General features: G+C 40.5%; 2 protein-coding genes across 5 annotated transcripts; both read left to right on the top strand.

The window, feature by feature from the left end:
* The first annotated feature begins 3,911 nt into the window (after positions 1-3,911).
* LOC139923267 (guanylyl cyclase-activating protein 2-like) lies at positions 3,912-7,546 on the top strand. Its single transcript, XM_071914003.1, has 4 exons — positions 3,912-4,127; positions 4,641-4,790; positions 6,612-6,711; positions 7,425-7,546. Exons 1-4 carry the CDS (start codon positions 3,924-3,926, stop codon positions 7,544-7,546), a joined length of 576 nt encoding a protein of 191 aa, XP_071770104.1. The 5' UTR covers positions 3,912-3,923.
* Positions 7,547-11,273: 3,727 nt separating this feature from the next.
* LOC139923265 (uncharacterized) lies at positions 11,274-47,902 on the top strand. Of its 4 annotated transcripts, none has more exons than XM_078285408.1 (29): positions 11,274-11,394; positions 13,279-13,338; positions 14,671-14,826; positions 16,618-16,755; positions 18,343-18,453; positions 19,093-19,248; positions 19,481-19,633; positions 19,781-19,903; positions 20,582-20,695; positions 20,932-21,235; positions 21,596-21,711; positions 22,028-22,145; positions 22,395-22,486; positions 22,612-22,762; positions 26,017-26,123; positions 26,686-26,776; positions 27,852-27,985; positions 28,748-28,857; positions 29,218-29,386; positions 29,485-29,589; positions 29,812-34,638; positions 42,060-42,172; positions 42,491-42,578; positions 43,060-43,206; positions 44,466-44,588; positions 44,976-45,073; positions 45,344-45,436; positions 45,524-45,644; positions 45,925-47,902. In XM_078285408.1, exons 2-29 carry the CDS (start codon positions 13,294-13,296, stop codon positions 46,081-46,083), a joined length of 8,262 nt encoding a protein of 2,753 aa, XP_078141534.1. In that variant the 5' UTR covers positions 11,274-11,394; positions 13,279-13,293; the 3' UTR covers positions 46,084-47,902. The 4 variants fall into 4 exon arrangements, with proteins under 4 accessions (XP_078141534.1, XP_078141529.1, XP_078141521.1 ...); XM_078285403.1 differs by having other exon boundaries at positions 19,454-19,633; positions 44,979-45,073; XM_078285395.1 differs by having other exon boundaries at positions 19,454-19,633.
* The last annotated feature ends 12,192 nt before the right edge of the window (positions 47,903-60,094 follow it).

Genomic DNA, 60,094 nt, shown 5'->3' with positions numbered 1-60,094 from the left:
GTTTTTTTTTGGTTTTTTGTCTGAAGTCTGAAGAAAAGTGAGAAATGTTGCAAGGGAAAGGTGGAAACTTTGTACCTTGACTGTATTTTCAAAATCTTGCTTCAAATTTGCTTCAAACTTGTTTTGTCATTAAAAAATATTTTTATATAAGCCTCATGCTGCTGTTTTTTTCCAATGCCTACATGATTATGTTGTCATGTGAGATGTTGTTCATACCCATGTTCCACTCCATCAAGTGATTATAAACCTTTCACTTTCACAGACTTTTGTTTTGAAATTCTGATGAATAAGGTAAAAAGTGTAGATATACTGTATGTAAAGATATATTCACAAAGGAATATGGACTATGTTTGAAGGCTTATAATTCAGCAACAAAAAGCATTACAGACATGGGACCAACTGTTATAGAGAGCTCTTGACCTCAGCTATCATGTGAGTATAGTCAACAACTGGGGGCGCTGTCAAATATGGGTAAAATATGGTTAAAATTAATTTTCACCTATTTAACAATTAGATATTTAAAATCTGATTACACAAATGTGTTTACCATCCCCTTAAACTCCTCAGTGTACTCTCAATTCAGTATTTACAACTTCCAATTCTAGGAAAAACACAAATATTTTTTAAAAACTACAATTCCCTAGAGCCGCGCCATGCAGCTTGATACACATCAGCCCACAGTTTTTGCAAATTAGGGTTGTAAATCTAGGGTTGTAAAAAGATATATCTACTGAATATATCAAATATCTAGTACAGCCGAACTAGTAATTATACTGCATCTAGATGAGCTATGTTAAGAAAAAGTAAAGATGTTGGTTTATTTCAGATATTTTAGCCAAAACAGGAGTCGACACACACACACACACGTTGGATGACGTGGCTCACGGAAGAGCATTGCGGGCGGACTCGTGTTTCGACTCCTGTTTTGGCTAAAATATCTGAAATAAACCAACATCTTTACTTTTTCTTAACATAGATCACCTAGATGCAGTGTAATTACTAGTTCGGCTGTACTAGATATTTGATATATTCAGTAGATATATCTTTTTACGACCACTTTGCAAACCAGAAGAACTACAACTGTGGTTTCAGCGATAGCAGCGTGCATAGCGACCACCATAGCAACGATAGAAACCCTGAATGAATCTTCGTAATAACTAACAAACTAAACATCATATACATTCACTGAATGAAGATTATAAAAATAAAATGCACATTTCTCACTATGAATGTTATCAAAACGCATTTTAATGCTGAAACTATCTTAAAATATTGCATTTTCCACTGAGAATAAAAGGAATGTAAGCCTTTTTTTTTTTTCGCCGCAGAGAGAAACTTGACAGTCACGTGACGTGGACGCAGACCAACGTAGCCAATCCCTGCGGTGATCAGCCTACTGAGCCAATCCAATTAGGAGGTGGAGTAGGGCCATACTACCTCAAATCTATGGTCCCGATGACAACTGATAACGGCCATTTAATCGGCTGATAACATGCGAAGCAGGTGACAATTTACACAAATACTGTGTGTCGTTCATAAAAGTAAAAATGTTTTACCAAAGTGAATACAGCTCTACAAGTGCATTTGCAGAATGCAGAAGATGCAGAGTAAGAACAGTTTCTTCCTATTTAGAGTAAACTTCCTTTGGACTAACATTTAGACTTTAGTTTCTGCTTGGCATGAAGTTCACATTTCACTCCTTCAATTGGATCCCACTTCTAATGCTTATTAACTAGACTCACACTAACCCTTAATCTCCAAAGGCTTAGACTGTTAAATCTTGGCTGATTGTTCGTCAGCAGGAGTTCAGTTAACAGATCTAAACTGTGTGACCAGGGAACACATTGTACACATCAAGATAGCTTCATCCAACTCAAAGCAGTATAAATGAAAGGGTAATTTAGCAAATTCTCAAAATCTGCATGAACTGAATTAAACTGGTCAAATTTCACAAGGCCAATATCCAGTTTAATCTGTAGTTTGGACAGTGGCAGAGGGTGAACAAGTCTACAACACACCTTGTAAATTCTTGCAAATTTGTTTAAGTTTAGCATAATGATCCCTGATTTATAAAAAAAATATCACAGGCGAAGTAACACCAGTTTCTGTGAATTTGATGGGTGCGATACAGTAAATACTGTCTCACTATAAATGTTTGGCTGCCGTTTCAGATCCCGTATTAACTCAATCTGACAGCCAACTCTTTGGCCCAAAAAAAAAAAATCTGTTTGACTCTGTCCCTGTTACACCCTCAAGCCATGGCTCACTCAAAAATATTACACAACATGTAACTATACGCAAGTTAAGAAGTACAAAAGTACGATTTATTTTCAAAGTAAAATACAGCAAGAGTCGGAAGGTCTGGCCAAAATGAACAAAAGGAGGGGAAACTACTGAGCCAATGTGCAATGGGCCGTCAGACCCAGAGTCTCCCCTTAAACTACCAAACAATCAAACAAACAAAGCTGCCATAACTGGACTGCTGGGCCTCCTTACCCAAAAGAAAAAGAAAAACTACAATATGCAACCAAAAGCGAGTACTGTCCGTCTCTCGAAACATATCAGGCATGCACCCAAAGGTGCTAATGAGCCGGCCAATTACCATCAGCTGCAGTCACCTAAAGAAAGAGAGAAGGGAGAAGAGAGGAGAGAAAGGAGGGAGAAAAGCACACATCTGCCAAACATATCTCAGGTCATATCTCAGACACCACTGATCTGATTTTGATGAAACTTGGAGGGATGATGCATCTTCACTCTGCAAACACTGTGTCTGCTTTTAAAAAATGACACTGATTGGATAAATGGGGGTGCTATACTTAAAGGTCAATAATTGTAGGTGCATGGGACAGAGTACCTCAATAAGATGCTATAGAGGCCGTTTTTGACACCACTGGTCCAATTTTGACAAAATGTGGAGGGAGGATGCATTTTGTCTCTGTGTTCTGGCAATTAAAACGTTACACTGATTGGCCTGATGGGGACGCTATAATTAAAAGTCAAAATCTCTTAACTGCTGCACACTCCATTTCTGAAGAAACTTGGAGGGATGATGCATCTTTTTACTGATTGGCCCAAGGGGTGCCTGCCTCATTTGTGGTGGACGACATGTTTACTGTTTAGTTTAGTTTAGTTTTACCTTGTAAGAACTAAGGAATAAAATACAATAATGAAAAAAATCACCTTACTTCAATACCTCTGCTCTAACCTAGTGTGATCTATAATGTCAGTCACAAATCAGAGAAAAAAACAGAAAACATACATCTGGTTGAATGCATTTGGTGGTAACAGAAATAGCACTTACAACCCTTATAATAAGCATCTGCTTTACTTAAAAAGTGATTCTCCACTGATGGCAGGTAAATAGTCGAGGGCTGGGTGAACTGACTTCAGACAGACCTCATGGATCAACCAAGACCACGTTCAGGCTGCAGTTTGACGTCATCCTGCTGTAATCTCCCTGAGAGCTCTAACCCTAACCCTAACCCAGAGCTCCCTGAGGTGCTGGCCTGCTGTCCGCTGCAATCCCACCCAACTGCTGTCAAACAACAAAATGAGCAAGAGTCTACATGCAAACTCTTTGGCACTCAGCTGTGAGTGAATCAAGATTTTTTTTTCCAGAGCATCCTGTATTTGATTTGTCAAAGGATTTCTGAAATGATTATATTATATTGGAAAGAAAAGCCATTGTTGACAGGGATTTGGAGAAGATCACTGAAAGGGCAATTGGATTTGTTGAGCAGCTAGCTTGAAATAGACAATGTGGGGTTAACAACAGGGTTTAAGTACACTAGCCATGGATACGTGCAGTCGAGCGGTTGTGATGAATATGCTTGAGAACGTATAGGCTACTTACTGTACCAGATGTAGATTTCGTAGTTTTTTCATCATCTTCGGATAGGTTTTTTCTGCGATCGTGGGGAACTATGGGTCAGGCACAGGGTGGCGATGGCATGGAGAAGGAAGTGGCTCTTCAAAACATTCAGGAACTCTACCGCAAGTTTGCAAGTGAATGTCCAAGTGGCAATCTACACTTACATGAATTCAGGAAAATCTTTGGAGTGAGCACGTCCACAGAAGAAGAGTCTGCATACATGGAAAACGTGTTTCGGTCCTTTGATACAAATAAGGTATTGTAGCAACAGCCTTAATACTTAGAGGAAGTTAGTCTACTGACAGTTACTGATTGATCTATTGATATCTAATTAATAGCAATTTTGTTCAGGTGAATTCAGCTTTAATTTAATCTTCAGTGTCCACATGTTCTTATCTTCTTTTCTGCTGTAGGCCTATCTTTTTCTATGAAGTACCTACTTCAAAGAAGAAGATACAGCAGAGAGAAGATCAAGTGTTATACATATCACTAAATGAAAAGTGAGAAAACAGTGAAGGACACCTTTTGATATTGTCTCAACATCTTCTGGACAGATGAGGCGTGGGCCTGCATGTATTATCAGCTGTGTTGGGAGGAGTGATGAAGGGTTGATATTTGAGGCAAAAGATACAAATGCAAAAAATAAGATGATTTTAGGGCAGGCAGAGTTTGATAAAATAGCAATTGCATGGTCAAGACCAGCCTCAGTATATCATATTGCGTGTCAAATGTTTAAATCCATCTCTCTACCCCCCTGTTTTCCTCTCAGGATGGAAAGATAGACTTCATGGAGTATGTGGCTGCAGTGCACCTTGTTCTTCGTGGAAAACTAGAGGACAAACTGAAATGGTCTTTTAAAGTTTACGACCGTGATGGAAATGGCTGCCTGGACAGACGAGAAGTGAAACATATAGTCGAAGTAAGTATTCAGTTAATCCATTTACCATTGAAAAGGGTATTTACAAAAGTTTAACCCAAAACTTTTGCAAGTAAATCTTGATTGAGTGTCCATACAGACCATTGATGGATTGTGTGCAGTGTAATTATTTAGATCCTTCTACAGTACTTTTTTAAAATATAGAGCCACTTGATCTTCCTCCTCCAGTAGGTCACTTGATATGTTGAATTAATTATCCTCTCACTCCCCAGGATTGTTAAATGTATTGTATTCATCCTCTATGTGTCTTATTCACCAACAAGTCTGAGAGAATTGGCCAATCCCAGGCTGCTGTTGTTTACCTGCTCGCTAAGTGGCTGATTCTCAGACATGCCACTCATACTTGCCACCTGAGTTCCACTTGTGCTGGAAGATTGTTAAAATTCAATTAAATCTTAAAATCTACCCACAAATATCCTCTGAGCCACATGCACAGCACAAACCTTCTCATCTTTTATTAACTGGCATTTGGATGGATTTAATGTAACCTGGTCATCTCTGAGTTGGATGGATTTTAAAGATTTTAAAGGGATTTTGGCCTTCTTAAGTTGTTACTAAAGGAAAGGGAATTAAGATAAGTTGTTGTCAATGCTACACATATCTCATGTCTCAATGTGGCAACAAGGAACACCCCTTATAATTATTTTGAAAGCTACACTAGACAACTTCACATGTTGGCAGCTCCAAATGGCAGCAAGAGGTAACTGTGTGAAAAGTTTGAATTTTAACATCCAGAAATCCTGTAAGGTGACGTCAGGAAACTGCTTTATACCAAAGGAAACCAAAGAGACGAGAGAGGAAAAGATCTAATGTTGGTGAGTCCAGCTTTCTCTGGACCAAGCTTACTGCTGTTTAGCAGACAGTTTGTATTTCACTCTTAAGTTTCAATTCGTCACTTCCTGTGAGCGGAGAAGTGTCCACATCCGACACCAGGTTTCATTTGGGCCAACAGGGTGAAACAGGGGTCTCAGTTAGGCAGTGATGGTATAGTATGCTCTTCTCTATTTAAGCCCCACTTGAGTAAAGCTGATAAAACTCTTGCCTAGTGCAGCTTTAAATACTTATAACATTTATGGTTCTTTAAGCATTAACATTTTACAGATCAATATTTATGGGGCTTCGCGGTAGTTGAGGCAGGACATGGTAGTCATATGTCTGGTGCTGTAGATGTCCACCAATCACAAACGACCACGACCCAACTCTGATAACCAGGCGGTCCATATAAACAGATCTGGCTCTCACTCATCCTGCATTCACTTCTGCTGCTGCATCACACTGCTGCCTGCTGCCACAGAGCTTTACCTCCCTCCACCTCCCAGCCTCCCAGGCTCACTATGTCTATTATATTGTCATTATAATTAAGCGATGTGCATCTCTCAGGCTCCGTCCCATACACAGGGGGAGAGTATTGCGTGATCCGAGCCAAATCTGTGTCATGCCTGCACAGATTTGTTCTTTGAGCATCCTGGGAACGGAGCCACACTGCCTAATCCAACTGTAGTAACATTTGTTGCAATAAATTGTTTATATCATGATGAGACTGTTCTGACTGAACTTTGATTAATGGGGTTTCAGTTTTATACCCATATCAGCAGAGGTGGAAAGAGTACAAAAATCTATTATTCAAGTAAACATTCTGCTACCTCAGTATAATTTTACTCCAGTTAAAGTAAGAGTTCTTTCTAGAAGATCACTCTGGTAAAAGAGACAGTCACTTTCCACCTCTGGATAAGAGATATGTTTCCTCAAGCATTTGAACTGACATCAGCATTGCTTGTTGTCATTTTTTTCTCATCTTTGTAGATCATCTACAAGTTAAAGAAGCACAACAACCCATGTGTCAAAGAGAATACTGAAGATGTCTGTGACCGAATATTTGAACTGGTGGACAAGAATAAAGACGGTAAGTTCCACACATAGCATTTATGGACATGAGTGTACAGTTGTCATGTGTTTACTGTATGTTTAGTCTGCTGTGATACAACACGTCCCGCCTGTATGACATAAGAGGTCCTGTTACATTCTGTAGCTCACCTGTCAGTCCTGTAACTGTAACTGTCTTGTAATGTCAGATTTATTTTGCTCTCATTGTTCTGATTCTGATAAATAGATTTTGATTCAAAACATTTTGGTGTCTTCAACGAGACACTTTTAAATGAAATAGGACCATTAAAAAGTAAGGAATGTCTGATATGCTCAGTGCGTAAGTCAGGTTGAGTGCACAATAAAACAAAGTGCTCTTTATTATGGGAAACTAAACTAAAGGGGAGGGTGAAGCAACATTAGCTGAAGTGAAAAGGGATGACATCCCCCGGAGAAAAAGGCCCACTTTTGTGAGGCAGAGAAACTCAACTCAATAGTCAGATAGTTCAATAGTAGTTCCAAAAGTTCCCTGACGAAGGCCTAGCAGGCTGAAACGTGTCAGCATTCCACTTTTGGAACTAGTATTGAACTAACTGGCTATTGACTCGACTTGACACAAGTGTGCCTCAGCCCTTTTCACTCCAGGCAAGGGGGCTTTACTCTCTCCTGTCTGTTATTTTGTTATAATAGTGTGTTTTACATTGCTTTTTCACCTTGTGTGTAATCAGTCCATCCCTCTTGTGATGTGTCCAGGTCAGATTTCTTTGGAGGAGTTCATCGAGGGATCAGAGAAGGACCCCTGGGTGATGGAGCAGCTCAAACTGGACATCGGGCCCTGTGGTTGGTTCCTCCAACAGCAGGAGAAGAAATCCTGACTTCTTTGATATCACCTCAAAGCATCCACTTTGTCATATTTTTTTTTATTTTTCAAGTCCAGTGGGAGTTTTGTGATATATGACTGGAAAGGAATGGGAATTATCTGCCTTAGGTGATCGATTCTTCACTTTAACATCAGTGCAACTTCCACACCGAGTGTGGGCTGGGAGAGTCGGAGATTCATGATAATCTGAATCATTATTCATTCAGTTCTGGGAGATGACTGAACACTGGGCTGCATCTGTCTCTTTCACCAAATCAACAATATCCTCTTTTATGGAAGAGAAGAGAAGCCTATTGTTGTCACCCAGTGTGCAGACATGGCGCACATCATGATGACGTCTTTTCAAGAGCTGAAGATGACACATAATTAACAGAGATCATCTTTCTTCTACTGTTTCTGCAACTGTGAACTGCTATGTGTGTGGAGATCTGTGGGGGCAACAACTCCCCCCCTTCTCCTTATGGTTCATATGATCAATATAAAGGTTTTTGTGTCTACTGTGTATTAAAACTGCACAATTCTATGCATTTTCCCAATCATCTGGTAACTAAAGCGAGTGATTGTTTATTTTCATCGGCTGGCATTTTGCAATAACAGCTAATAATAACTGCTATTAACCATTTAACTAACAAGAGTCTGTGACCTACTACAAAATTGACCATAACTCCATGATGGTTTGTCCAGTCATCAAGGAATTTGGACCAGATAATCACAATGCTCCAACTACTATGTCTAAAAAGCAACACAACTGCCAAAATATTGAATTGAATACCTCTGAATGGTATTGATGTTACTTGTTTATATTTGTTTCATATGCTCTAGGGCAAAATATTTGTCAGTAATGTAATTGAGATTAGTGTGTGTTTGTGTGAACTTTCACACCACATTTCATGCAGAATCTACTTAAGGTGGGTCAAATGATAACTTGGAAACTTTAGCCAGTCATTGTAATGTTAATGCACATCCCAGTGCACATAGATCATAGCTATCACAATTTAATGAATTCCCTCATCACTAAAACATTTTCTGTAATTGTAAAAAACTGTATTTGTATGAGTCTGAACACTTGACAGCATTAAATTTGTACCTGGCCCAGAAAAGCCGCCTGTGACTATAATTTCTATTTTTTTTATTTAAACTGATGTTTTCAAATTTTCATGTGAATATGGATGAAAATAACTACTGTAATAAATAATAAATACTACATAAGAATTGGAAAGGAGAAGGGATTGTGTGGGCTGGATCAGTGTGAGTGGGAAATTGGGAGTAAGGGACTCAAACTGTACAAGTAATGGTAATGTACTGTATATAATGTCTTTTCACTTTATTTTCCTCTTCACCTGTGTAGCAGCAGTGTGTGTGTGTGTGTGGGTGTGTACACCTATGTTTACATATTTGGATGTGCATACAATCCTTCCTAAACCATTTTTTTAATTTAGGCGCATGACTGTGACTTGATAACTTGTGATCAAAGTGCTTATTTGTAAGCATTATTTGTATAGCACCCACAGCATGCAGCCTTATGGGAACATCTATATGCAATGGATGTAGTGAATGCTGTGCAGATATATCCATGCAGACCCGATGTATATCTGTTTTTATGTCAATAACCTTTTTTGTCTGCTGTTTGTTTCTAACCCTAACCATAACCCTTTTTGTTTCTTCTTTCCCCTTCTCTTTTCCCATTTGCCAACTGTACTGTAAATAATTAAAATCTGTAACATCCCAGTGAAATAAATAAATAAATTGGAGCTTGTTAACTCGTTTCTGTGTGTGTATGTGTGTGTGTGTGTGTGTGTGTGTGTGGGGGGGGGGGGGGGGGGGGGGGGGGGGGGGGGGGGGGGGGGTTGTATGGTTTCTGCCCACACCTCTATGCCAGCACAATTATCATAACAAAATGTCTTCTACAAAGCTATATGTACAGACGGCGTTTGTGTAAAAGACACTTAGAAATCCATCAGTCATCCTGATCCTGTTTCCCATCAAAACGTTAACCAAAGGTTAACACTGTTAGGCAAAGTGCCTTACAGGCTAAGAATAGTAAAAGAGAGGCTAAGTCCATATAGTAAAGGCCCCACCTACATTATGTTAAGTCCTCCAGTCACCTTATGGAGAGGTGAAGGGTCAAACCCAAATTTTGGCCTCCCTGCACTGTCTGCCTGTTACTTTTAAAGGAAGAACAACCTGTAACATGTAATCTGAAACAATTAAAAGATTTAGTATTTCTATATTCTTATTTATTATGGACTCATTCAATATTGATTATTATTGTCCCATTTTTATGTGTTGTTTTTAAGTGTTGTCATTTTCTGCCCTCTGTAAAGTGCTTTGTAAACCTTGAAAAGCTGCTATAGGCTACATTCATATATTCATTCATTTTCCATACCTGCTTATTCCTATTCAGGTTCACATAGGGGGCCATAACAGGTCAATTCTTCTTCTTCTTCTTCTTCTTATTATTATTATTATTATTATTATTATTATTATTATTATTATTATTTTTATTGAATTGATACTGACAGAGCATGCTTGACTGTAGATGTTTGTATCTTGCTATGAGAGAGCCATCTTACGTTTTCATGTATTTCTTTATATGGTAAATACAAGCCCATCCGGAGGAAACTGAAATCTGCAGTCATTCAAAGCACACAAAGTTCCCCCTGCCACAGGAACTAAAACCCTGCCTGCACTTGTGTCAAGCCAACCCAGACCTCTTCAGTCTTCTCTCCTATTTTCAAGGCAATATGTTGATAAAGAATTGTTTTCCTGATTACTGTTGCCATAGGCTGCCCCTAGGCTGATCTATTAAATCTGATTTTATACTGATGTTTTGCATGTATTACCACCTTTACACCTGGCATTAACATGCATCTGTTTGGATTGTATTTGGATGGAGCTTAATCAAATAAAAATGTAGGTGTGACCAACTGATTGTCCAAATCAAACAGGGTGATGCGTCTAGATGCATTTGGGCACAGTAATACCAAATGCATCAACATATAACAACTACATAAGCAGAAATAAACATTCACACAGATAGAACTAGGAAGCACACACAAAGCAAGCAGGTGGCAAGCAGCTTTGATAGTAGCCTAATTTAATACTCACTATGTGCTGCTTTTTTTCCTTTTGTTTAATGGCTGCTTGAAAACAACTTAAGAAGTGTTAATTTTTAGTTAGGCAGTAAGCAGTGTCAGACATTGTTTTACTGTGCTTTTGCACAACAGCTGCAACACTGTAAAGACATTTCTAATTCATACTCAGTAGTTTACTCAGTAGTAGTAGTAACTACTCGGTAGTTTATGAGTTAATTAAATATTGCGCCAGGAAAAAGGTAATCAAATTAGCCTATGAAATAAGCCCACGGAAAAGGAAATTACTGCTCTCAATAACGGAAGCAGTCTGCTCTGGACAAGGCTATTTAAACGAAACCGGAAATGATAAGGGTATCCCTCTTGCTTTATCTCTTCCTCTCTGGTACCCAAATGACGTGAGGCAGTTTGGGCATCATGTTGAGAAATAATCACGTTATTATGGTGGACTTCAGTTCTAAATACCTCTATAGGCCTAGCCATATATATGAGCCCCGTGTACAGCAGTGTTCTATAATGATAATGTTACTATGGCATAGATACATTAAGTAAAGTAAAGGGAATCCCCTCTCCCAGGCTTATCAACTTTCAAAGAGCTGCGCAGGCGCAAATGCGTCCCAGCTGTCTGTTGACAAATGCGACCAAGGATAGCTCTGTCCCCTGTGCGATGTCGTAGCCAAGTGGAATAAAATGTAATTTCACAAGGTTTCGTCAAGGTATCAGGTGGAATCTACATGAAGTTGTGAATCTGGTAAGCACTTGAAATAGATATTGTACGGAATGCGAACAGCTTGTAAAGATAATTTATCATCAGGAGAGGCAGGCAGCAGTTCAGCGCTAGCAAGTTAGCATTGCACCTAGCTAGATAAAGTTAGCTAGGTTAGCTATAAGTGGATGGTTTGTGTGGCTGTCTGGCTTGCCAAAACCCACCCCGACCCCCGAGGGCCTTCTCCTGGTGTGAGTAAGTTACTGTTAAATAGCCCCGTACCTGGGATTTAAATGGCCCCAGGTACGGGTTAGTCAGCAAAACGGGTGGTATAACATTCGCACATACAAGCTAGCAACTTGGCTAATGGTAACATGTCGCCCAACCTAATTATTGAAATTGACAACTTATAGTACAGCTAGCTCGTTAGCAACTTGTTATTTTAAGTTAGCTTTTCACTAACTGTAATCTTGTTGGTAGTGTGGCGTAGTCAGTAATACACCACGGGGCTTTCTGAGCCTCTAAAGGTCGGATTATTAGTAGCTGAATTGATTCCCAGTTTCAGGAGGGACACACAAGCATTATTTTTTATTATTAGACGCTCCATAAATCTCATTCAGTTCTGCCTTCCATTTATATGCTTTCTCTAATCTCCCCATCTAGCTACATATTGTATATCTACTCTATAGTAAATTATTTTTACCTCTATCTGCTAAACTGCTGAACAGAAAACCTGCAGAATTAGGAAACTGAGCCAGACAAATTTGATAAATTCTTGCACTATTATACTTATTCTGTCCTTTATTATTATCTCTGCACCAATATGTTGCTGAATAGTGAAGTCGAGAAATAATAACATATTAGACAGACATGTAGGACAATATAGACTTGCTATGGTATGCGTGACAGAACTGGTTTGACCTGATTTCTCTCCTATATCACGTGAGATGGACTTCTCAAGCTAAATGAATTTGACTGATCTGGCACCATATCAGTGTACTCAACCAAGTAGCTGGCCTCAGACTTAGTGTTTCAGATTGTATGGATACTAGCTCCTAAGAGCGTTCATTTAAAATGGCTGGCCACCACCTGCAAAGGAATGGTTTTAGATTGGGTTATGCCTTTCTCCTACTGGCAAGGAGTCTGCTCCTACCCATACAATGCAAAAGGCTGTATGATTATGTTTTGGTCCACCGCTCTCTTGCAGCTTCAGCCCAGCCATCACCTGACTGACTGGGCCCACTGCCGGCCTGCTTTTGTCAGTTTGACTGATAAACCCTCTAGTCTGGTGAAAGCCTGTACTCCTTAGACTATTATCTGCCATTCTAGGATGCTCATGAATATTTTAGTGAGGCTTCTCATCAGGGAAAGAACAGAGGGAGAGCACAGTGAAGAAATCTAAGAAGTCTTTCCATGACTGCAACACTATCAGGGCTGAACTGTTTATTAATTTAAGTAATGCCAGTCCTGCTCTTTTTTGGAGCTCAAATTGACAAGTCAAGTTGTTTATTTCTGGTTAGCCTAATCTTTTCATCGTCCATTGCTAATTCTAAGCACATAAAAATGAGGCTGAAATGTAAGGTTCTTCATTTTGTCCTGTGTCCACATGAAGCAAGCAAACAAAATTATTATGGCATTATGTCATACTTCATATTGCCAGCAACATAAAGGAGGGGCTTGAAATAAAGACAGAAATGCATTTGACAGATAATGAATATTGATTTCTTTTTTCTTGCTAGCAGTTGTGTACTAGCTGAACAAAAATTGAAAACTGTACATTTCAGAAACACTGACTGTTAAGTTGGATAACCCAAAACTGACTTACACCAGCAGTACAAGTAAGAATAACCTGTAAAAAAAATGCAGACACATTTCGACATTTGTGACTGGTTTATTTACTCTGTGTGTGTGTGTGTGTGTGTGTTTTAGGCCTAAACTGAAACCATGCTGAAGTGGTTTTCCGGTGAAGAGGGAGGGCCTGGCTCTGGAGTAAGTAGACATGTGTGTGGGCATGTGCTTATTTTGCATTCATTTTTTATGGTCACATTGTAATCAGTAGCCTGTGTCTGGTGACTAGTGTTATGGCACTGCCGACAGTCGTCAGGTTTCCGTTGACTTATACAACAAATGCACATCATATTCAGAAAGATAGCATATTTTATGAGCGACACTTCCCAACGTGTGTTTCCATTGAACTGTTGTAAGTCCATTAAAAAAAAAAACGCTGGATGTAATGACTCCACACCTGGAAAAAACACTTTTGCACTAAAACTGAGATTGTTGAATAGAAACATTGTGTGTCTATAATTGAAACAAAATGTTGCTATAGTAACAGATTAATGCCTGGGTCAGCTACACAATACATAGTTTGGAGTGAGGCTTGTTTCCATCATCATTTGTTGCAACAAGAATTGATCAACCAAAAATCAATACATCCCAAAGGAAGACCATTGATTTTAGTCAATATACAGAAAATTTCTCAGTCAACATCTGTTTCCATTAGATCTTTCATAATATTTTCTTGTGCAACCTTGCTATTGTCAGTCTAATTGGGTCCAGGGGAAAGCCAGCTAATGCCTCTCAATCTGTTTCAGGCGCAGATAGAGAGGAATTAGGTAGACTGCTGAGCACAGGGCTTTGACTCAGAGAATCAGAGCTCACACTTCCTGCGAGGGGGCACCGCTGCTGTAGCTTAAATCCCCCTGCATCCCCATCCCCCACACTTATCTACAGACTATACGCACACTTCTATTAGTCTTTGCTAGGAACACGATACTTGATTAAATCACTCAAATCATTCCTAACCTTTCCACACCTATGCCAGTTTTGGGAAATTTTGCACTTCAACAAGAAAATGCACGGGGGATTCAATCTAGGATTCAGCAGTTAAGCCTTATAACAAAAGCTAATAATCTGAGTTGGTACAAGAACAATATCCCTCGTCTTTATTATTATCTACTAGTCCCTCTCTACTAATCCCACATTCACTCCTTTCTGTCACCCTCTTCCTGGCCCCAGTCTTTGCAACAAAACAACTATTATGGGTAGCCTTTACCTTAATCTAACAAGAGGATTTTTGTTTTGAATTCCATTCCACCACTTAGCACTCTTGTTCCACTGGACAGCCACTGGAAATGCAGGTCAAATCCAAGCCCTGTTCTTAGTATATTGCATTTCAGGATGTCTTTTAAGGCTGTACAAGGGCCACAAATTGTTTAATTTATATTCTGTATAATCCTCTGTTTCCCCACTACACACACACACTCAAATACACAGACTCTAACTCCATCCTGTCTCTCCATCGCCCATCTCCCCCCCCAGGCCCCAGGCTCTCCCCAGGAGGCTGCTGGTGGTGGAGAGACTGCTTTAGCAGAAGTGATGGAGCGGCTAGCCCAGAATGAGCAGCTGGTGGCTCAGCTGAAGGAGATGATCCGGGAGAAGGATGCGGCGCTGCGCACCAAAGATGACCTGCTTAAGGTGAGGCCAACTCTGCCTCTGTCTCCGTAGGTACCCCCTATACAGGTGTACTGATTTACAGGCAACTACTAATTGAAAGGAAACACAGACATGATGTGTATTGCTAAAGTGTTTGGCCTCTAAGAACTGCCAGAACAGCATAAATACACCGTGGCATCATCTCTTCTTTATGCTGCAGGGTTTTGACACTATGCTTCCATTAGAAGTTCTGTCATTTGGTGTTTTGTTGATTCTGGAAAATGCTATTTCAGGCACCACATAAAATCTCCCAAATTTCCCATTTCAGTCAAGTGTTCAGCTAAATTGTGGTCTGGTGAGTGTTTTGTATGCCCTTTAAAGCATTAACTGATCACTCATGCCTGGTGAATAAGGGTATTATTATCATTTTGTCGGAGACCACTCCAGTCAGGATGTAAATACTTCAACACATGATGAAGGTGTTCAATCCAAATGGTTTTGTATTTGTTGGTGTTTACTTTGCCCACAACCTAAACCATGACAGGAAAAGGCATCTGTTTTTGCTTTCAGTATCGTTTGAGTCTTTCATGTAGTATTTCCTTTGCTAGCTAATTAGTCTAAATTAAACTGCAGTTGTTTTTGGTGAGAATTGTCACCAAACCACCATGTTGAAATTAAAACATGAACCGTCCTTGCACTGAAACAAAGTACAGTGGTCCTTGAGGTTTTTCCTTAACCCAGTCTTCCTCATTTGTGGTTGTGGTTTTCTCCTAACTGCATGGCAGAGTCCTAGTTTCTTTGCCTGCCTGAAAGGGATTTGTATCTGACAAATATGCTGCATAATACAACACAGCAAGGCAAACTTGGTCACATGAGATTTATTCTGAAATAGTTCAAATTCCCCAGATCTAGTTAACTATTAAACTTGTATGTCAAAGTCCACTATACAGTAATAAAGACAGGAATGTGAGAGACACAGTGCTTAGAGAGGGCTTAACAGTGGGTCAATCTCTTAGAGAAATACTGGATAAAGATATGAAAATAAATGAGCATTAGCATCATCCTCAATATTTTTTAGTGTTTCACTTTGTGTAGCCTGCCCTATTTTACATTACATTGTCAATCAGGCAATCAAATCAACATTGTACTGAAGCGGGTCCATGAAAGTGATATAGGGTTTTTGGCCTTTGGACACTGTTATTATAAAGATCACTCCATAATGCATTAACAAACCCAGGTAGCTGACATTTTATTGGCTAAGCTTCAAAGAAATTGATTGTTTTTAGCCATATTTAATTTTTTTTAGACCAGATGCAAAGATTTTGGGTTGTTTTGACCTTATCAGAAAGTATGAAGTTCTTCTCTGTGACAGATCTGTCTTTAATGAAGATGCTAGATTCTTGTAAAAGTCTCATGGTGAATTTCTCACCACCTTAACAACAGAATTTTTATTTTTCATCATTAGAACCAAGATATATTCCAAATCCAGATGATCCTGTATTTATACTTTGTGTGTTTGGGCTACGATCTTTACAGATATCTGGAGTGAGACTATGAAACAATAAACTATTTTGGCTTAGAAGCCACATTTTGGGAGAGCAGAAAGTGGCACATTTGGTTTGTTTAAATGACTGGCAAATTAAAACTATCGAGGGCATTTCTGCTCCACTGCAGGCCATTATCACACTATTGGTCACACCTCACGCTGCTGAAGTGCACTTCCCAGCAGCATCTCCTCTGAGTTTCTCATAAGCACTGCCAGTGCACAAAGCGGTGGGATCGACAACCTAACTATTTGAACTAAAGATGAAGAGAGTATTGTCTGTGCCTCAGGTGGAGAAGGAGACTTGTGAGACCAAGCTGTCGAAGCTGCGTCTGCAGAACAAGGCCAAGGTGACCTCACTGACCGCACAGCTGGAGGAACTGAAGAAACAACAGGGGGGCCCGGATACTCCCACCCACAGCAAGAAGGTACAGAAAAGACACACAGACACGTTTGTATTAATGTACCTGTGAAGACCTTCACTAACTACATTCATTCCCTAACACTTATTCCTCACATTAGATACCTTACACTGATTTAAACCTAATTCTAACTCTAACATTAACCCTAAACTAAACTTAACCTTAATCCTTACCCTAAAGGCGGCAGTATACTTGCAACAAAGTCAAACTTGCCCAGAATAGAAACACAATCGAACATGATGAGGATGAAGATTCAAGGGGTAACCATAACCTAGAGAAACCAGAAATAGCAGTGACAAAAATTCAGAGAATAACGACGACTGCAGTGAACGAGTGACAACGGCGGCTGAGCGAATATGAGGATTTAGAAGCCTTCTGACCAGTCTTAAAGGTCCAGATATCCTCTAAAACGCTCAGCAAGCCTAACCTCAAAATGATTCATTTTGAAAGGGTTGACCACGGAGATAGCACAATGATGGAAACAAAGGCAATGAACCGGAAAAGAAAACAGAGATGCTTTTCCGCAACCAATCACAGGATATTTTAGCCCAATTGCAGATGGTCACACCATGAGGGCTGGTGTGCGAAGAATTTGACTAGTTTTGCCAGCAAAGTTGTGCACACTATCGCAAATATGTCCTTTTGTTCATACAAACCTGTCAAAATTTGTTTTTGCAGCAAAAATGCCGTGGCCTTAACCTAAATTTAATCATAATTCTATCCTTGATTCTAAACCCAAGTCCTAACCCTAACCTTAACATTAACTCTTACCATAACCTAAATCTAATCCTAATTCTAACCTTAAAGGATAAGGCTGGTGTTTTTTAATGCATTGCTTACCGTCAACAAATCCTATGAAAATAACAAAATCAACAATGCGTTTACTCTACTCCCATTACTTTCTGACTTCCCTCGTACCGTTTTTAGCCGTCAACCCGGAAGTCATTGGCTCCAATTGTAAGCTAAAAACCTTGAAATACAGCTCACAAAGACATAGTTTCAATTTTAAAAATCGCTAACTGCACGAAAAGTCAGGCTGTTGTAGTTATTACCAAATCAAATTCAAATGGGAACAAATTCTTCATTACGCCGGGGACTATTTTCGGTGCTACGGAACTACTTTCCTGAGATCGCAAACGTGTTTACAGCCGACTTATTAAGTTGTTTGAGGAAAAAGTCGGCTGGCCCGGTGCATCGCAATGATGAAATATGTTGCCCAGATCAACGGCATGGCTCTTTGACGTGTTTTTAATCATTTTTTTATTACAATGGAGTTCTATGGCTGCATTGGGCACTGGCATGGACGAGACTTGTTGGCAAAACAAAATCATTGCTGATTTTGTTATTTTCATAGGATTTGTTGACGGTAAGCAATGCATTAAAAAACACCATCCTTATCCTTTAACTCTAAACCCAAGCCCTAACCCTAAAAAAGGCCCTTGTAGAAGTGATGACTGGCAAAATGTCCTCACTTTGCAGGATTTTCCTCAGCTTTCTATCCTTGTGAGGACATTTGTTCTTCATGAGTGTAGAAATGCAAGAACACACAGGTACAATTTTAATTTTATAGTGTTGTTGTGTGATTCCTCTTAGGGAGCAGCAGATAGTGAGCACGCCAGTCGGGGGAAAATTGTCTTGCTGAAGAAGAAGGTAGAGGAACTGGAGCAGCAGCTTGCACAAAGAGAGGAGGAACTGGAAAACAAGGTACAGTATCTTCATGTCTACTCTTCATACCAAATGGAGATAGACCTGTCTCCCGTATAAGCTATTGTTTCCCAAATACTTTGTTGCCTTTATGGAATCCCTAAGTATGGTGTTGAACCAGTGTCACGCAAAATTCTCCTGATTTACAGATCTCAATATGTGTTCAGTGAATTGTCAGCCACCAAGTGCCTTTTAGTGCAAAATGGGAAAAGCACCAGATCTGTTGGACTGCCTGGGGCACTTAAACCGTCCTGAAGTCAACCCAGTGTCATTACAAAACCACCCCAACCTCATAGCATTACATTGAAGCTTTTTAAGTATAAGCAACACTTTCCCTGTCCTGTGTTTTTCTAGCCAGCTGATAGTACATGGATAAGGAGGGCAAATGTCCTCTCTGTAGGTATGCCAGGAATGAGTTGGCATAGGATTATCTTCAAGGTGCCCTCAGGCAACAGGCAAACAGGTGTTTCAATAGCTTTCTCCATAGCAGCGTGGTTTGTGAGGTTCAATATCCTGTGGTGCACAGCTCTCATTTCCTCAGGTATCCATTGACAGAGTGAGAGGCATTGAAACGTTTCTATGCGCACTGAAATGTGCACGTTTCTCTCTAACCGTGTGGGTGACTCCTATTTCTTCTAGAGGAAGGAGGTGGAGGCGCAGTGGAAGCGAGGTGAGGAGATGGACACTATGCTGACAGAGAGGGACAGGAAGCTGGCAGAGAAAGAGGCCTACATTGTCCATTTGCAAACAGGCATTGCAGGAGATCAACCCATCACACCTGCACCACAACAACAGGTCAGACTTCTCTCAAGACTGTGGTGTGAACTCCACCTCACAATACTTCACTGCAAACATCTTGCATTCCCATTCAGAGGATAACAACAGTCCCAGTCATTTAAGTTCAACCCAGGAGGGAGTAATACATTCTTGTTGCGTATCCACCTTCGTTTGAAGTATATTATCAATCCACTCATTGATGTTCTGCTCTGTACCTGTCCAGGCTACAGAGGAGAGCGGGGCACTGCAGGAGCTCCAGCTGCTGGTGCAGAGCCTGACCAAGAAGGTGGGAGAAGCAGAGGAGCGCTACAGTTTGCTTAAGGAGCAGACAGACAGCCTCAAAGAGCTTCTGGCCACAGAGAAGGACCAGTACAATCAGAAGGAGAGCATGTACAAGCAGAACGTATGTTTCCAAAGCACTCCTCAACTGTTACACACTAGCTTATTTATTTGACATGTTGTCTGCATTTCTTAGTATGCAAGTTTCCAGCAGAGACTGTGTAGCCATCTTTTGTCTACATACAGCAAATGCTTACTCTGTTTGTTTCAGATCCAGACGTTCAAAGACATAATTCTCCAGAAGGATAACCAGCTGACGGAGGTCAACCAGATGCACGAACAGGAGCTCTTCAAGCTGGCAGCAAAGTCTGATGCCAGTGCTGACTTAGAGCAGGTAGTAACAACACTGGAATGGATGGCTCATTAGAGAAGGACACACCGCTGCCAAGGAGGTTATGTTTCCTCCCTTTAGTTTGTTTGTCTGTCTGTCAGCAGGTTATCTCAAAAACTTGCTTGGATTTCTGTGAAATTTGGTGGGCAGATAGGCCTTGGGCCAAGGAACGATTGATCGGATTTTGCTGGTGATAATTATGAAACTAACAGAGATAGAGACTTGATTCCAAATCCCACAAAATCAATTTAACATAAAATTTAAGTGATAGGAATGATGTCTTTCAAGTGTAACAGCAAACTGGAGAATTGTTTAGCGTTGGCGAAGGTATGGGTGTCCTCTAGTCATTTGTTTTTTTATTATTATCCCCTACTTTGTCAATTGCCTTGGCCATGTGTGGGCAAAGCGATGGTAATTCCACCTGTACCGTAACTGCAGCTCAAGGATTGAATTCTACTAAAAGCAAACTAAAGATTGCCTTACCACAGTCAAGTTACTACTGTATGCACCAGCATAGCATTTAAAAACATTGTCACATGACATGTATCACATTTAGTATCATTGAATTTGTGTGATAGTGTTGAGGTTTTTGCAGTGGACCATGTGTAACAAAAAGTTCATTGTGTTGCTTGTCTAATGCAGTGTAAAAGTTCAGCGTATATGTTTTCCTTTCCTCCTCAGCTTCTGAAGGCTCTGAAACAGAAGCTGCATGAGAAGGAGGAGGTGCTGCTGGGTAAAACCCAGGTCATTGACGTTCTCCAGGGAGAGGTGGATGGCAGAGACCAGCAGATAAAGGTCAGGCAATACACCCTCTCACTCCTTTCTCCACCTTAACCACTCCTGTCCTCTTGGCGCATATTTTGTGGTGATGTGTTCTACTCTTAATCAAGCCTAAATAGAGTATCCACCCTTTATGTATATAATAGCAAGTCTTTCACTCTTCTAATATCAAGTCAAATCACAATTTTTGGCCCAATATCTATCTATCTTTTGGTTTCTCCATTTTCCCGCCTCTTCCCCTCTTCCTACAGGAGCTAATGGAGCGGGTGCGCCGGCTACAGGTGGAGCGAGAGAGCCTGGAGTCCAAGCTGGAGGCAGAGAAGCATGTGATGCGGGCACAACTTCGCGACCTGATGGAGAAGCAGCAGGCGGAGGTGAAGCGAATGACTGAGCAGCATCAGGCACAGATGGCCCAAACCCAGCAGGATCTCCTGGGGCAGCTGGAGGAGCTGAGGAGGGCTACGGTGGCGGCACCTCCTGCCAACCCGCAAGCCTCAGGAAGTGGAAACGTGCCCACTGATTCAGCCTCCGTCCAAAGGCTGGCTGAGCTGGAAGGTTGGCTGCTGTCCTCTCACATCATCAGTCTCTTTATTGATTATTCAGTCTTATTGCTTCCTGGAAAGCAAAAATAAATGGCAGGATGGTCAGCAGTTAGTTGATCAGCAGTTAGTTGCATTTGAGTACAGACCTGAAACTATGAAGGAGTTCTATGGAGGAGAATACAGACAGAAATTCTCAACTCAAGTCTATCTTTTTTTAACCAGCCAGCCAGCAAGTTTTTTTGACAACCCTTTATTTGAAAATTTTATGGAATCTCTTTAGAAAGTTTTGGTAGTCATTTATCCATCTGTATACTTGGATATCACATTTTCATAATTTTCATCTGACTCATTTTTTTCTCCTTTTTTTGTGCAGCTCAAGCAAAGCAAAAAGTGGAGGAGGCCAGCAAATCAGAGGCCAAATTCCTGAAAATGAAAGCCTGGTCCAAAACTCGAATCAGACAGCTGGAGGAGGAGTTGAAGAAAAGCCAGGTGAGATTTTGAACTTTTGAGACTTTATAATTTATAGTTATTAAGTGTCCTGCCTAGGGTTGCACATTTCATTTTTGAAATAAATTTTCACTCACATTAACAAATGGAAAATTGGACATTGGACATAAATTATAAAAAAATGTTTTAAAAATTGTTCCTAAAATCCATTCAAATCATGAAACATTACTGGCCCAATTGGAGCAGAAAGGTGGCCATGATCTGAAAGCACAAATGCATAATGACATTATATATAGAGTCTGCTATTAAAAATGGGCTTTTAGACCCATTTAAAATAAGTTTACCTTGTTCCTCTTAGGCTGGAGGTGCCCCGCCTGACCTGACGGCCCTGCGGAGCCGCATCATGGAGCTGGAGGAGGAGAGAGAGGAGAGCCTCTGGAAACTGGAGCAATATGAGGAAGTCAAAGCCAAGAACGGTACCGCAGCTAAACATGAGTGGTTGCTGTTTCAAAGCCTTTGCAAATACACCAGCATTAGCTAGCTCTTAGCCAGCATTACTGTTTGCCCTCTCCATTTCAATGTGTATCGTTTACTTAAAAGGTTTTACTGAGTCACACATTTTTTATGAAATTATATTTAAGTCTTTGTGGTTGTACATCCTCGTAGCTTTGGACCCAAAATGAATGTATTTGTCTGAACATTGTGTATCTGATGTGCGCTGCTAGATGTACTGGAGGCTAAGCTGGTGGTGTACGAGGAGCAACAGAGGACACTGCAAGCCGACCTGGAGCAAGTCACCAAGAGAGCTGCCTCTCAGGTCGGGGGTCCAAGTCCTTTCTAAATACTGCCTCTGTCAGTGTACAGCTGATGAGATGCCACACTGGAAAACATGCTTATTTTTTGTTCTGCTGTCCCTCCTTCCTTCCCTCCCTCCGGCCACAGGCAAGTGAGTCAGGCAGCGCTGATGACACCCAGAGCCAGGTGCTGGAGTGGCAGGAGATGGTAGCTGAGGTGGTGAGCGCCAGGGACCGAGCCAGGGAGGAGAAGGCTGCCATGGTCCTCCGCATCAGCCACATGGAGGAGGAGAGAGAGGGTAAGGCCACCACTAGAGGGTGACAAACACATTTATATGTTAAAATCATCGAAGTGGAAGAAATCAACTGTTCAAGTGGCTTATTGCAACTAGGTAGAGTGATTATCAGGGCCAACATGGCACTATACACCAAAGACTTTGGAAGAAGAGAATCAAGTGGAATTTTCCCATTAATTTTCTAATGAAACTTGAAGTTTGGCTGTTGAAGGACTGATATTCAGTGCCTATGACTGTCGGCCATCCCAGTGTTCAATTGATTCCAGTCTCAACTCCACATCTCCTTCCATCCCACTGGACAGAGAGAGGCCATCCCAATTGCTAGCAGCACACACCTAGTTTCTTTTTTTGTGTACTACATTCAACCCTTCACATTTTGTCATTTATGAACTGAGAAATCATCATTAATAGCAGTGAGAACTTCTCATTCTCATCATTGAATCTCAGTTTATTTCATAACTCCATTTTATTTTCTCCTAATCCCCCTAAGTAGAGCTGCAGCTGCATTTATTTATTTTTCCTGGAAGAGGCAGCAAGGTTTACAGTTTGTCTTTTATTTGCAACATGTCCTCTGTTGTCTAAGCATGACTATTGTTTTTTTGTTGTGTTTTTTTGCCCCATCCTCACCGTTGTCTTTGGGGAGCGTTTGGTTGGCCCTGTGCTACCTCCCATCTCCTGGACGTCAGCCCCCACACCCCTCTCCAGCCCCTGCTTCAGGGATGGGGGCAGCCACGCAGAACAGTTTCCCATCAGTTTTGTGCATGCAGGCTCCTCCCAACCCCCAGTGCAGGTCTTGCTCACTGTACTGTCTGCAGTTTCCCTGAATTGCCTTTGCCTCGGGTAAACTACAGGCAGTGCAGTGACGGCCTGTGCTTTAAAGTCTGCCATTTTATTTCTCCTGTCTTCCCTTCTCTGATATTGTAGTTCCTCCTTTCCATTCCTTCCTCCCTCCTGTTCCCTCTCTTACACTTCCTTCTTACCTTTCTTTGATTTATTATGTGACCACACTAAAGCCAGTATTTTGGAATAATACATCAAATTTATTCAAATAACATTTTTATGTTTCTATGGTGGTGGGATGGCTAGATTTGTACTAACCCTGGGAAGAGGACTAACGTGTAACCCCTTCAAAGCAGTCAGCCTGACTATGTAGAGAGTCTATGCCTAGTGTCATGTGATCAAATACAGCAACATAAAATTGAAGATTTAAAAAAATACATATATAGGCTAAGAGTGCAGGAGGTATGAGTGTATTGAAGTTCACCCACTAGGTAATAATCTCAGTCGTGCCATAACATTTTCAATTGCCTCTGCAATACCACTGTGGTTTCAGTTGCTGCTGCTGATAATGCTCACTTGATGCAGGCCTTTTCAAATGTTGTATGATCTTTTAGCGGAGTAGGACTTACTTCAACAGAGATTCATTTTGAGCAATGAACAATTTCAGTTAAAAAGATGGGAAATCATCATATTTGAGTTGCTGAGATATGACTTTTATCATGTTTCAAGTTTATTTCTATAGCCGTTTATCACAAGCATGTCTCAATGGACTACAGAGAATGAGCCTAACTAGATCCAACGGATCAACAATCAACCATTGAGTTTATTTATATAAAAGATGTCTAAAAACATGTTGACTATATACAAAAACTCTTAGCTAATATATTAATTTAAGCATCAAGTACAGGCCTGATGTGCATTTACTCCTCATTATGATGCTGCAGCACAAAATGGCTCTGTACAGCTTAATATCAAATTAAAGTATTCAGCTGATCTCACTTTATGAAAGGCTGAATAATCACGCTTTGGGTTTCTGTACTTGAGGTCCTTGATTTGACACAGTTCTACTGCATGGTTGTGTTGCTCACTCTCCCTTGAGTGGCATTCACAGGCACACATAGAAGAAAACCCTCTGGAAACCAGAGGGATTCTACTTCCAAGATAGTAGAGCTAAAGTTGAACTGTTTTGGTGCAACTAAATGCAACTCATGTCTCTCCTGTTCTTACGCCTGTTGTGGTCAGTGTAGGTGAGCTGGAGCAGACAACAATCTCAATCCTTGTGTTTCAATTCTGATGTTTTATATTATTGAAATGAATGATCATCTTCTCGGAATTGGCTGTACTCTGCTTCATACTCCTTCATTCTACATAATTACACTATATGTATATTTGTCAGTTATGTTGCATGTTCTAAAGGCTGATTTTTACCATACTGTTATAACACTAATAGTATATGTTTAATGCTTTTGAATAGAGCCCATCCCTGCTTGCACAGCTTGCTTGTTTTGATCTTACCTATACTGACCGCTACACACAAGCCTAACCCGCTGACATCCTTTCCTTTTCTGCCCCACTCCTTGCTTTGAGCTACCCCTTCCTCCCTCCCCTACACACCAATATATGCCTGTTATCACAAAACGGATGGGAACATGTTTTGTTCATATTGCTGTTGCTTAATCAATTTGGCATTGCCCCGCTTGCACCCTATGCTGCTAAATGACTGAAAATCCAAATAAAATTAAAAGCACTGCAAGATTGCCCTCAAATCTGTCCCTGTCCAGTTTCAGATTAAATGACTGTCTATCCAATCTCTCTATTGAAGGTAGAGGAAGATTGTGGTGAAATGTTTGCTTTAAATATGATTTTGAGTCATGAATATAGCCCTCGCCTCCCTCCCACAGCCACTTTACTCCCTGTCTCCCACGTGTTTGAATGCTGCCTATTTTCTCCTGCAATGCAGTTCAGGTGTGCATGGCTCTGACCAGAATGCTGCTTTTGGAAAGTCTTGACCCATGTACACATACATACACACCCTCATGTATATACAGGAGTGCACAAATATATATGGCGTGTGGAGTGCCTTTCTGTCTCTCTTCTTCCATTCCTGTTTCTCTCTTGTCTCTCTCTTCTTCTCACAATCTGTCTGTTCTCTCTTGCTCTCTCTTCCCTGTTGATTGAATCATTTGTCTCTCACAAAGTTTATTTGTAGTGTTGAGAGTGCTTTCCTATCTACCCCCTCTTCACCACAACCAACATCACCTATCCCTTCACTCTTGCCATCCTCTCTCCATCTCTGTCATCCTTTCTTCAAACCATCTCTTCCTTCATTCTGCCCCTCCTCGTTCCAACCCCTTTTATACCGACCCCCCCCAAACCCCACCCATAAATACATCTATGATCCAACCCAACCTTCCCGTTCCCCTGTGGCACAAAACTGATTGAGGATGACTGGTTCTTTCCTGGCTGCTCCGATCCAGCGCTGGCCAGCCGGCAGCAGGAGTTGGAGGAGGAGCTGTCCCAGGCCCGGGGGCTCAGCCAACACAGGGCCAAGAAGCTGGCAGCTCCCGCCCAGCGCAGCCTGCAGGTAGGTGGACAGGCTGACATTACTGTGGTTCTACTAGGGTTCCACCATAGGGATGGGACGAAATATCAAATACGAATCGTGGGGCAGAAAAGTGAATCGTGATATTAGCTACATTTTGCTGTAGTAATCACAAATGAGATGGCTCGCCCATCACAGTTTCACAAGATCTCTATCGAAATTATATTATTTGCACTTTGTAAATGACTTTTTTAAATTGTTCTTTACATTCTAGCAAGCCAATGCCATTGCAGGAAAGATTTGTGGCTCAGAAATAAGCAGTTCTGCACAATAAGACTTTGTTGTCATTGAACTTTAATTTAGTACATCGTATCGTGGTTGTATCAAATTGTGAACCCCGTATCGAATCGCATCGTGAGATAAGCATATCGTCCCATTGCTATTACACCATTTTTATTTAATATGGATTTATGGAAGAATGGGAATTGGGTGAGACTGAGATTTTAAGATAATTTGTCATGTTTGCTGGGGCTTTTTACAGGAAGGAATTGGCATTATGTAACTTGGCACTGTCCTGCTTGAAACAAGTGTATCCCACTTACAGGAGGACTTTGAGTTTGATGGGCAGACACGGTTCCAGGACCCCCGCAGCGCCTCAGAGAGCACGACCCCGATGGAAGGGGAGAACATGGGAGGTTGGTGGCCCGAGTACAGTACTCCTGACACAGGTGTGAGACCAGCTAGACAGTTTACACTAGCATGCACATGGTCATCCACATATCATTTTGGGAAATTTAAGTTGACATTTTGTTGTTCTCAACATAACACTCCGCTGCTTGTTTTTATTTAGTGTGGGATTGTGGTTGTTGGTTGTTTTTGTCTTTTTTTTTTCTAACCAACTGAAGTTGTGAATATAAGACCTGGGTTTTATTTAAAATGTATTGTAGCTTGGATTAGCTTGCCTTTGTTTCTACTTTTGGGACTCATCTATTGGGTCACACTTTAAAATGGCAAGCTAAATTAAGCTCACCCCCAATTTATAAAAAAAACAAAAAACTTAACTCTGGGGCAATTGATCTACCCCCAGATCAAGTCATACACACCCATTACGTTGGTTTGCACTTTCATTAAGTTTGGACACGTGCATGCTGGTTGAGCTGCCTAGTATTTGGCTTTGTTGGGTTTAGTCCATATTGAATGCACTGAACTCTTGTGAGCTCATATAAATGTAGGTGGAAAGATACTCTCCATCTGTGGTAAGTGTTTGTTTTTTATTGTTTGCATGCCCTGATCCTTTGCTTCTTTTCCTGCTCATCTCTCCTTGCGTTGTGACAGTCTTGTAAGGTGCTGCTAGTTATAAAACCAAAAAATACAACAACAATTATCTATACATATATAAATAAATAAAGTAAAATAAAATCCAAAGCATTTCAAATGGAAATTAGGGGGGGATTTGTGAACATAAAAGTGGCAGATGTGTTTTTTGGTTGCTTGTTTCCTCTAACCCTCAAGGCTTGGGATTGCATTTCACACCTTGTGTTTAATTTATTCATTCATTCATCAGACTGTATATCAATGAATATCTTTGCTATTCAATGTTTTGTCTGTTCTGCTGTTCAGCTTTTCACCTACAATTTTCCTAGTTGCATCATTACAATAATGAATAAGTTACTTTGCTGACTGAACTCACATGACCACAGGCGTTCATGAATTCACTTATATTGCCTCTATGACGTCCTCCATCCCCGATACCCCTTATTTGTCCTGCAGATGGCTTGCGGTCCGTAGTTGAGGAACTGGAGCTGGAAAGGAACCAACTGCAGGAGCAGATACTGGGCCTGGAGGAGCGTTGTCACGATCTGGAGGATCGGCTGCAGCTGCAGGCCCGCATCGAGGCACTCCAGGTAAGTCTCCCCCCTGCTGCCCACCCCATCCCACCCCACCCCACCCCACCCCACCCCACCCCACCCCACCCCACCCCACCCCACACGTCTATGTCTGACTTGTCAAATATCGTCTTATATAGTCCTTCTGAGAAAATTGGACTTGTAGTCAATAGATTTACATCTGTTGTGCAAACACACAAAGCCTTTTTCTTTTTCTATTTTTTGCCGTTCCTTTCAACTTCTTTTGGTTTCCCTGCAATTGTGGATGGTTTGCATTGCAAGATTTTGATAATTCAGTGAATTGCATGTTTCCCCCCGAGGACTAGGATTTTGTAACAAACCCTTCTAACACAGGTGACGTTTGATGTAGATGAAGATGGGCGGCCATATTGGGTCTCTCAGGTGTGTTTGTTTGTGTCTGTGTGCGCTAGAGAGAGCACCTCTGGCGGTGAAGGCTAATGGTTTGGTGTGCTTGTTTAATCTTAAATCAAACACATATATTTTGTTTATGTCTTGCAAATAATGTTTTAATCAAGTGCATTGCTCTGTCGCAAATTCACTGGGTGTGGTGAATTATACTTCATTGCTGAACTGTGTAACCATCATAAATGGAGCACATAAAAGATAATTTTTATCAGGAGACTGGGGGGAAAAAATCTCTAATGATAATAATCCAAGGGGTCTACTTTCATCTCCAGCTGTGTGCAGTGAGAATCACTTGCTCCAATGCTTTGAGAGTTAAATCTTCCCATATTGATCCTTCCTTCTCTGCCACTACAGAATGAGTCAGAGAGACTACAGAGCCAGCTTGCTAGTGTCCGAAGTCAGCAGAGCAGAGATGCAGAGAAACATCAGCTACTGGTTACCAGTCTCAATGAACAGCTCAAAGGGTAAGATAATATTTCATTCACAGCAGTGAAGTCAATTGCTACCTGTAATTACATTGAAATTAATCATCATACAGACTGATTGAAAGAACATTTATAGGCACTACACATCTTTCTCTCTTTATAAAGTTACATGCTTTCCATGAAGGTTAGAAAATTCTAGAAAAATTCTAGAAAATGAGAAATCTGTATTCAAAACTTAAATTTTTTGATACGTTTGAAATATGCAATACATCTGTCTACTTTGCTTATGTTTGACAAATTGTTTTTGAGATAATTTGGCTTCAGTGGCTTATAAAAATAACTTAATAAAATGGTACTTTTGAAGCGTTTAAACTTTTTAATTTAATTGGTATTTTTTAGACTGAGTGACACACAGGAGTGCCTGGAAAGCTCACTCATTGAGAAGGAGAATACGTTGGCCAAGACCTCTGAGAAACTTGAGCTCATCAACAGCCTCCAAGAATCTTTGAGTGAAAAAGAGATCCAGTACAAAGACGTGTCTGACAAGCTCCTTCAGACTGAGCACTCTGTAAGTACTTTTGGCTCCTTTTTGTTTGCAAGCCCTACCACAGTTAATAATTCAATAAGCAAATATGGTCAATTGTAATAATGTTTGTCTTCTTTCAGCTCATGGACGTTTCCAAGAAATGCAGTTCCTCGGAGAAACAATGCTCTGAATTGAAGACGGAGGTTGTCGACCTCACACAAAAGTTCACTGTGCTGAAAGACAAGGTGTGTTTTTATGCTTTAAAATATATTTATAAATGTTTCAAACTATATCAGTATTTCAATCCTTTTATTACATTGCATACAATTAATACCCATACTTTCATAAGAAATTGCTACAAGATTGTCTTTTGTAACTTATTTTTATATTAATGATCTGTACTAATGATACAAAAAAGTCTCCAGCCTCAAGTGATACTTATTATTTTTTCATCCCAAAATTTGCAGACACAAAAGCAAGAAGTCGCCATAGAAACTTTACAAACCGAGCTTGATCAGACAAATGAGGAGCTGGACAAATTGAACACTACCCACTTGGAAGACCGGGCCCAGCTCATCCATGACCTTCAAAGCTGTGAGCGGGAAATTGACAGTCTTAAAGATATCCTGTTGGACAAGGAAAAGGAGATATCAACCCTCTCTGGTAACATGGTGGAGTATGCGGAACAGATCACAATGCTGAAACAGGAGATCAAGCTCAAGGAGGAGGACCTGATTCGTACTGAAAGTGCACTGAGTAAGGCAGAGCGGGAGGCAATGATTATCCGAGACTCTCAGGATTCAGACCAGCAAGGCCTGAATAACAAAATCACAGATTTGGTGGAAAAGCTCAAGGATACAGAGACAGAATTGATCAAGGCCAAAGAGGAAAGAGAGTCTAAATTGGCCGAGGTGGAAGACCTTACAAAGCAGGCCAACGAGGATAAGAAAACTATTCAGGACCTCCGAGGGGAGATCCAGAAACAGACAGTGAGCCATCGTAATCATCTTTCTGAATGTGAAATGCAGATCTCCTCACTGAAGGAACAGATGACATTATCCACCCATAAACTACAGCAGGAGTCAGAAGGACTCATCTTGCAGCTCAAGGACAAAAATACCAGCAATGAGAAACTACAGCAACAGCTTCATGATAAAGAACAGACCTATGAGAAAGAACTCAAATCCTTCAAGGAAGAACAGAACAAGCTCCTGGCAGAGGTGGCAAAATATAATGATGACATGCAGACATTGTCCAAACAGTTAGAGGAGCAAGTACAGAGTCAGGAACATATCAAAAAGGCGATGCAAGAAAAATTAGAAACCATAGCATCATTGGAGGACCAGCTAAAGGCCATTCATAAACAGGCTGAGGGTGAGAAGCAGAAATTCAGCACTGAATTGCAAGTCCGGGATTCAGAAAAGGACAAGTTGGGGAAAGAACTTGAAAGTAAATCTGAAAATGTCTCCAAACTCAAGAACCTCTTAAAAAGCACGAAGTCTGAAAAACAGAAACTGCAAGGGAAGCTTAAGGGGTTGAATGAGGAGCTTGAGTCACAAAAGCAGCATGTGGAACAACTTAATGAAAACGTCAGCAAAGTAAATTCCCTCACAAAAGAGAATGAGAGACTTGAACTCGAAGTAACTGAAAGTATGAAATCTATTTCAGAACTTACAGTTGAGAGGGAATCCCTGCAAGCCAAAATATCCACATTTGAAACACAGCATTCAGAAAATGGCAAAATTATTGAAGGGCTACAAAAAGAGAAGGAGGACTTGAGTGTTCGAACTAATGAACTAAATAGAGTCCTTGAACAAAGCACACAGTCAAACTCAGAAACACTGCTGGAAAAAATAAATGAATGTAGTCATCTTAACCAGTTGCTCAGGGAGAAGGAGGAGAAAGTGGCACAACTACAAGAACATGTGCAAAGCATGATTTCCCAGGTTGAGCAGTTCCAGCATAACATGGAAGAAAAAGAGCAGACTGTCACTGATCTTAGAACAGAAATGGAGACCCAGCAAAGTCAGAAAATGCAACTTCAGGAAACATTGTCTCTGCTTCAAGAACAGGAGTGCACCCTGAAATCTGAGCTAATGGAGAAGGATATAATGTTGAAACAGAAACAAGAAGAGTATCACAGTTTACAGAATGAAATTACAGAGCAGAAAAGTATTACGTCAAAGCAGCAGGCTGAGGCGGAATCACTTCATGGAGAATGCTTACAACTTCGCCAGCAAATTAAAGAGAGAGAAGAAATGTTTAAAAATGTGACACAACAATGTCAAAAACACAACGATGAACTAAATGACAAAAACAAGACTGTTATGTCTCTCAGCAGCCAACTCGGTGTCATGGAGGACAATACCATAAAGCTTGAATCTGAAAAGGCAGAGCTGAAAACAAGTTTGGAGAACTATGGCACAGAGAATGCCAAAATGAAACAGGAGCTAGAGCAGAGGCAAACGGAGATGGTTGGCTTACACAGCCACATCCAGGCAGTCACTGAGCAAAACCACCATTTACGTGCTGCTTACGAAATCAGAGAGAAGGAGCTTGCTCAGCAAATACAGGTTGCATCTGACCTTGATGGAAGGATTAAGGTGTCTCTTGAACAGAACTCCAATTTTAGCATGAAGATTAACAGTTTAACAGAAGATAATCAGAGACTACAAGAAGAGTTGGCACAGAAGGTTGAGTCAGTTTCTGAACTAACTGCTGAGAGGAGTTTACTCCAAGAAAAACTTTCTGGGCTTGAAATTCAACACTCAGAAAATCGCAAAATAATTGACAGCCTAATGAAAGACAAAGTGGAGCTGACCATGACAACAGATGACTTAAACAAGGTCCTCAAGCAAAACAAACAATCAAATTCAGCGAGTTTGCTTGAGAAAACAACTGAATGTACTAATTTATCAAAAACATTAAGAGAGACGGAAGACCAAGTTGCGGGTTTACAAGAGCAAGTTGACAGCTTGAAAACACAAGTGAATCAACTCAACACGTCCATGAATGAGAAAGAAAAGACTGTGTCAGAACAATGTTCCCACATGGAAGCCCAGCAGGCCCAACTGGTGCAACTTCAGGATACTTTATCTCTTCTTCAGGAACAGGGATCTGTCCTTAAGTCAGGGCTAATGGAGAAGGACACTATGTTTCAGCAGAAAACAGAGGAATGTAGCTTTTATCAGAATGAAGTCATGCTACAGAAAGAACTCCTATCGAAGATGCAGGGTGAGACGGAGTCACTCAGGGAAGAGTGCTTGGAGCTGCAGCAGCAGATAGAGCGAAAGGAACAGACCTTAAGAGATATAACAAATGAGTTTCAAAACCATAAAGATGAGCTGAATAAACGGAATGAATCTGTGATGTCACTCAGCAGTCAGCTTGGTGCCATGAATGAGAATGCTGCAGAGATGGAGGTTGAAATTACCAACCTAAAAGCTACTGTGGAGAAACTCCGCGCTGAAAATAGTCAACAGATGCAGGAGGAGGACCAGAGGAAAGCTGAGGTAGTTGATCTTGGAGATAATATTCAAGCACTGAATGAGCAGAACGTGAGATTAAAATCTGAACTTCAGAAATCAATGATGGAGCAGTCCAAAGCAATTGAAGAAATCACAAATCTTAGAACAGCAGTCTGTGATAGGGACAACCAGGTGTCTAATTTAACAGAAGAACTGAAAGCAGCATGCTCAGAGAAGGAGAGGTTTAGTTTGACAGTACAAGAAAAAGATGTCTCCCAGAAACAGCAGGAGAAGTTCATCCAGCAGTTACAGGCGAAGTCTCTGGAGGTTGAGGGTCAGACAAGCCAACAGACAGAGGTCATCACACAGTTACAGAGTAAAGCTCAGACTCTTGAGCAGTGTCTTCAAGATAAAGATGTGTTGTTGCAACAGACTGAGAAAGAGCTTAGTTTTCTCCAGGAGAAATTTACTTCAGAAACGGAGAGTTCCAAAAGCCAGCTTGACTCAATTGCAGAGCTCCACAGAGAATTGAATAATGCAGTGGAAAAGACCAAGGAACTTAACAGTAGGATTGCTGAGCAAGAGGTGCAGCTGAAACAGAAAGTTGATGATAATGTCAGTTTAGGAACACAAGTTTCAGAGCTTGAAGATTCTGTCTTTAAGCTCAGAGGTCAAGTTGACACTCTTACTTCAGAGTTATCCATATTGAAAGAGACTTTGAAGGAAAAAGAGCAGTTAAGCCTTGAATCTCAGAGTACTTCATCAGCAGCCATTGGAAATCTCAATTCAAAACTGGAAGCCAAAGAGGCAGAGTGTGAGAGCATGAAAGAGCAGCTTTCACACCTTCAAGAGTCTGTCACAAAGCTCAACACCACCCTCCAAGTACAGACATCTGAAATGGCGGCACTGAAAAAGGACTTAGAGGAAAAAGAGGCAGCTCTTTTGGACCAGTCAAATTCCCTTCAGGATATGCAGAGAAGAGCAGATGAGGCTGTGCTCTTTAAAACTCAGTTCATGGAAAGCGCGGAGTTGGTATCGCAGCTACAGAGTCAGATTCAGTCATTGTCCACTGAGTCTGCAAACCTCAGCAAGTCAGTAGAAGAGAAGCAAAGTGCCTTCAGCCATCTCCAAGATAAATATGCAGTTCACTTAGAGGAGTTGCAAGATGTCAGAAAGGAGTTGTCCCAAAGGGCTGATGAGGTGTCCAGTCTTAGTAAGTTACTGAGTGACAACAACAGCGCATTTCAGACAGCAGAGGTGACTATAGAAACACTGAGAAATGAACTATCTATGATCCATCAAAAACTTCAGAAAACCCAAGACCTGAATTCCAGTCTTTCAAAGGAAAAGGAAGAAGATTTCGCTACCCATCAAGCAAGTGTGTCATTGCTGACCGTGGAAATAGAAAGACTGAAATCACAGCATCTCCAAGTTGTGGCACAGATGAATGCACTGACCGAAAACCTTGAGCAGAGAGAGATGGCCCTACATGCAATTAACAGTCAGTACACAGCCCAAGCTAAACACACAGCTCAATTGGTTGCAGAAATGCAGAAATTAGAGGATCAAAATAAGAGGCTAAATGAGGAGATTAGTTTGTCGAAGGAAGAGCACCAAAAGCATCTTAATGTTGTCAATAATGAAAAAACACATTTGCAACAGGAACTTAAAAAACACCTTGCAGAGAAGGATGAGCTGGAAAGAAGACATGATCATCAGATACGAGCAACACAGGGGGAGTTGCAGCTTCAAATGGCGCAGCAGTCCAGCAGCGTGAATGAAATTATGGAGAAAATGGTGTCCGAGAAGGAGATTCTTCAAGCTGAGGTTAGTGTCAAAGATGAAGAAATCTCTGGATTGAAAGCAAACATTCAAAAGATAGAACAAATTCTACAGGATTCTGAGAAAGAGTGGCTATTAGTTCTGGATAGAGAATCACAAGATAAGAATCTCCTTGTGGAACAATTGAAAAGTGTTGAAAATGAAATGAAATCTAAAGATGTTAAAGTTAATGCATTGAAACAAGACTTGGACAGTTTGCAAGAAAAGTTAGCAGAGGCAGCCTCAGCAATCAGGCTGGGTTCTGATCAGCTTAAGGCAAAAGAGTTGGAGGCATCAGCATCAAGGGTCCAACTTGAAAAGATATTAGCATCTGTCCAGGAAAAAGATAATGAGAACAATGGTTTGCGTCATACTTTACAAGCTATGGAAAGTGAATTACAAAAACTTGAAGCCAGAAAAAAGGGTACTGATCAAGATTTGTCGGTTTTGTCACAAACCATGTCTGAGCGATTAGCCGCTTTAAATGAAGAAAAAGCGTCTTTACAGGCCATCATGAAACGATTAGAGGAAAGTCATCAGTCTGAGTCAGATTCTTTGAAAAGTGAGTTAGATAAAGCCTTAGCACAATTACAAAAGACAGAGCATACCCTGAACGAGGGAGAGAAGAGCCATTATGACAAGTGTCAACAAATTACTCTCTTACAAGAGACAGTAGAGCATTTGCAGGCACAGCTCCACACTGAATCAGAGAAAGTGAAAGAGACAATTGTTAAACACTCTTCTTTACACAATGAATTACAAGCAAAAGATGAGCAAATCAACTGTATGAGCATTCAAATAAGTCAGCAGAAGGAATTACTTGCTGGACTTAGTCAACAATTAAGGGACAAGGATACATCCATTGCCCAAGTCATGGAATCTGCCTCAAATGAAAGGGTGAAGCTTGGTGAAGAAAAAAGTGCTGTAATAGCACAATTAGAAAGCATGGAACATGCACACAAGAACTCCATAAAAAAGCTTGAGGAGATTTCTCAGCAATTAGAAGAACGTATTTCACACTCTCAAAGTGAAATTGAAACCAAGACTTCAGAGAATGTTGAGCTGATTAAAGAAAATGATAATATAAAAAGTGAACTTGCCAGGCTATCTAAAGAAAAAGATACAATCAAGAAGAAGCTTCAAGCTGCTCTCATTGTAAGAAAGGATTTATTGAAAAAAATTGAAGAATATGAAAACCAAAAAGAAGAGTGTGAGAATAATAGAACTGAGATATCCCTTTTACATGATAAGGTACAAGAAATAACATCTCAAGCTCAAGCCACAACAAAAATGTATGAAGAAAATGTTTTTCTGCTTGAAAAGAAAATTCTTGAGAAAGAGGAAGAGATTCTTAAACTGGAAAAAGAGAGAGAAAGACTTGTGGAACAATTGCAGACAGATAAACAAATTTTGCAAGCCACATTAAATGAGAAAGAAGTGTGTTTGTCAGAAACATTGCACACACTCAATGAGAAAAGCTCTCTCATCAAGCAACTGCAGTCCAGTATTTCTGAGCAAGAAGATGCCTTTGAACATGACAGACATGGCATGATGCAGAAATTTGAAGAGCTTCAAAATGAGATGAAAAAAACTGAAGATGATTTAAAGGACAAATCTGGCTCCATTGCTACTGCTGTTGACTTAGAAAATGAGCTGGCACAGTTGAAGCAAGAAAAGGCAAAGCTACAGAAAAAGACCCAGGCTGCCTTGCTGGCACGCAGAGAGACGCTGAAGAAATCTCAAGAAAATGAAAAGAAGTTGGTCCAAGAGCTAGCTGAAATGAAAGACGACTACAAGGCTCTCCTGGAGCAGCATTGTCAGCAGACCAATGAGCTAAATGCTGTCCAGTTGAAGTTTGACGAGAAGGTCAAGGAATTGGAAGATGTCCGTAAAGCTTCTCTGTCTCACCTAGATGAATTGGAGACTTTGAGACAGCTTGTTGAGGAGAGGGATAAAACTCTACAAAATCTGAAAATGTCTCTGGCTGAGAAAGAGAGTCAAGGCCACTCTCTACCAATCTTACAGACAGAACTTGAAATTGCTCAATCCAAATTAGAGAGCTTGTCTTCTGAGATGGCAAGTAAAGATGAGGCTTTCATAGCCTTGGAACAAAGGTTACAAGCATTGAATTCAAAACTTCACATGGGCGAGAATGATTTGGCGAAAGCCCATGCAAAGATAAAAGAGAAAACAGAAGAATTTGAGAAATGTCAGAACGCAATTAAAGTGGCTGAGCTAAAGAGCCAACAGGAGAAGCAAACTTTAACAGATGAAAACTTGGTTTTGCAAAGCCAATTAAGCGTTTCTCAGGCTGCAGTGGAGGAACTAAAATGCAAGTTAGATGCTTACATTTGTGAGAATGAACAAAAGTATCAAATTTTGATGGGAGAAAAGAAAGCTCTTCTGGAGCAAAGAGATCTGATGAAAGTGGAACTTGAGACAGCACTTGCCTCAGTTTCCCTGAAATCCTCAGAATTGCAAACCATACAAAACACTTTAGCAGAAACACAGCAACAGCTCAATGAGGGTAAAGATGTTTTGGCTAAGGAGCTTGAAAAAGCACAACTGCATTGTACTCCAAATGAAAGTAACAAGTTACACATGGAATTATTACAACAAGAAAAAGAAAATGCCTTCAGATTTGTTGATCAACTCAGAGATGAGGTTGCCACACTGAATACCCAACTAAAAGAGGCTGAGGAAGTAAATCAGCAGCTACATCAAAAGATCCATGGAATGCATGAGAAATATGTTAAACAGGAAGATGTTGACAAAGAGGAGGTCCAGTCTCTTTCTAAATACGCTGAAAATTGTGAAGCAGAACTGAAGGCGAGAGATGATGCCTTGTTAATTTCTCAGGCTCAAGTTTCAGAAAAGGAAGAACTCATTGCTGCCCTTGAACAGCAATTACAGCGGCAAATTCACCTTCATGAAATTGCCATGGAGAAAATGAGGACAGAAGCTGGTGAGCTTCAGAAGTCTAGAGAAGATGGCACCAAAATGAATGATCAGGACAACCCAAACAAAACTGCTCTCCTAACTAGGAAGCTTCAAGCAGCTTTAATTTCTAGGAAAGAACTCTTGAAGGACAACACAACACTCAAAGAACAATTAGAAGCACTGTCAGCCAAACATGAAGAAAAGGAGGCAGATTCCGTGGCCTTGGAATTATCAGTGTCCAAATTGAAACGACAAAATGTGGATCTGGAAAGCTTTGCATCATCCCTGAGCAAGGAGAAAGACAAGCTTATCACAGAAGTTGATGGCATTCTTAATGATAATCACAATCTATCTGTGGCCTGTGAAAGCTTGAAACTAACCATAGAAAACATTACCCAACAGAAACAAGCATTTTCATGCCAGCTCGAATCTCTTAAGGACTCTCAAACAGAGGAGTTGTCCGAGTGGAAGTCCAAGCACTCAGAGCTGAAACAAGAGTATGAGTCCCTTTTACAAGCTTATGAAAATGTTAGCAGTGAAATGGATAAGATGAGGCAGCTTTTGGAGGGGGCCAAAAGAGAAAGACAGGAGGCCCTCCATAAAGTGCACAAACATGAGACTGAGAGGGAGAGTCTGGAGAAGCAAGCTAGAGAGATGGAAGAGGAAAATGTTAGAATTAAAGAGAAGATGCGCAAGTTTTCTAAAGTAAAGCAGCAGAAGATTGAGGAGCTGGAGGAAGAGAATCAGAAAATTAGAAGGGAATTGATTGAATTTGATGAAAAACAGAAAATCACAGTTGATGAGCTGACTGTTAAAAATCAACAATTGGAGACTGAGATCTGCAACCTTCAAGAGTCATTAGAGGAACTCGGAGAGAAGCTTACAGAGATTCAGGCTGAGAATAGCAAACTGGCAGAAGAGCTTAAAGAAGCTAGCTGTTCATTAGAAAAGAGGCACTTGCAGTCAAAATCATGTGAGAACAACATGCAGTTTAAACTTGATGAAGCACTCGGTTTGAATAATTCACTGACTGCCCAGATTGAGGCCCAGAAAACAGAACTTGGTGCCCAACTGGAAATCAATGATTTGTTACAAAGGGAGAAGCAGAATCTTTCTGCAAGAATTGAGCAAATACAGAATGATCATGAATTGCAATTAGGAGAGAAAGATAATGTCACTAAAGAGCTCAAGGACATTATCAACAAGCACAGCCAAGAGACTATTAGCCTTAATGAGAAGGTTAGAATCTTGGAGGATGACAAGTCTCTTTTGCAAGAGGAACTTGAAAATGTTCAAGAGACTTCAGACAAAGTAAAAAATGAAAATGAATATTTAGAAACTGTGATCCTCCAAAACTCTGAAAGAATTGATGAACTGACTGAGTCTGTCTGTGCTTTGCAAACCCAAAACATGCAGCTGTCCTCCCAGGTAGCAGCTAATAAGGAGATGACTACTCAGGTTTGTCAAGAAAAAGAGGAAGAGCAACTGAGATTAGTCAAAGAATTTGAGGAGAAACTCAAGATGGTTCGGAGAGGCAATGAGGGGTCCAAGAATGTGAAGAAGGAACTGCAAGAGCTGCTTAAAGAAAAGCATCATGAAATAAATCAGCTGCAGCAAAACTGTATTAAATACCAGGAACTGATTTTAGATTTAGAGAGGTCTTGGAAGACCTCACAATCTGCCTGTGAAGAGTTGGAAACGGAACTGAAGAGAAGCTCAGAGAAGATATCGATTTTAGAGGAGAGAGGCAAACAACTTGAAGCTGAGCTGATTATGCACAAGAATCTCCTCCAGGAGGCCACAGAAAGCATTGTGAGTATTCGATCTGAGAAAGACCAGCTGGCTCTGGAAATATCAGAGAAAAGTAAAAATTGGGAACATCAGGTCATTGAGAGAACAACAGTACCAGAAAATCTAGATGAGCAACAAAAAAATGTTTATATGGAAAAACAGATTATTTTACAGAAACGGATAGATGACCTTCAGAGTTTAAATGAACAAGAAAGTCAAATGGTTATTGAACTGAGACAGCAAATAGACTCCCAAGATCTACAGATTAACACTCTGAAGAGAGAGGCTGAGACTAATGCAACAAAGCTGTCTGCGCTATCTTCCACCCTTCAAGGGGCAGATGCCACAAAACAATGGAATGATTTATACCAAAAGACCTTGCATGAGAAGGATAGCCAGCTCTTAGAACAGGGTTTTGTGATCAGAAGGTTCCTTGAAGACATGAGAGTGAAAGATAACGAGGTGAATGAACTACGAGTGACCAAGTCAAGACTAGAAAGGACACTCAATGAATACTCGGTTGCTGCTGCTGCACAGCAAAGACAGCTATTTGTAATGGGTGCCAGCAATACTGAACTCACTGAAACTGTGGAGCTTATGATTGTGCAGTTAAAGGAACTAAGAGCTCAAGTTGAAAGAATAGAGCAAGATAAAAGCACACTGAACAGACAGCTTGCTGACGAGGAAGATGTTACATCCCAAATGCAGCTTCAAGTCCAGCAATTGGAAAAGATGAATGCAGACACAGATGCTCAGCTACTCCTTTTACAGACTCAAAATGACAAACTTCAGTCTGACTTTGAGAAGCAGGAGGCCATTTCTCTGCAATTGAAAAAACTCCTTCATAGCAAAGATGCTGAGATCTCCTCCTTGCTATCCTCTAGAGATGGACAGATGTCAGGCTATCTAGAACAACTCCAGACTAATTATCGTGCCCAAGCAGCAGGTTATGAGGATAGGCTAACATCTTTACATTACCAAAAGGAAAAGGCTGACAAAGAGTTGAGAGGGCTAGAGACCAAGGTGAAAAGTCTGCAAATTAAAGTTGACAGGTCTATCCAGGAAAAGGAGCAAATAGCAGCTAAGATGGAGTCATTCAGGAACTCTATGGTGTCTTTACAGTCTGAAAGGGAGCGGTTGATGTCAGAATACAGAATGCTTGAAGCAAGGAATCAGTTAGGGTTGAAAGGTAGAGAAGGCTCTGAAGGGGAAGTTAATGCAACCAAAGGCCTTAAACATGAAATAAGGAAACTGTTACATCAGATGGATGATCTCAATTCAGAGAATGCAATGCTCAGGGCGCAATTGGTTCGCTACAGAGAGGACTTGAATCAAGTCCTGTCCCTAAAGGACAACCAGTTGAAGGTGCTGCTCAAGAAGCAGCAAGACATGATCAAAAACCTTGAAAACCAAAAGGCTGCTGCTGAAAAGCAGAACAGAGAGTCTCTCTTGGAACTCCAGAAGGAAGAGGAGGCAAGCAATACTTTAAAAGCAGAGACATCTAAACTTAAAACTCAGGTCGCAAAACTGGAAGCTGACATATTGGCTGTGAAAAAAGAAAGGGCCATGATGAATGAAGGCAAAGTGATTGCTGACTTGCAGCAAGCTGTGGCGGCCAAAGCTGCTGAATGTAACGACCTCCAGCAAAAACATTTTGCCCAGAAAGTCTTAACTGATGAACTGACGGACAAATTGCAGCTGCTGGAAAGTGAGACAGACAAGAAGCTGGCAGATGCTGAGGATAAATACAACAGTGAGTTGGACACCTTTGAGCGGGAGGTAGAGCTGATGAGGAATGAGCGGGAGACAGCAGATCAAAGGGTGGCAGAGCTGGCAAAAGACCTACTCCAAACAGAGCAACTATTATCGGAGGCCAAAGCTCAAAGCAAAGACATAAAGGCTCAAAATGAGTCCCTGGGAAAAGCCATGGCCGCTTTACAGAATGACCGCGACCAGCTCATTGAAGACTTCAAGATCCTGCGGAACAGATATGACGAAGAACTCAGAGAGACTCAGGCGGCCTTGACCAAGGTTGAGCGCAGTCTCCAGGATGCCACTACGGAGTTGGCTGTGTTTGCTAAAGAGAGGCACATCCTTGTTCAAAAAATGAAAGCCTTAGAGAGCAAGGACACAGAGACAGAGTTGAACAAGTTGTTGGATGAGCTGACCAAGGCTTTGTCAGAAAAGGAAAGGGAGCTGAAGCAGGTCATCTTGGAGAATAACACATACAGCAGGCAGGTGTCAGCCTTCTCCAGATCCATGGCCAGCCTCCAAAACGATCGTGACAGGCTGATGGATGAGCTGGCTGGGGCCAAAAGAGTGGTTGAGTCCAGGCAAGGGTCAGGTCCAGAGGCAGTCACCTCTGTGAGTGTGGAAGAGTCAAATGGAAGTGGTGTCAATGCCTTCCAGAATGAGAGAGATGGGCTGGTAAGTCACCAGCTGTGATTTGTGTTTGGCTGTGTTTGCTCATCCTTTCTCTGGGCCGTTGGCTGTATATCATTTTGCAGACAGCATGCAGGGTCTAGTCAGAAAGCTCTTTTTCTACATGCCATTGCTTTGACTTGCATGGTATTTTTTGTTGGGATGCACAAATGGTGATAGCAGTGAAATGTCCTGTTTGATGTTTTTTTGAAGTTGTCATTGTTTTATTTTACCAGTTGATGACCCTTGTCTGCCAATGTTTTATGTTGTTGCAGGAGATGAGGCAGAAGGTGGATGAGCTGCAGAAAACATTACAGAAGGCACAAGCCTACAAACTGCAAACTGAGAAAGAGGTCAGCAGCTACCAGACAGAAATAGCAGATCTCAGGTAAGATCAGATTAAAAACAAGTAATGATAAAATAAACTTAAAGTTTTATTTTCAGCGTTTGATCAAATTCTCTGTGTTCTTAAAGTGTTCTGTCTCTGGGATTTGGTTTTGTTTAGAAATTTGAAAATTTCTAAATTATCAAAGTTATTTGATATCAAATAAATTTCTGAACATAATGCTAGCAAAAAGTAAAAAAAAATAAATCCATATTTGTTCCACATTCTTAAAAAAAAATTGATTAAAATAGGGGACCATGATATGACGGTTATACAGGAATGAATCAATAACCTGTATTAAAAGGTTTGTTTGTTATATAGGTCTGAGAGAAATAGTCTGCATAGTGAATGCCAAGCCCTAAAGGAGAAACAGCAGGCTGCAGGGAGGAAGGATGGACAACCAGTCAAGGTAAGTTTACACACCTGAATATTCTGCCTTGTGTGAAGACTTTGTGATTGTTATCTTGGTTGTGTTTTGCAATGTTGTCTTTGTCACTGGGGCACATTTTTTAATCCTCCTTAAAAGAATGGTGAGGTATTTCATGTCACCAGCCACTTATATATTAGAAATAAACATTGTTATGTTGTTAATCATTAATAAGCTTGTTAGCATGAGTACCAATTGTGAAGAAGACCAAATGGCAGCATCTTATTTTCTGTGTGTGTGTGTTCAAGTTCAAGTTCAAGTTTCTTTTATTACCACACGGCTAGGCTGGTGGAATTAATCACAGTACAGATGGAATAGCTGTAACAATACACCACATACAACATCAGTGCAACCATAAGGACCTAAATGCAACAAGAAAAAACATATAATACACAACTCCACATATCATACAATTAGACCGATTGTGTGTGTGTGTGTGTGTGTGTGTGTGCGCACGCAACAGGAAACTGTTGCTTTGGTAGGTCAAAGTGAAATGGAGGAGATGATGCGCCAGTTGGAGACAGAGAGAATCCAGCTTCACAGAGACTTGCAGCGCTGCCTGTATGAGATCCAGCAAAGAGACCAATACTACCAGCAGCTCAACACTAAGGTACAAAACAAACACAAGTATACACACATTGATGCACAATTAATATGTCAAGATCACACATGCAGATGCTCACCAGATCATCACCAAATGATACGTAATTGACCTTAGAAGAAACACTGGCAGGGTCCAAAATTGTTTTGAATTTTTGAATTTATTTATTCCAGTTTTAATTCTGCTTATATTTTCAAATTCATATTGATTCACAATGCTAATTTCTATCATGGTCATTTTTGTAAGACATTAAATGTTTCGAGAAGAAAAAGTGGATTTCTGTTGCCTCTTATAATCAGCATATTAGTAAGTGGACCAACTCTCTTCATGGTAATCTTTCAACAGAAATAGCTATTGTTCAAATGCAGTGAATAACTATTTGTGATGCCTTTTATTCAGATCAGATAAAAGCTATCAATTTAGGTTTAAATCCACAAAATTATCATGCTGATTTGCCACATTTTGATGGTGTCTCGCTTCCATAATTCAACATCTTTCCAGTTGAAACAGGATGCTGGGGTGGGACATGGTGTAGGGAGGGGCTGTTCAAAAGTGGGCAGGTTTGACCATAACAAACAAAGGCAGTAAAGCCCATTGCATACTCAGTGTAGTTGGTGAAGCAATCCACTGTGAAATGCTTTGCACATGACGTCGAGCTGTCACAAATTCAGGATTCTTCAAAATGAAGAAATTCCAGCCACCGGGATGCATCCCTGGCGGCTTAAGAAAGGCAAACTGGGATTTTGGGGGTGAACACCCAAAAATGCACAGCTGCAAGTTGTGAAGTTGCAGGTGATGATGGGAGGGCAGGTTGGGGCGATTGTTCAGAAATCTATAATGGTATTGTTTGGAATTTTTACCTGCTGGTACACCACCAAGTAATGACCAAAAATACACTGTTTTCCAGGAAGTAAAAGTAATGGGATTTTGATAGAAAAATATGAGAAAATGTAAATGTTGTAATTTCTTTTGTCATTTATTAAGTAAAGAGAGACTGCAATGCTTTGAACACAATATTATCTTGCATTACACCAACCATGTTTGAGGTGTGGTATTCATTGCATGAAATCTCTTTTGTAAAGTTATTGCATTTAGTAGTGTTACTTTCTTCAAAAGAGAGATGTTTTGGAAAACTAAAGATGAAGTGCTCCGAAGGCATTTCATTGAGGACAGAAGTAACACTAAATGGGAACTTACAGTTGTCGTGTTTTCGCCTCATCACCATGTATTCTAAAATGTGTAAAACTTCCTTTTCAACACTCCCCCAGCTGCAGCAGACAGCGGAGGAGAAAGGTGCTGTGGCGGCCCAGCTGAGGGCCGTTTCCCAAACCTTGAGGGACACCCAGAACCGCTGCCATTGGCTGGAAAGCCAGGTCCAGGGCCAGGCACAGGTAAAGGATCTCATACATGTACATGTACCTGCCTATATGGACAGTGTATGAGTTTGTGGTCCATTTTTCACCTAACACATAAGCACGCGTTTTGTATCCAGATTGCATTTAGATATTTAGATACAGATATTCATATTTTATTTGCACCTTAAATTGAAAATGGATCTCAACCAGATTGATCTTAACCTCATACACAGTTTCTGCATATACAGGCGGTGAATAAGAGAATATCAGTTATTCTCTTATTCACTGCCTGTATAATTATATGCAGAATTTGTCCTTGTGGTTTGGACATTGTTTAAATGGTTCACACTATGGACAGCGGTGTCAAAATTTTTGTCTAAAAGTTACAGCTTTTACATATGTGTAATATGTTGTCCCTACCAGCAGGGGTCAGTGTGCGCTGAGGTGGCACCAGGAGCCCCCCAGGAGAGGAGCAGCCACTCCATCACCATTGAAACGGCTGAGGCCACACTCCAAGAAAGGTGAGGAGAGTGTGTGTGAGAGAGAGAGAGTGATCAAAAGTACGTGTGTGTGTGTTTGAGTATGTAATTTGCACCAGTCATTTCATACACATGACCAACCATCACTGTACGTTTATGTGTAGTTGTGGTTGTGTGGAGTCCAAATTTGTTTAGCTCATGGGTGTATTTGTGTGTGTGTGTGTGTGTGTGTGTGTGTGTGTGTGTGTGTGTGTGTGTGTGTGTGTGTGTGTGTGTGTGTGTGTGTGTGTGTGTGTGTGTGTGTATGTGTAGGCTGCTGGAGGTGGAGCAGAGTCTGGCAGAGGAGAGAGGCAGGAGGGAGGCAGCTGAGGAGGCTCTGTGTCTCGCTGAGGACAGGGCAAAGAGGTTAGACCCAAGATCACTCACTCAAACACACACACATTTATATATGTACAACAATGCAGAGTTTGTCTGAATGTTGTTGTCTTGCAGTGTTGGTTCCAGCCCGTCCCCGTCCAGAAGCAGCCAGAGGGACTTCAGTATCCAGCTGGAAGCAGAGGAGGAGTGGGAGGCCCTCATTCTCGACCCCAACCAGCCCCTACTCACACGCAAGGTACGCACTAGACCAAAGATTAATTTGTGTTCATTTATTTATTCATTTACCCAAATTCATTTTCCCATCTCCTATGGCAATAAATCATAGTTTCTAATTTATAGTTTCTGGATTTCAGAATTGCATACTATCATCATGTGTTTGTAACTTTGCCTAATGCAGAATGGCAGATTTTATTTTCACCCCTTTTCTTTTGAGGCCTGTGCAGCCAGCCAATTATTTCAGTGATGGAACATTTTTTTCCCTCTAATTATGTGGTACCGTATTTGGTGATTTCCAGGTGAAAGGTGGGGCGCTGGCATGCCGCCGGTGGCTCAGAGGGAGGAGCCTCTACTGCTCCAAGCTGCTGACAACCCGCGCCCGCTCCAGATATTTCTTCCTGGCCTACTTGCTCACGCTGCATGTGGTCGTCCTCATGTGCCTCACCGGTGCCCTTTAGCGAGGGCACTCTGGGAAATACGTTCATTGGTTTAAATTTCAAACTCAAGATGGCATCCTCTGTGAAATCTAATGTTGATTTATTCGCCCTGAATTTCCACAAATTCAGATTTAGCAGAATAAGAATTTGAAGTAATGCTCATGTTATTCTACATAATTTCTAAAATCATATTTTGTTCAGGATGGACGCAGAGAAGTGTCTGACCAGATTCAGACAGTTTTCTCTGAGTACTGATTTGGTTAGTTTAGCTTAAATGACAAGTTTGATGATCATTTTTTTCAAGAAATGTTGTATGGTAAACCAAGCCTTAAAGTATAGCTCTGCCCTTCTCTCCTCTTTGTTCTTTCTGAAAAGAAGCTGTTAGATTCCTGACTGGCTGGACTCTTTGCCTATATTGTTTTCAGATCCACATAAGAAAGGAGACAAGGAAAGAAACTTATTTTGATACAATGCCTCAAGCAGGAGTTGAATTGAGTTTGAGAAGGAAGGAGGAGTTGGACTCTGATTTATACCTTGTATGAAAGCCTCAGAAGGCACAGAAAGCCATATCCATTCTTAACACTACTGTTTAAATCTTTTTTTTTTTTACTCTTACTGCCTCTTAACCTTGTTGCCCTTCTGTGAGCTTAAAGCCAACATGTTAAACCCTCGCCTCCTCCAACCTCAAATACCACTGTATGCTTATCATCCAAATCACAAATGTTGGCACCAGCGGGTGCTCTCTTGGGTAACGGCTTTGCCATGATTGCCTTTCATGGCTTCATACCTTGCACATAATCTTGATGCTGAGTTAAAACTATGCACTGAAACTCCCAACTTTGTGTATATAATCATCTCATATCAGCTCAGAAGCACTACACCTCTCCCTCTCCCCCTTATTCCCTTTAAAATGTATAGCCAAGGGGCATAAAGGTGTTTGTTCCCTTACCTTAACAAATGCACTCATGCCACTTACAGAAGTGGGACACAATGGTTGCAAAATACCATAAAAATGTATTCTGATATTATGGTGTGCCATTGAAAATGTACTGCAAAAAAGGTGGAGGATGTAAAAGTATATATGTTAAAATTATTCGGTATATAAGTGTGCATCCTCAAAGTATACTGTACAGTATGTTATGTATGTATATATGCATTTCTATCCCCTCTGCTCTGATGTTCAATGACTGTACATTTCCACTTGATTGTTTTGAGTCTGACAATATGATTTATGATAGAGATGGGTTTTTCACAAAACAGGGTCAACATACCTGCCAAACAATTTTGATATGAATAGAAATAAGATTTCCAGTTCATTTCACCGCAGGGGAAAACACAGACAGCACCTCGAAATGAGACTCTGCTCTCAGTGCTTTTTCTTGTCTTGAAATGAAGGTCATTGAGTTGATTGTGTGAAGGACATCATTCATTAAGATGAATGGAGTCATTCACATGAAGTTTCTTTTTTGTTTCAAGGCAAAAATGAATGTTTCAAATTGGGCAAAAGATGTTTGTTTGGCTTGTTCATTGGTCCAATTTTGTGGAAAAGCACTGCTGCTGATGAGTTTGTGGTACCGTTGTCCCAATGTTTTGTATATATGGGTGTGATTGACGGACAAAAAAAAAGAACTGAATCTATTTATGAAAAAGGTAACTACTGAAAGATGTTAAGATGTCATATTTTCTATACTGCCTCTATTTTTAAGAGTTAAGTAATAGCGATGCTGTTTGCCTTTTGATGACATCAGGCTTGACCGTGTGCAATACTGTGTGGAGGGGAACTTTTTTCAGATGACCTGTTGCCATCTTGAAAGAATTTTAATAAAGCTAGTTGAATTTGGGTAGTTGGTTTTGTTGAATGGCACTATCTGTCCGACTCAACTCAAATAAACATCAGAATATTGCTTTGGATTAACTATATGAAAATCAGATTGTGGGAGTAGACAAAATATTAAAATGATGGTGAACCTCAAACACAAACTTACCATTCTTTTATGCAAACTCGAGGGCACTTTGAGCAGTTCAATGAAGGCATAGCTCATTCAAATAACGACTGATGTGGCTCTTAAAATGATTAAGGAAACCAAACCCCAGCTAGTACACCTTCACTGGCTTAGAATGTTGTGAAAAGTGTGGCTCCTGACTTTCAGAGGCCAGTCGATTAGATGCACCACACTGCTTACAAAAGTGCATGTGATGGTTTGATATATACTAGTGTAAAGCTGGCACTGAGGTGTTTAATTGAATGTTAGAAATGGTAAAGCCATTGACCTAATAAAAATGCAGTAATTAAAGAAAAAATCCACACTGAAACACTAAAAAAACAAAACAAAAACAGCTATTGGTGATGTAACTTGCATTTCTGAGCCCATTTTGTTTGGTAGTGTATTTTTCTTATTCTCACTGATAAATGGCCAATCCTAGATGATGTGACGTCTCACAGTGATGCCACACTGTTGTTTCCACCACAGCTACAATGGAGTTTGATAGAAACATTTTCAACTATCAAAGACATCATTGATAAACATCATGTTTTGGTGTCAGCCATTCAGAATCAAAGAGCAAGGCCTACTTTCAAGACTCACCATTTTGCAATCTGCAATACCCAATTGCTATTTTTCAACATTTTTCACACTACAATAGAGACATAAAAACATTTTCTTTTGCATCTTGCAGCTATACATAAAACAGTGAAAACCATCACTGTCAAGTTCAACAATAAAATGTTTGTTGTCTTCTTTTATATCAAAATGGATATTTTTTCTTTGCCACACAACATACAACATATAACATCACTTTTATAATATAATAAATAATACAAACTACTATGCTGCTATGGAGATTTCTTTCAAAAGTAGTTCAGTGCCAGTCCTTAGGGTAGGTGAATTATTTTGTTAGCTAATATAAATTACATTTTGGACTAACTCTTTTTTTGTTTTATTAGATGCGCAACATAAATGCGGCCACTAGATGGCAAAGTCTACTCATGTAATACCAGAGCCCTACCCAGGTTGTAAAACAGGCACTTGTGTTACAGTCCTTTGAGGTATTTTCTAAAATAGATGTGAATGGAAACAAGGGTAGAGAGTAAGAGATAGAGAGAGAGGTGGGGAAGCAGAAAAATAGAGAGAGAGGTGGAGAGATAGTCCAGAGCAGCTTGTACTCTCCCATTGGCTCCATGAGTATCCTTGTACTAATCTATCTTTCATGAGTTCACCTCATTTTTCATGAGTTATTTCAGCTGCAGCTACAATGGTTATGGTTGGCTTCCTACCTCTAAAGGCCAGCCTCCCGCCTCGTCAATATTAATGAAGGAGTTCCCCTTTTTTTCTTTTTTGGCAGGATCCTATCTCTCACAACATTATGCACGGTAAAAGGCTGAGGGGAAAATACTGTAGAGGGGTAGACCTTCCAATGGGAGCCAGGTTTAATTGTTGTTTCTTAAATATCTAGCTTCTATTCTGTTCTTTTCACAATAAAAGCCCCCTGGCCATTGATCAGAGGGGAATTCTTGTTGTCACAGGTTTCATTATTGAACAGTCACACTTTCCCCTTGCATACTCTCACATTTATAGGGAGTCAATCTGTTGTAAATATCAATTGTAACTTTTTGTGTCTGTGACAGTATGACATTGTCCAAGCAAAGGATTTTCTTTGGTGCTTACCTTAATAAACTACACAGTTATCATATCAGTCGGTAAAGTATTCAGCTGCCACCATTGCCCTTTTCTACATTTATAAACCTAAATGAGGAACTGCACAGTGTTACAGTTGACACTGGCATGAAGTAAATTTGATTTGGATCTCCTGGCCTCTGGAGGAACTCGCTCATCCTTTGGTCTAATAAAAGGATGGGTCTCGCTGAAAACCTGTGTCATGGTTTTCTCCTGCCTTCAGCTCTCCACCAGAGTGAGTACAGTCCTCCAGTTGCCAATGACCCACTTGCCTCCAGCACCAAAGGAAGGGTGCTGGAGGAGTGTGTGTGTGTGTGTGAGAGAGAGAGAGAGAGAGAGAGAGAGAGAGAGAGAGAGAGAGAGAGAGAGAGAGAGAGAAGGGCGGGGAAGAGATTGAGGTGAAAACATGTGGGAGACTGCTATGATTAATGTGCTTTCAGAGATGAAGCGAGAGAGAGAGAGAGAGAGAGAGAGAGAAAGAGAGAGACTAGTGAGCAAGGGCACCAGTGATGTGTGGTGGTGGAAAGAGTGCAAGTAGGCCATAGTAAAGGTTTGTTCGACACATAAATGACCACATCCTCATCCTAATAGATCATTTAGCATTCACTCGAGGCTCAAAAGAAGTATTTTGATACCATACCATACCATGAAGAAAGAAAAGCCAGCACTCATAATGTCCTTTTGTCATATATTTGAATGGGCAGCTATAGAGCACAAACGACGGACGCGTTTCAGCAATAAGCCATCATCAGCGTGATAACGCTGATGATGCTGCCCATTCAAAAATATGACAAAAGGACATTATGAGTGCTGGCTTTCTTTCTTCATGTATTAATCTTTGGCCGTGCACCTAAGGAGGATTTTCTTGATCGAGTTGTGCTCGCATTTGGCGGAGTTTGACCATACCATACCATACCATACCATACCATAGCATACCATAGCATACCATACCATACCATACCATACCATACCATAGCATACCATACCATACCATACCATACCATACCATACGATATGATACGATAGAACTTCATTGTCAGATTTCTCTGAAATGTGTTATGCAGCTTGGTTTAAAAAACAAACACATCATACACAGGGTGAACACACAATCATTATTTCAGTAGTAGATAGATACATAGACAGATAGGTAGTTTAATTATCGTGAAGGGAAATTCACTGTTGTTCAATTATATTGTGACAATAATGACATTCAAAAAACATCAAAAATACTGGGAAAGTTATCAGTCTGCTGTTGCAAAGAGGGGCAAATTCCACTAAGTGGGCATCAGTCTTTTCCAATGAGGAAAAACCATTCAAGATTCTTCTTGACACTGCTACTAGAGTCAATGACTTTTTAACTCTGTAGCCAACAAATTGCCACCCTCAGTGTTTGTTCAGGGATGCTATCGTTCTTTGTCCCACTTTGATCCCCCTAACACCCAGAAGATCAATGACATTACTGATGACCTCCTCCTTGCTGCTGACAAAGGTGACTGAGTGATCTTGGTTCACCTAGATCTTAACGCAGCCTTTGACACAGTTGGCCATGATATATTGCTTAATCGACTGGAAAACTGGGTGGGGACACTCACAGACAGAATTTAATGAATTGGTCTGATTTTCTAAATTGGACTTTCTCTGTTGTGCTAGGCAGCTCCACTTCTTCTACAGCTCATCTGAAATATGGTGTTCCACAAGGGTCAATCTTAGGCCCTCCATTATTCTCCATTTGTATGCTTCCATTTGGGGACATCATCTGCAAACATTATATTCATTTTCACTGTTATGCTTGGAAAAGGTTGTTTGGAAAAGTGCTAGTTTATTAATATTATTATAATTATAATAATTATAATAATAATTATAATAATAATAGTAGTAGTAGTAGTAGTAGTAGTAGTAGTAGTAGTAGTAGTAGTAGTATCTACTGCTGGTCATGATAACATTTTCATATCTTTTAACAAACAGGTGAAATCTTCAACTTTTTAATCCTTTAAATCATTCTGTTTAAACATCTCAGAACAATGAATACCTGTGTGCTTGATTCCTGGATTTGTCAAAAGCCAGTGATACTATAATAAATCGTGACATCTTACTGCGTAAATTGCATGAATAGAGTTTCCATGACATAGCTTAGGAAATTACATTTTAAAACTGAGAATATATTCAGTGTATCAAACTTTAGGAGCATAACTCTGGTGTAATGACCTGTCTTGTATGGTTTAGACTGAACAAGTGGTACCAAAAATAATTTTCTTTATTACTTTTTTGGCAAACTGAGTTACTGCAAAGCCAGCTGAGAACAATGATACACCTCACATATTCTCTAGAACAGTTTCATTGTTCAAGTTGCAGAGAATAGATTTATTATATCAGCAAAAAAAAGCAAAAGCAAATTGTTTTAGGTATAATAAATGATGATGATGATGATGATGATGATGATGATGATGATGATGATGGAAAATCTGTCATTGTTAATGCTCCTTCTCCTTATTCTTTATTACAGTCTGATCTATTGCTACCTTTCATATTACAATATACAGTAGTTTGTCCCTATCATCATCATCATCATCATCATCATCAATATAATCAGAAGAAGAAGAAACTGTTTTTATATAGCACTTTTCAACACAGAAAAGTGCATAAAACAAAACGTGTGTATGTGTGTGTGTGTGTGTGTGTGTGTGTGTGTGTGTGTGTGTGTGTGTGTGTGTGTGTGCTGTATGGGCTTTGCAGGACTTCGACTCTTCTTTGCTGCAACACTGTTCTCACTTGCCTCTGATCCTCTTTTTAGACCTACATGTTTTTTCAGCGTGCCCTATATAATGTCCCACTTTGCAATTAGGTCTGCTGCTGGTGTGCTGAAGTACAGGGAGGGACAGCAAGATGGAGATTCCTACCCTACTGCAGACGCCCGGGTGTGTGTACGTGTTTGTGTGTGTGTGTGTGTGTGTGTGTGTGTGTGTGTGTGTGTGTGTGTGTGTGTGTGTGTGTGTGTGTGTAAATGTTTGTGAGGCACTTCAAGGCTGTATGTGATTCAATCTTACACTATTCTCTTCTTTCAGACTGTCTTTTCACACCTACAGAATTCAGTTCGCTTGCAAACTTGCCCTGACAGAGACCTTCTCTCGGGAGCTGGTCACCCTCCTTTTCTCCTTCTGATTATTGCCAGTACTTTTCTCACTTATGTCTCATCCATGCTGTACTTCTCATCCTTTTCTCTTTCTGATTATTGCCAGTGCTTTTCTTCTTTTTCTTCTCCCGCTGCATCTTCTTCTTCATCTAAATTACGCCTCATCCATGCTGTACTCCTCCTCCTTTTCTCCTTCTGATTATTGCAAGTGCTTTTCTTCTTTTTCTTCTTCTTTTTCTTCTCCTTCTGCATCTTCTTCTTCATCTAAATGACATCTCATCCATGCTGTACTCCTCCTCATTTTCTCCTTCTGATTATTGGAAGTACTTTTCTTCTTTTTCTGCTTCTTTTTCTTCTCCTTCTGCATCTTCTTCATCTAAATGACGTCTCATCCATGCTGTACTCCTCTTCCTTCTCTCCTGATTATTGGACTTTTCTTCTCCTTCTTCTCTTCCTTCTCCTTCTTCCCCTTCTTCTTCTTCTTCATCTAAATTACATTTCATCCATGCTGTACTCCTCCTCCTACCGCTACTGTGCTCTTCAACTCAACCACTTTGCTCTCTTGTCTTTCATCACTTCTCCCGCTTGTGTCTGTCAAGACTTAAAAGACGATACTCCCTGTTGGAAAGTGTAGGCCCTTATTACCTACCTTACACTCAATGAAAGGGAGCAGTTCAGCATCATTAGCAGAGATCCAACATTACATACATGACGCCCCCCCCCCAATACAATGGGAACGGTTCATTAGTTACCATAGCAACTAGGGTCTTCCCTGGCTACCAGCACAAGACCCCAACTCAGTCCTTCAACCATACATAATACAACATGACCAGATGACTTCTCTCTCTGTCCCCTCAGTGGAGTGGAGGGTGGAGGATATTTATACTTTGAAGAATACTGAGCTGAAGAGGTGCTGACAGTGGTGATAAGTCATTTTTATGGAAAGGTACTAGGTGGAATGTTTTGAATCTGTGCGTGTGTCTGAATATGTGTTTGGGTGTCAAGGAGTGTGCACATGCAGGGAAATTAAAGGTTCTATATTATTCATTTTTCATGATTTTCATTACTGTTTACTAGGGCTCAGGGTGAGATGTTCTTCACGATGTTTTACAAATAAATGTAGTCTAAAAGTTGTGTTGAATTAGTTATTAATTGAATGAATTTGAAGATAAGCCCTCACAGGCAGAACAGTCACAATACTGGACCTTGATTGGCCCGACAGCAGCAGCTCCTCTAATTCAATCTGGCCTGATTGGAAGGATTTCAGTATTTTTTTTAGTGAGGGGAGCCAATCAGGGCCAAGTCCAGTTGTGATGCATTTGCTGGAGTTAGGAGGCGTTCATATGAGCATTTGTGCTATGTCAAAAAACTGACAATATCCCATATATTTCAGTGAGACCTATGTGTTGATGGATGACATGCAGTGCAGTGCAGTGCGTGAAAATATCTCAACCCTGTCCTGTCCATCAAAAAATGTTAAACTAATTGAACTTTTGTCGCAGTGCAGGTAAACATCATCCACTAATGGACACAACAACGCAACCTAGGTGTTTTTTCAACACATAGATAAATCTGAAACTGCCTGTAAAAAAGGATGGAGTTTTGAAAATGCAATAACTTTAAATTTAACCACTCAAACAAAATCTAATTTTAACAATGTCTTCATTAAACATCTTCGATCATGTGTGGATTGAGGAGGAAAACTTGATTCCTATACAGTAATATGGAACCATTAGTGACACGTCTGGAATTCTATTGACAAAGCTATTTACTACCTTTTCCTCTCCTTATCATCTTACATCTTACAATATTAACACAGAAGATGATCTCTGAGGGGATTTCTACTCTCATACTGTCCCAAGACACTCCCCCTCTTAAATCTACACTGGACTGCTTAATGTGTCTCAGTGGTCTCACATGGGAACAGCAGCAGTGTTGAAAAAACAATGGAGGGCATCAAGCCACTGGCTTATGTTCCATCTCAGTTGCTTCACCTGCTTCACTGTAACTTTCAGTTACCGATTGTTGTTGTCAGTTCCCACTTTATCTTTAATGTGAATTATGTCCCAAATTGCTTTTCAATTAGGTCTCAAAAATGCCTTTGTCATATATGTTCCGCCAATTGCTGCTGTTGCACCTGAATTTCCCCCAGGGGATCAATAAAGTGCAATCTTATCTTATCTTATCTTATCTTATCTTACATAACCTGTTATCTACAAATTACATAGATACATATTCCTGTTTGGCTGCCTAAAAATCGCTAATGTAATAGATTCCTATTACACATTATTTCCTTGTTTTTTTTTTTAGCACTGTACAGTTTTCTTACTTGCCACTAACAACCAACACTTCAGCTCCTGAATGAATTGCAGACAGGAAGACTCCTCTGCTCCTGAGGTTTTCAGGAGGACCCGCCTCAGAGAAGTTTGCAGTAAATGTCTCAGCTGTGAGGAAGACATGAAACTCACAGACTTGGAACAGAACAAAAAAAGACAATAATGGAGAAGTGACCTCAGTTCAACTTTAAAGTTAAACTCTATATCTCTCTATCTCACTTCCTGTCTCTCCCGCTTCTCCTCTGCCTTCTCAGTTTTTAACCCATTGTTTCCCAATTTGCTGTGCTCTATCCCTTCTAATACTGCAAGGATACAAGGATGCTTTTGATTATTGATCAATAAAACTGGACCTGGATTTGTTGTGAGGCATTGACCGTCAGTTTCCACAGACAGAACACTGGAGAAAGAGGTAAAGAGGGCATGTAAAATTCAGCAAAAGACATGAGCTGTGTTCAGACCCACAACATTGTGAGTACAGTATGGTGTGTCCGCTTGGGAGAACCAGACAAATATGTTTACACCATATAGCACTTTACTTTTTCAGCTACTTAACATTAAAAATACATTTTGGAGGGAGGTTATATTATTTGTTAAAGCAATAGCCTATCATACACAGGTGACCACTTGCATATCGTTCTCATTGTCACCAAATCATCAGACATTTTTATCAGAATTTAAAACAGTTAATACAGAGTGAAATATGTTTTCTAAGATATTTTATTGTATTAGAAGAAGAAATAATAAAAATAGCTCATGGATCTAGTCAAGAATACAACTTCCGGTTAAGTTAATGGAGTCAAGACAGACAGGAGATTCCACTGCCAACAGAAACGTTATCCACCAGGGGGCGTTATGTTGTCGCTCTGTCAAAACTGTCTCCCATAGGAATGAATGGACGGCGTACTGTAAAGTGACTCAAAAGTCAATAGTGAATGAGGCCTGCTGATCCTGTCATTCTGTGAGTATGATGTTTAGTTTATGCAAAAACACTTCCTGGCAGCTCACATAGCATGTGACCCATTTCATGATTAGCTCATGTCACATATTGTAATGCATCCAGATATCAGTCATAATACTGGTAAATACACACACAAACACACACACACACACACACAAACACACACATAAACATAAATACACATGCATACACTACACATGCCCTCCGCCTATCAGCAAGATCTCACAATGAACATAACAATGTGTATTCTCTGTGTGTGTGTGTGTGTGTGTGTGTGTGTGTGTAGAGAGAGAGAAAGAGAACAATAGAGATTCAGAAAGACTGAAACACAGAGAGAGAGAGAGATAAAAGAAAGAAGGGGGCAAGGTTGTGACAGTATGAGTAACACAACTGTGCAAGCAAGTTTCCCTCATCTTGCATTCCAGATCTTAATTGTTTATTTACATAGCTATGAAGGCACCCAGAAAAACTCTATTTATCAGCGGTTCAAAGAGAGAATGCAGGGCAGAGCCCTACTGGGTGGAGATCCTACTGCTAATTGCCATATTTCTCCCTCAGATTAGTCGGCTCAGTCTCGCTTATTTACTGTCCAGGGGGCATTTCTCAATAAAAAAAGATGATATTGCTATGTTCAAAAAAAACTTTCATTTCCACCGTAATGAGTGTTGAATAAATTTTAAAGCAAGACAACACAAAAGCCATTCGTTTGGCAAATTCTCAAGTTATAATGAAGGTTTAGTGCACTCTTTAAAAGGGAAGGCATTACAGCAATTGGTATCTTGATTCACTGCTGCAGTTAGTGCTTTCATTCTAGTCCTTGCTTTTGACATCCTCTGAATCTGGAACTGTTTAATTGTGTTGGAGCTTACAACCTCTCTGCACTGTGTGGAGTGGGAAATGCTTTACACATGCTTCATTTCCCTCACTTAAGGTACAGATGCAGTTTATATCTTTTCCTCTTCTTCAAAGGCATCATCCCTTTTGTGGGAGCATGGTTGCCCTTCTGCATTAGTGGCACACAATTCTATGTATTATATGTATGCATTTTGTATAATTCCTGGGATGAAGCCACAGCATCAGAACCCATTTTTGAGAAATCTCCCATTGCAGCAAACTATCCTCAAGATATTTCTTGCTACAGATTTCACGTGTTACATTTAGATCCCAAGGTGGTACATAAACAGTGACAACATTCAGACCGGACCTTCCTGTCATTTACAGATCGAAAGAAGTTGTTTGGATGACAACACAAGTTGGCTTGCTTAGTTTTGCTATGGGAGAAACTTATGAAAACTGTTTGATTCATATGATTATAACACAAGCTTTGTTTCATGATGTGCTGTACAACAGTGTAGTTCATGTATGCTACTGTACATTGAGGAGCAGACTCAGAAGTTAAGGCAGCTCAGACACAATAATGGGTGAAGAGTTGAGTTCAAAATTACAAGGCAGGTTGAAGCTCTGGCTGTACAGTTTGGGTTGATGCCCTAATTGATGTGGCCTTTGACGATGTATGAGATACCCAGAACAACATCAGAGAAGTTAGAGAATCCAACCTTTGGGGTTTCGGTCCCCTGTGTAAGAAGGGAATCCTTAAGTTGTAAGAGTAAGACTGGAGCTGATGCTAAAGGAATCCAAAATATAAAACACTAAAGAGGGTTGCTCTGTTCATTTAACTAGGCAGAAATGTACTCCAAATTTTTCAGTCGAGGAAGCAGTTTTTTGGGTTTTTTTTTTTACTGGAATGGCAGTGGAACAGTCATGAATGATTAAAAAGTATGTGTGCACAATACAGTATGATTACCCTGAGATATTCTATTTCATTTTTAAACATTTTTAACATTTTTAAACATCAATATTTCATTGTCAAATTAACTGGGACACCTTGGTATAATTGCCGTGCACAAATGAGACCATGGTGAAGATGATTGGCAGCCTCTATCTCATGCCAGTGGTATTGTTAGTGATAGAATGCTAAAGACCACATTTCCCATGAACCCCATTGCTTCACAAAGAGGATCTTTGCCTCTGGGGTCAAAAGTTTCCTCTTTCACTTTACTGACGAAAGTGAATTGGTAGTGACTTTTCCAGAGGCCCTCCTTCCACCCTCTTCTCTTTATGAGAAACTGTCATAGCTTTAGCTCCGTTTGCTCTGGAAGAACAGCGCCCTCTTCCTGTTTTGTGCCAATCCAGCAGATTTCCTGCAGATTTCCTGCAAAATCCAACCCAGTGGCAAAAAATGTAAAACACAGTGTAGAGGCTGCCAATCTTCTCAATGTTTGCTTGTTTCCTTGTTTGTTTACTGTCTAATTAATGTCTCAAAATCAATGTGATATTGTGTTATTGTTGCATTGGTGCAGACTCAAAGAAACATTACATGGGTACACACAATCTGTCTCCCATTCATTGTCTATGAAGCAGCTTCCGGTTTTCCAACTTGATGACCTCATAGGTTTCAGTTTTAGTTTCTTCTGATGTCTACCTGTGGGAGAGACTTGTTCATTTTCAAACAACATGACTGTTCCCAGACCACTGAAATGACAGATATGAATTCTTAAAGTGAGTGTTCTTCCCCTTTAAGTCTGCTGTCAAACAGGCTTGGTGGGAAGCTGATTGGCTGAGCAGAGCTGGACGGTGGAACAGTGGGCAGGTGGTTAAGTTGCCCCATATCCAGAAGACCACAGGTTTGATCCGTGCCAAAGTGTCTGTGAGTAAGACTCTATAGCCATACCTCTCTATCCAGAGGTCTGATCACTTACTGATGTACACTATGATGTACAGTCTGTAATGTAGGGAGGGATTGGATGCTCTCTTAGGTTCAGCTGCTGTCATTGGCTATAAAAAAACAAAACAAAATCAGTCTGTGCACACACTCGTATATAAACTCGTATAAAACCCTGGAGTTTGCACATTGGCTCGCCCCTGGGGTAGAGATGGGCTGTTGGTCTGGCTTGCTGCCACTGTTGCCATGATCAACATCCCATTTCAGTGTCTAGGGAGGTTGTCATGGTAATGACCATTTATTTACAGGGGGCAATCTTGTCTCCAATATTTCCGGCACACAGACAGAGGAAGAGACAGATTTAAGTTGCCAAACAGGCGATTTGCTCAAAGGGCAGGTGGATGAATCAGCCTTGCATATCTCATCCCAAGGTCAGACCAGTCTACATTATTTCCTGTAAGAGCTTAAATGAACAGGGCCGCAGATGTCAGTCGTTTAGTGTGCATAGGCTCCTACTTTTTTGGCCATAGGTCTCTTACCATACCATGCCATACCATGATCATCAAGTCATTCGACCATATTCTTCATTAAAAATCTTGTGCCGTGGGAACAAATTCACAAATTCAGCAATACCAGTCAGTCAGTAAGCCAGTCAGTCAGTCAGTCAGTCAGGGCTCAGTGAGATGTGGCATCACCACGCTGATGACGCTGACGGGACCTGTGCGTACAGTCGACGTCATCAGCGAACTTTATTGAAACTTTTATGGTGGCGTGTACATGATACTAAGCCCAAGGACACTCAATGTAAGTTTGAGCCATATAGGACACGGAGCTTTTGGCGTTAAAAAGGCGCATCAACCGTCTGAGTGCCCAGTTGGTGGAGGAACGTATTTAAATTTGTTGCGGGGAATATAATGCAGTTCGTGGTGGAGAAATGTTATTTTCCCTTAATACTGTTCACAGCACTTAAATCGCCGTTTTAGAGATTGTGTTCATTTCACGTATTTGTGTGAGATCATGTTGCATGAAAAACCTTAGGTGTCAAACTTAAGTTTGTCCCTTTAGGCAAACAATTCCCTGAGGCCAGGGGTTTCTTTAGGAGCGTTGCATGAAGCCCCTAAATGATCTCCTCAGCTAAGGGCTTGTATTTAGTGTTTACAGTTTCAGCTGTAACAACCAGTTGAGTCCCTTGTTACCGTGGCAACCGCTCTG

The sequence above is a fragment of the Centroberyx gerrardi genome, chromosome 1, assembly GCF_048128805.1.
Source record: "Centroberyx gerrardi isolate f3 chromosome 1, fCenGer3.hap1.cur.20231027, whole genome shotgun sequence".
Classification (NCBI taxonomy): domain Eukaryota; kingdom Metazoa; phylum Chordata; class Actinopteri; order Beryciformes; family Berycidae; genus Centroberyx; species Centroberyx gerrardi.
The sequence above is the reverse complement of the archived record's forward strand: the minus strand, read 5'-3'. Positions and strand labels throughout refer to the sequence as shown.

What these genes read in the sequence shown, in the direction of transcription:
- LOC139923267 (XM_071914003.1), top strand. Translation starts at nt 3,924, where the DNA reads ATGGGTCAGGCACAGGGTGGCGATGGCATGGAGAAGGAAGTGGCTCTT. An exon ending in GGTCCTTTGATACAAATAAG is followed by an intron (nt 4,128 to 4,640) that starts GTATTGTAGCAA and finishes TTTTCCTCTCAG; the next exon opens with GATGGAAAGATAGACTTCAT. An exon ending in AAGTGAAACATATAGTCGAA is followed by an intron (nt 4,791 to 6,611) that starts GTAAGTATTCAG and finishes TCATCTTTGTAG; the next exon opens with ATCATCTACAAGTTAAAGAA.
- LOC139923265 (XM_078285395.1), top strand. Translation starts at nt 13,294, where the DNA reads ATGCTGAAGTGGTTTTCCGGTGAAGAGGGAGGGCCTGGCTCTGGA. An exon ending in CCGCCCAGCGCAGCCTGCAG is followed by an intron (nt 26,124 to 26,685) that starts GTAGGTGGACAG and finishes TCCCACTTACAG; the next exon opens with GAGGACTTTGAGTTTGATGG. An exon ending in GCTGAGGACAGGGCAAAGAG is followed by an intron (nt 45,437 to 45,523) that starts GTTAGACCCAAG and finishes GTTGTCTTGCAG; the next exon opens with TGTTGGTTCCAGCCCGTCCC.